Here is a 71,799-nt window from a genome sequence, read left to right as displayed (position 1 = left end):
ACATGCTTCAGCAAGTTAAGATCCAGAATGGAGAAGAAAACTCCAATGCTGCTGTCAATATGATTCATACCACATCGTCCACTGCCTTTGCTACTCCTGCTAGTTCTCAAGTTTCTGGTAAGGAATCTTTTCATTGGATCCTTGACACGGGTGCAACAGATCACATATCATGTGTGTCATCACACTTTATTAATTTGCATGAGATCAAACCCATTTCTATCACATTACCCAATGGTTCTAAAGTAATTGCGCTTCAGTCAGGTTCTATTGAACTGTGTCCAAACTTGTTTTTAAATGGTGTACTATATGTACCAGAGTTTTGCGTTAATTTGATATCAGTGGTAAAGCTGGTTCAGTTTCTTGACTGTGAGCTCATCTTCTATGATTGTACATGATGTATTAAACAGATCAGGTCACAACGAGTGATTGGTACAGCTAGATTGTGCAATGGACTCTTCCTTTTGGAGTCATTTAACAGGAAGGATAAAGATGTGAATGTTGTCCGTGACCATGCTTCTGCAAATAATACTGTTAGAGATGATACTATGCTATGGCACCTAAGATTAGGACATACTTCAGACTCAGTAATGAAAGTGATGTGTACTAAATTTCCTTTCATTCCACAGAATAAACAATGTACTCCCTGTGATGTATGCCACTTGGCAAAACAAAAGAGACTTCCATATGATTTGAGTAGTACTGTTTCCTCTAAAGCATTTGATCTTATTCATGTAGACATTTGGGGGCCATTTTCCACTGCTTCATTTACTGGACATAAATACTTCTTGACTGTAGTAGATGATTTCTCAAGGTTTACTTGGGTGCTTTTGATGAAAAATAAAGGAGAAGCTCGAGGTCATTTGAAAAGTTTTGTGTCACTAGTTGAAAATCAATTTGACACACATGTCAAAATAATTAGGAGTGATAATGGTGCTGAATTTTTAATGCCTAAATTTTATTCTCACAAAGGCATCATTCATCAAACCACTTGTGTAGAATGCCCACAGCAAAATGGTGTAGTGAAGAGAAAACATCAACATCTCCTTAACACAGCCAGAGCATTAATGTTCCAGTCCAATCTACCTCTTCAATTTTGGTCTTTTTCGGTATTGCATGCAGTCCATTTAATAAATAGGCTGAGCAGTCCTACCTTGAAGAACAGTTCCCCTTATGAGCTATTATATAGCACTCCACCTATTCTGATCCATCTAAAGGTGTTTGGTTGTCTTTGCTTTGCTAGCACCCTTGTATCCAACAGGCAAAAATTCAGCCCCCGTGCTAGAAAATGCATTTTACTTGGTCATAGAGAAGGAACAAAGGGATATGTACTGTATGATTTGACTTCTAGAGAGGTATTTCTATCTAGAAATGTAGTTTTTCATGAAAGCACTTTTCCATTTTTCACACATGTGAGCGTATCTGATTCTGATTTTGCCTCATCCATTCCTATAGCTACTCATCCTTTATCTGATGACCCATTCCTTATTGTAGACTCACATGTCAGCCCACCTACTTCACCACCCACTTCACCAAACCTATCCTTTCACATTAATGAACCTACTGCAACCTCTCCTATTACACCTAATGAACATACCCGTGACCTCACAACTTATCCATCCAATGCACCATCCTTGCCAAATCTTACAACTCATTCATCTGCAGATCAACCTTTACCACAGAACACACATGAACCAATTTTACCAGCTAATATACCCAGAAAATCTAACCGAACTAGACAACCTCCAATATACCTGAAGGATTTCCATTGCTCTCTCACTTCACAATCAACATATCCTTTGTCTTCAGTTTTGAGTTATAATAATTGTTCCTCTCAACATCAGACTTTATGCTTCAATCTTCAATCCATAGTTGAACCTCAATTGTTCTCAGAAGCAGTCAAGGAACAATGCTGGCGTGATGCAATGAATGCTGAAATATCAGCTTTGGAACAAAATAATACATGGTCTCTTACTGATTTGCCTCTTGATAAGCACCCCATTGGATGCAAGTGGGTGTATAAAGTCAAATATCATGCTGATGGGAGTGTTGAACGTTACAAAGCCCGCCTAGTTGCAAAGGGATATACTCAGCTTGAAGGAGTAGACTTTCTGGACACATTCTCACCTGTTGCAAAGATCACAACCATTCGTACACTTCTTGGAGTTGCTACATCAAATGGATGGATCTTGGAGCAGTTGGATGTTAACAATGCCTTCCTCCATGGTGACTTGAGTGAGGAAGTTTACATGACTTTGCCACCTGGAATTAGTTGTTCAAAGCCTAACCAGGTTTGCAAACTACAAAAATCTCTATATGGATTAAAGCAAGCTAGTAGGCAATGGTACTCCAAGCTCACTTCTGCATTGCTGTCTATTGGCTACAAACAGTCTGAAGCAGATCATTCCCTTCTGATCAAGAAAAGGGAGAATTCATTTACAGCCCTTTTGATTTATGTTGATGATGTGGTATTAGTTGGTAATGACATGCAAGAGATCATCTCAGTAAAACAATTTCTTGATAGTCGGTTTCACATCAAGGATTTAGGGGAACTGCACTATTTCCTTGCTTAGAAATTAGCCGATCTAAGGAAGGGTTAGTAATGAATCAAAGAAAGTATGCTTTGGAATTAGTAGCTGATGGTGGTCTTTTGGGAGCTAAACCTGTTTCAACTCCCATGGACTCAGGTGTTAAGTTGGAACGAGACAAAGGAGAACCTTGCTTGGATGCTGGAAGCTATAGACGTCTAGTGGGAAGATTATTGTACTTAACAACAACTAGACCAGACATTTGTTATGCAATTCAACAATTAAGTCAATATGTCAGTTCTCCTACAGAGCTTCACATGCAAGCTGCCCTCAGAGTGCTGAAGTATCTCAAAGGAAATCCTGGTCGTGGCCTTTTCTTTTCAGCTGATAGTGAACTCAAACTCAGTGCTTTTGCAGACTCGGATTGGGCAACATGTCCGGACACTAGGCGTTCCATCACTGGGTATTGCATCTTTCTTGGTTCTTCATTGATTGGGTGGAGATCCAAGAAGCAAAGCACAGTCTCTAGATCATCCTCAGAGGCAGAATATAGAGCCTTGGCAAGCTTGACATGTGAATTGCAATGGATGAAATACATGCTTACTGATTTAGATGTTGAAATGGCAAAACCGATTGCAGTATTTTGTGATAATCGCTCAGCAATCTACTTGGCACACAATCCTAGTTTCCATGAAAGATCAAAACATATAGAGATAGATTGTCACATTGTTAGGGAGAAAATTAATAATGGTTTGATTCATTTGTTGCCTATATCTTCAGCAGAACAATTGGCTGATTCTTTCACCAAAGCATTACCTCCTCGCATCTTCAAAGGACTTGTTGACAAGTTGGGTCTTATGGATATCCATATGCCAACATGAGGGGGGATATTGAGATATATTATTATGTTGATACAGCATACACGTGTATTATACCCTTTATGTCAGTTTGTTAGTCTGTTGTAACTAACTTAGTTAGGTTTTAATGTTAGTTAGTTTGACCCTGAATGTGTATATAGGTACCATATCAGAGTTTGTGAATAGTTGAATAAGCATTTTCTTTTCCCATCAAGATAATCACTCTTCTCATGAGTTCTTTGGATTCTGTTAATATGAACCAAGAGTTTTAGAGAAAAGAATCAATAACATTTCAAATCTTTTTCACTAGACTCGGCCATTGCCTTTGTAATCATTTTGTCAAATTTTATGGAAGAGGTAAAGTGATACGATCTGGCCCAAGATCATGTATGTATAGGAAGGATTAAAATAATGTGGGCCCAACCTTTGCTGACTCAACAAATCAGTTTCAACAGAATGGCGTGAGAAGGGAGGTTGAGATGGTTAAATAGCAAGGAAGGAGAAGAGTGAGGGTATCTGGAATCTTTGGAAATTGCTTGGGCCTTTTTTGGGATTGGGAGAGAGTGGAACCTCTCATATGTGTTCCACACTATCTTACTTTTTCCTGCATTGTGTTTTTCTTAGTGTCACTGTAATTTCATATTTACTGCAAGAGTTGTTGTTAATGTGTCTCTGTTTGTAATCGTTTGTGCTTCAATATATGAAGGTATAATATTCAGATCCAAATTACTGCATTAATTCCTTTAGTTCTGTTAATTAGTGGTTGGTCTGTATCATAAAGCCCCACTGGAAAGGTTGTACTGAGGAAATATGGCATGCACTCACAAGTTTACTCCATGATCCCACCTTCGACTTGAAACTAAGAACAACAGCACCTGCACTTTCAAACCTTTTTGATGAGGAAATGCATGGTCTTGACACTGCAACTTGCATGCCAGCAAATGTTGTTGTCGCCATCTTCAATTAGTGTAGTATGGTAGCAGGAGACTGTAAGTCTACGTAAGAAAACTAGAATCAATGACTAAAAAAATTACTACAGAAAAAAATGTGTTGATTTTTTCACCTGCCCAAGTTTGATGCTTTAGCAAGGAATAGAGAGAAAAAAAAAAAAAAAAAAGGGAGAAACATACCCGTAAACAACAAATTGATATATGCTTAGACAATTGAGTTTGTCCAAGTGGTTATTCAATTCACTAGATTCATAGCAAAGTTCAAATTTTTCAGCAAGTGGTTTTTAACTTGATTTCCAAAATTAAGAAAGCCTAAATTTATGGTTTAGATGGTAGATTTTCCTAAATTCCAAAACACCAAGAAGAAATTATACAAAACTTCTACCGACTCATTTGTGCACGTTACTTCTCGAAATTATACAAATCGAAGCTTAAAACTTCCTTTTAAAATCTTAACCATAAAATTAATTAAACTAATCCAACCAAGTATGGCATGTGACAAAAAAATTAGCAACCAAGATCTCAGAAGCTTCAATGAGACATTTGAATTTTTATTTTTATTTAAAAACAAAAAACAAAAAAAAAAACTTACCTAGTAGCCTAGGATCAAAACTCCAAAACAAGAAAAGACCAATTTGCCAAAAAAAGATATGGAATGTTTCAATCAACTTGTTGAGTTCTTTCAAAATTTACACTTCAAAAACCTCCCTAATGAACATTAAAACTCTTTACAGCAACTCGCCCAGAAATACCAGCAAAGAGTGTGATGAATCAAACACAATTTCCAGTGTGCTCATCCACTTATTACTCCAATCATTTCTGAAATCGCCAGTTTCACTTTATGGTTCGTTGCACAATGCAGCAAGTCAAATTGAAAGTCCAATCAACAAAAAAATAAATAAAAATAAAATCCCAACAACATTATCATGCAAGCCTGATTAAAAAAAAAAACTAAACCCCACAAATTAAGTACACATGAAAACCCCACAATTCAACAGCCACAAGTTATGAATCAGTAATCAGTATTATTACCTTGTTAAGCACTAAAAGAAGAAAATGGGTTTTCCCAAAGCGACCGTGTTGGCAAAAGCAAGATAACGATGTTACTCCTCAGACAAAAACAATAGTACGAGGCCTCGGAATTGTCGAAATGCAACACAACACAACACATCAAAGTGTAAATCCAATTGCACGTGCACATCGCGTGACCACTCTTTACATTCATTTTCGTTGAACCCATCATCACTCTCCCCCAAATGGGTTTTTCCAAACCCTTGAAGCTCTTGAACAGAGTTAGTTTTCCCAAACCCCAATTCCGCAACTTGCATTGTTTGCACACACAGCATCATCATCATTATCATCATGATGATAACATTGTTACTGCAATATGCAATTCGTTTAGAAAGAGATGGAATTGGGACACCATAACCAACAAGTTTGGTTCTCTCGAATTCAACGATTCATTGGTGGAACACGTTCTCTTGGAGTTTAAGGATCCAATTGAAGCCAAAAGCGCACTGGGTTTCTTCCATTGGTCCAAGAACAGGAACAGCAACAGCTTCCAACAACATGGGATTCGGTCTTATTGCATAGCAATCCACGTTTCGGTGAGAGCCATGTTGTTAACCGATGCCAAAGCATTGCTCCAATCGCTTTTGAACAAAAACAAGGAAAAGGAAGATCGTGTGGTTGTGGATTCGCTACTTGACACGTACGAGGTTGTTTCTGGTTCTTCTTCTCACCCATTGGTGTTTGATCTGTTGATACAGGCTTATGCCAAGATGAGGATGACACGTGTCGCTTTCGACACGTGTCTTTACGTGGAGGAACGCGGATTCTCCGTTAGTTTGGTTAGTTACAACTCTTTGCTTCATGTTATGCAGAAATCATTGAAATCTGATGATGGCTGTGATTGTGACATGGTTTGGAATGTTTACGAGCACATGATTTGGAAAAGGGTTTACCCGAATGTGGTGACTTTGAGGATCATGGTTGATGCCCTATGCAAGGATGGTGAGTTGCTGAGAATTGTGGACTTGTTGGAACAAATTTTGGGGAAGAGGAGTTCTTCTTCTCCATCTGTGATTGTGAATTCAAGTTTGATATTCAGGGTCTTGGAGAGTGGGAAAATGGAAAAAGTTGAAGAAAGTGAAGTGGTTGTGTTGTTGAAGAGAATGTTGCAAAAGAATTTGATTCCTGACTTGGTTGCTTATTCTCTGATTGTCCACGTTAAGGTGAAGTTAGGGAATTTGGATTCTGCTTGGGAGCTTTATCAAGAGATGATTGCAAGAGGTTTCAAGGCAAATTCTTTTGTTTACACATCGTTTATAGGAGCATTCTTTGCGGAGGGGAGAGTGGAAGAAGCTGAAGGTTTAATGGGAGAAATGGAAGAAAGGAGGTTGAAGCCATATGGTGAGACTTTTGATCATCTTATAGTTGGATATGCTAATTTGGGAAGATTGGAGGAATGCTTGGGAGTTTGTGAGAAAATGTTGAGTATTGGGTTTGTTCCTAGTTGTTTGTCATTCAATAAGATGGTAGAAAGGTTATGTGAGAGGGGGGATGTGGATCAGGCAAATTCCATGTTGACATTGTTGTTGGATAAAGGGTTCTTACCCAATGATGTTACATACTCTTATCTGATACAGGGTTATGCCAAAAAGGATGAGGTTCAGGAAGTTCTTAAGCTGTATTATGAAATGGAGTACAGGTCTATGTGTCCTGGATTATCTGTTTTCACATCAGTGATTCAGAGTTTATGCCATTGTGGAAAGCTTGAAGATGCAGAAAAGTATCTGAGTATTATGAAAGGTCGTTTGCTAACCCCAAGTGCGACCATATATAGGACATTGATTGCCGGCCATATGCGGAAGGGTAACAGCGCTAGGGCTCTTCAGCTTGAGAATGAAATGGCTTCTTTGGAGTTGTAACCTGGTTATTGTGCCAACAAGAGGTGAAGGTAAGCCTTTTGAGAAGCCAGTGCTTGTTGCTTCAGAGTGAAATGCTATTTCCTGCTATGTAAAATATGAAATCAGTGATGCTGATATGTTATTTCCTGAAATTTTTGAAGCCTAAAACCCAGATACTCTGAAAGAACAAAATGCTGCTTCGAAGACAATATACGCTGGAATCTTGTCATACAATGTGGAATGGGCTGATATGTATAAATTACATCTCGTGCAGGTGCTTCTCAGTTATTTTTTGTATAATTGTGCTCATTTGAAATTTGTTTTTGGGGAAATTGTTTCAATAATTGTGGAGAAATTGTTGATGTCTGTCTCCATACAGATAAAGAAGGGAGGTTACTTTAGAGGCTTTGGACATGTTGAGTTTTCAACAGCAGAAGCAGCACAAAAAGTAAGCTTTGTGACCTTGTTGTAGTCTGTGCAAATCATTTTAGACTTCCAACCAGCATTTCAAAGACAGTCATACCTTTGGAAGTAATACTGCCATATACTTTTTAGGTACACTTAGATTTTATAGAAATATTTTTCTCATTCCCAGTATTTCCCTTGAAATATATTGACTCCATTTGATTTTTGAAATAAATTTTTATCCTGCATTTGGCTGTAGTTTGAAGCTTTATTATTGTTGATATTGCTAGAACCTGCAATTTTCATGGGGAGGGTATCACTTCATGGTTGTCTTCAAGAAGTATGTACTCTTCATAAATGTACATATATATCAATGTTAATGTGTCAATTTCATGCTATTGTGGATAAGAGATGCGATGGAATATAGGAAGTTCCTCTAATTAGATTTGTACAAATGTATTGTACCTCCAAACGTGAAGATCCAAGCTGTACGATTGCCATGATCTTATTCTAAGACTTTCTTTTCTTGCACATGAATTTCAAACATTTTTGTTGTTTGTATTATTATATAATGCATTTTAATAATGTGGTACCATATCTGACTTGTGGAATTATCAGGTGTTGTCAAATAACTTCACGTTAACTTCATAAATCATGCAATGGTACATTGTTTTACCCTGTTCATTAGGTGGAACTTTTAAAAACTATTTGGCTTTATAAATTAAAGTTTAGGCTGAGTGAATGTCAATATCAAATACAAATATTGTATAAAGCCTACCAAAGTCCCTATAATTTTTTTTAGGATTTCCTTTCCAAAAAACTAATCGGTTAGGTTTTAATAATTAAAACTAACAAAAACTCAAATGTTAGTTGATATTTCAGCCTATACTTTCCTCACTCACTATATTACCCAAAGCATAAGAAATTTCTTAGTGAAAGGGCTTGGAGGCTTTTAGTCTCAAAGATTTTGATTTTGGTGAGGGAAATTTGGATTTCTCAAAGGAATAAGGAAGAAGTATTGAGGGATAGTGATTTGAAGACAAGAATTTCTTGAATTTTTGTGTCGCATATGCAGTGATTTTTTCACACGAAAATGAAGCACTATCTCTGTTTCTTGAAGAGAATTTATTTTTTTATTTTTTTATTTTTTATTTTTTTATTTTTATTTTTTTATGTAAAGCTGTAAGTCAGTCTCTCTGTGTGTATCACATAGTAGTTAAAATCTCGATTTATTACTATAATTTTATATTTTTAAGATTTTTTTTACCAAAATGATTTTACCAATATTCCAAACGTTTTTATATTTTTATGATTTTTTATAATTATTTATGTTATCATTTTATATTTTACGATTTTTTATCCCCTTTTCAATTTTACATAAAATCTCAATTTTAATTACCTAGGGGGTGTTTGGTACAGGAAAAAAAATTTGACTGAGAAAAAAATATTATGGGAAAATTGGTAGGAACTGATTTTTTCCGGGTAAGTTACAAAAAGGCGTTTGGTTAACCAAAATTTTTTCGAGATAATTTGATTAAGTTTTCTGAATTGTTGTTTGGTTGATTGTAAAATAATACTAGAAAAATGAGGTTATTTTACAAGAATAACCCCATTTACAAAAATGGGGTTATTAATCACAGAAAAGAAACGGATCCGGGTACCAAACGTGAGGCACCTTGAATTGAAATCTGGGATGTTCTTCATAGCAACCGCTTCAATATCTCTTTCATCAAACTTCGATCGAGTGGTACTTCAGATGGCGTCCGCCGTGAAGACATTGTTGTTGCCGTTGTTCACATAGACACCAAAGTTGGTATCTTTGTTGCATGCTTACTGTCATCGGCGGACCCACACTGTTGCAAGCGTTGTTGTTAAAATCTCGATTTATCACTATGATTTTATGTTTTTACAATTTTTTTCACCAAAACGATTTTACTAATATTCCAAACGCTTTTACATTTTTACGATTTTTTATGATTTTTTACGATTTTTTTACATTACGATTTTACATTTTACGTTTTTTTAATCTCCTTCCGATTTTACTTAAGATCTCGATTTTAACAACCTTGGTTGCAAGTGTGGGCACTTGCAGACATAAATTTTTGGGAGGAAATTTTTTTTGCCAAGAATCGAGGGGTGATTTGAACAGCTCATAATGTAAAAGATGCCAAGGTTAAAATTAGTGTTAAGAACTTATGGAAAAGTAAGGAGTGCACGTTTGGTTCTTGGCTAATGTGATGTTGGACATGTCTAGCCATGCACCTTTTAGGTATGAAGTTGGCTTTACAATAAAAAATATTGAAAGTTGAAACTTATCGGAGTTTCTATAAAATGTTGTACAACTCATAATGTAAAAAAAATTTACCCTCACTCGTGATATATAATTATATTTTATATCAAAATAATAATAAAAAAGGGCAAGATTATTTTGCATCGCTATAAAAATAAAAATCTTAGAAAATAATCATTGCATGAAATTATGATAGTTTAGTTGACTCTTGATTATTATTTTTTATGTTAAGTTAAAGCTTTTTCTTTTGATTTCTTGTTTATATTCTTTTTGTTTTTTAATGCATTTAAAATTTTTAGAAAAAAAATTTAGGGGTAGCCCTGCCACTAAATATGTAGATATAAATAAAATTTGCTGGCTTCACCACTGCTTCCTGTGGAGTCAATAAGGGTGAGATGCTTTCAACAGTGTGTTTTTTTTTGTTAGCCTTCCAGCTTTCATGTTGAAGCTTTGTGAGGCGATTTTGGTCATTTCTTTCACGGTTCTATTTGCGCATCCTCAGGAAAAATTCATTCCACATATTTGAAGGATATCACCGTTCTTGAGCCGTACGTAATTATACAAACAAAAGAAATAAAACAGTCAATATTTTAATCCGGGAAACTTCCCCTATTTTGGATACAAACGTGGCATAAAAGTTTTCCTAACTTTGCTTTCCTAGAGACCAAATAAAATCCACGTAACAAACGCCCCTGACGGTGTGTTTGGTACCAGACTTTTTTTTAGTTTCCTTGGAAAGCATCATAGAGAGAATAACAATACCATGTTTGGTATAAAAAACATCTAACTTTTTCAGATAATTTTTTTTCCAGAAAATAGTTTGTGTGTAATTTTATGTACTGTTGGTATCATTGGAATGCTATAGATTAGATAGAATTTTTTGTTGCCAGTCAAAGTTAAAAGTGACCCACCAAGGAATAGACCACTTTATCCTTTCATTTGTATGATTATTATTCTTTGGTTTGTACAATTTCTGAACAAATAGTGTCAAGTATAATCCCACTAATATTCCATAACTAATCAAACACAAACTCAGTAAAATTAACTTCATTTTTCCGGAAAAATATGAGTCTACCAAACAGCTTTTTAGTAACATTTCAGTAAAATTTATTCCCTGCTACATTTCAGTAATAATTATTTCTCAGACAAACAAAATTTTCTCCTCTACCAAACACTCTCTAACTGTATCCCATGGGACTTGCTTTTTATACGAAGGGGAAAAAAAAGAAGTTTGGTAAAGTGCAGCTCTAGTCAAAATGGTTCTGTGAGGGTGATTCTATTTTACTTTTGTGAGCCCATCACAAGTGGGCTTAAAAGCCAAAAATAAACTACCCACACAAAATAGAATGATGTAACGGAATGTTAAGTATGAATAGTCCATTTTATCTTTATTAAAAAAAAAAAAAAGGAAAAAACAAGTATTATGTTGTAGAACAATCTTTTTGTCAAGCTATAAAGACAATAAGTGGGGTCTACCATATTTAAAATAAAAAAAGAAAATGAGCGCAAATGACAAATGCAAAACCCTAAAAAAAATTAATTAGACCTTTCTGAAATTTTTTATTTTATTAATTTTTCATGAGAGGTGATTAATTTCATGCATGAATATTTTTATACTTGGAACAAGGATTACTATGAGATAACAAAAAGTTGGTGTTACAAAACAAATACCTAACCTATGAAGCTACTGCAAGTTCTTCAAAGCTTGGATCTTCTTCAATTTGAAATTTTCTTCAAGCTCTCTGACATCATCAAAACTTTGTCCAACACTTGTGATAGAAGATATTGAAATAAAACATTGATTCAAATTAACAATCATGGTCAAAACCTACTCAATTAAATTTATACACAAAACTAGCTCGTCCTTAAGGTCATCCCAACATAGTCAATTACACTGAGGTTGACAATAATTAAAAAAATACCAAAGAGTGACTATTCCCAGGGATGATTACATATGACGGAGGCATATATTATGCCTATATAAACGATGCAAAAATTGAAGATAGTACACAACAAAAGAAGTGAATAGCAAACAAAAACACAGAGAAAAAAAGGGTAGTAAAAATGAGCTCCAATTCTAAAGAGAATGAGCTTCCCACGGAGGTAGCAAAGGTTGATGATGCTTACGTCTCTGCTTTGTTACTATGTTTTAGTAGGATCTTTCCTGCAATCCTAAATGCTGCTGTTGATCTCAACTTGTTTGATATCATAGCTAAGAAACAGAGTTCATGTGGTTCAAGCTTGTCTGCTTCTGAGATTGCTTCTCTGCTTCCAAATTATGAACACCCAGAATTGGCTAACAGGCTTGAACGCATGTTAACTGTGCTAGCTAGTTATTCTCTTCTGAATTGCTCCATTCGCACCAACGAAGATGGTAAGAGAGAAAGAGTTTATGCTCTCTCACCCGTTGGTGAATACTTTGCTTCTGATAATGATGGAAGCTCTTTGGGTCCATTCTCAACTCTAGTGCATAGAGCATATCATGACATTTGGTAATTAAGCATTTATTACTTATCTGTTCTGCCCCATAGATGTTCTCATATTCATTCCCTTTTTCTTTTTCTTATCAACATTGTCATTAAAATTGTGACCCTTAATTTACTAATAATTAGTTAAGATGCCTCACATGACATGGTCGTATTCAATGTAACAAATCATAGATTTTTAATATCATTCTGTGTTGTTTCTTCCCAGGAAGGATGTGAAGGATGCAATTGTGGACCCTAACAACAATAACCATTTCCAAAAAGTTTATGGAATGCCCTCTTATCAATATATGGAGACAGATAAAGAGCTGAATCACATTTTCAACAAGGCAATGGCCCATGCTGGTCCATTAGAAATTAAAAGGAGCCTTGGACTATATAAAGGATTTGAGGGAATATCAACACTTGTTGATGTAGGAGGTGGAGTAGGACAAGCCTTAAAACAGATTATCTCCAAGCATCCTTCAATAAAAGGAATTAATTTTGATTTGCCTCAAGTGGTTCAAGATGCACCACCTCTTCCAGGTAACATATATTAGTCTCTCTCTCTCTACAATCTATAATATTTTAAAAGATGGTATAATTCAGTTTCCAAGGAAAAAAGTGTTAAGAGATATTAATATGAATTAAAGTATTAATGTGAACATCACTTAAAAGTACTTTTAAGTTTTTGTATTGAATTGGTTGTATTACATAGTATAAGAGCTTTTGATCAAGTAATCATGAGATCCAACATCACTATCTCATTTTCTAATAAAATTAATAAGCAAGTTAAAATTAGCATAAGATAAAATTAGCACACGATAAATGGATTTTGTGACCCTTACTTAATAGTTTGAACTTTTAGGTGAGATGATTTCTTATAAGCAAAAGTGGAATAAGTTTGTTTTGCCAAAATTATTAATTAGAAAATACTCATTTATTATGAAGGGATAGAACATGTTGGAGGAGATATGTTTGAAAGTGTTCCAAAAGGAGATGCCATTTTGCTCAAGGTTAGTGAACTACATGAGAGTTCAAGTTTACATATTTAAACAAGGGGTAAGTTATATTTACAAATCTTTTATTTACAAACTCCTACAAACTATACTATGTATTTGAATAGTATGTAACTCGTAGTACATAGTATAGTTTGTAAGAGTTTGTAAACAAAAAGTTTGTAAATATAATCTTGCTCTTTAAACAATTCAATATTATAACATAAAATTGTTCTAATCACATTTTCTTTTGTTTTTTTGCCTTTGATCGTTTTAGCATGTATGTCATAATTGGTCAGACGAAGAATGTGTAAAGTTTTTGAGAAATTGTCACAAAGCTTTGCCAGAGCATGGAAAGGTGATTGTTTTGGACTTTATAATTCCAGAAGTCCCGGATTCAAGCGGAATATCTAAGCATACTTGTGTTATCGACAATCTCATGTTTATAGTAACTGGTGGAAAGGAAAGAACTGAGAAAGAATTTGAGAGTTTATGTAGGAATTCTGGATTTGCAAGATTTCATGTTGCTTGCACTGATGTCTCAGGAGCGATGGAATTTTATAAATAAATGTTACTGAACAGTAACTTGGAATCTTGATATGTTGTTAGCAGTCTTGAAAAAATAAGTTTCAAAGGGGGAAAATAATGGAGAAATGCTTAAAGAGAAACATTGTGTAATAACCTTTTTTTCTTTCTTTCTTTTTCTTGTACTTGTTTTCCTTTCTTTTATCAAATACAATGTTATAAATAAGTTATTGAGTTATATTATTTGCACAAATATTAGATTAATTTACTTGGGCGTGTGATTATATTTACATGAGAGTGAGTCGGTGAGACCCTTAATCCTATGAAAATCCTGCCATCTTTATGTAAGGATTTTCAACAACCAATTGCTCTTTATAGTTAGCTAATAATTAAATTTGCATATACGTTTCTCACCGTTGTGGTGAGTTATACTGAATTGATTCAGAGGCTCGAACCTATTTTGAAAGTTGTAATTAAGAAGAGTTCAAAAACACACAAAAGAAATGTATTTTTATTATTATGCAATCAAAATCACCCCTCTATCTAAAATAAAATAAAATAAAATAAGTCACCCCTCTTGGGATTGGCTTGACTAAACTAGAAGAAAATCTGTCTACAAGTTATAATTTATTTTTATTATGGACTAAACGAAACTGATGCTGAGGAGAAGCCAGGGGAGGCTAAGGTGGGGCAGCCACACCCCCTCCCAAATATTTTTTTTTTTTTTTGATGTAGTTGAAGAGTAGATATGGTACTGTTGTTATTATTAACTGTGCTTCTTTTTCTGAAAGTTCTGGTTTGATATTCAAGTTGAAACCTACTTCCACTTCAGCTAACACGTGTGTGTGTTATGTGCACCCTTTTTTGTTTTTAATTTTTTTATTTTCATTTGCTATGTTTTGATTAATGAAAGCTTTGGCCTTTTTGTTTTGCTCTTTTTTTCATTTACATGATTGTGTTTCTCTTTATGTAGTGGTTTCATATAGAGAAAATGAATTTGTTCTAACTTAAAAGATTCATTTTTTGGGACAACTTGATTGCAGTCTTTTATTTTTATTTAAAAAAAAAATATAGTTAAAAGCATTGTTTTAATTAATGTTAACATTGAATCAAGACACTCTTTGTCTTTCTTTTTTTAATTATTGCTTTAAACTACTTTTTATGTCTGTTGGACTGGCCAATAGTACTTTTTTCGGTCTTTGAAATGTTGTTAAATGTTAATATTTTGATTAAAAAATTACTTAAATGAGTTCCATGAAGGTATGAGGTCAATAGACAGAGAAAACACTGATATTATGCAAGACAAAAAATTAGGCTCTCTTTGATTGTTGTTTTTTAAAAACAATTTTTTAATTTTTAGAACAAAAAAACTAAAAAACTCGTTTGGTAAGATCTGCTTTTGTAAAAAATGTTTTGAAAACTATAACTGTTTTTTTGCTTTTAGAATCAAATTTAGAGAACATGTCTGAGTTGTTTTTTTTTTTTTCTGTTTTGGTTTTTAACTTTCAAAAATTTAAAAATATAGAAAACAATTGTTTTCATAACTATTTTACAAAACAGTTTTAAGAACAAAAAAAATCAGAACACAATCAAACAGACTTTTAATTTTCACCATCCCCTTCCTCTCCTGGCTTCGCCACTGATCTCATGCTACAATAAATAAAGTGTCTCTTATTGCTGAGATAAATTTGTCTCTTGTTATTGAGATAAATTTAATGTTGGTCCCACTGAAAATAAAGATGAAACTCTATCTTAATTTTGTATTACTAACATAACAGAACATATCTCCTTTCACAGTCAATAACCCTTTTTATTATTGGGTCCATTTTTTTTTTGCTATCACTACAGATAATTTTTTTTTGCAACAGATACAAAAAAAAAAAAAATAGGACCCACTCATTGAAAAAAAAAAAGACAGAATCTGTCAACATATCCTAATTTTTCCATGTGTTGCTGCAATATTTTTTTTTTTTTTTTAGCAACAACAGTGCTATATTTCCCTTTATTATTAGCGTTAATTTTGTGCTATCAGATGAGTAACTCTCCCTGTGTGATTACCTTAACAGCTTACTCAATCAATAGCTTACATTATTAATTATCAAATTCAACTAATCACTTCCTGAAATATTATTAATTAATTACAAACTTCTTAAATATAACTAATTAATAAAGTAAAAATTTATAAGGGAAGAATATTGTAACAACCAATTAAGGTTACTACAAATATTACTACCAATCAATTTCATCGTTAGATCAGTTATCGTGATCCAATGGTTATATTTATTTTCATCTTTGAATAGTTATGATTCCTCATATTTAATATTTTATATTTATTTTCACCTTTGTATAGTTAATATTGTAACAACCAATTAAGGTTACTACAAATATTACTACCAATCAATTTCATCGTTAGATCAGTTATCGTGATCCAATGGTTATATTTATTTTCATCTTTGAATAGTTATGATTCCTCATATTTAATATTTTATATTTATTTTCACCTTTGTATAGTTATGATTTCTCATATTTAATGTTTTCACATTAAATATAAGGAATCATAACTATATAAAGATGAAAATAAATATAATCATTGAATTAACATAATCGATCTAACAGTTAAATTGATTATTAGTAATATTAATATTAATCTTAATTGGATATTATAATATCCTATCTCAAAATTATATATAGTTAATCATATTTGTTCAATTGTTCTGGGCGCGCCACTGAGCCCAATATGAAGGCCAAACACCTGCACCTTCCATTATCACATCAAATCCCTTCTTCTATGCAAACGCGCCTAACGCCTTACACATAAAGACGATGGTGCACCGCCTCACAGCAGAGTGGGGGCCACACAGAAAAATTGTTTCGGAGTATATGGTGGGAGAAATTTTTTGATATTTCTGAAAGAGTGACAGTGATAATATTATTTATCCATATTTTGTATATAGTTTCTCAAAAAAAAAATTAGAAATTTAATTTTCTCAAAATTTTATTTTGTGTATAATTTTTTTCCAAAATGCTACCAAAGAATATCTCTATTTGGTATATTCTTGGAAGAAAAAAGTATTTGTCATTTTAAATGACATAAAATTATGTCATTTTAAAAGAGAGATAGACATAAAATAAAAATTTTTATTTAAAATTTAAATAAATAAACCACTCACTTTCTTCTCCATGATTTTCATTTCTTATGTCTATCTTCCCTAAAATGACATAACTTATGTCATTTAAAATGACAAACATCACACCCTTCTTGAAATTTCGAGTGTTAAAAAAATTGTACACTTTTTTATTTGAGACAAAATTCGGTAATATTTTGAAGTAGCAAATAGTATTTTGATAACATTCTAAAAAAAAATGACTTTCTCACCGTAATCTTAAAAATCATAATTTTCGGGAAAAAAAAATTAACTTCTACCAAAAACTGATTTAGCCTCAACATCTTTCACACGCCAACAGAGTGTCTCCCCTTATAAATATCTCACTGCTCCATTGGAGTCACCTTTGACTCACTATTTTCCATTGTTGTTATTTTAATGAATTTCACCTTATACGGCGAATCGTGCTCTTCTCCTTCTCTTTTCTTTACTGTTGTATGATATTTACATGGTGACATCATTATTAGTAGGCTTGGCAAAAATGAGTCAACTCAGATTGACTCGTAATCCGCTAAAATGAGCCGAGTTGGATTAGAAAAAATGAATTAGTAACTTGAGTCAGTCCGACTCGTTTGATCAGCTCGAAAAAAATTGAGCCAACCCACGGGTCAAACAGGTTGGCTCGGGTTATGGTTTTTTTTTTTTTAATATAAAAGTATAAAAATTAATGAAGGTAAAGTCGAAAGCTAAAACCTAAAACTCAATTCCAAAGATTCAAACGGAAATACCTGTAGCGGCCAATAAGTTCAAAACCATGCATTAAGGACTTTTTTTATAGTACGTGTGATAGTGTGAATGGGTACCAACTGTTAATAAGTCCAAATCCAAATGCAAAAGGAATTTTTTATGGTTTATCTGTATAATGTCTTTGTATTAAATGAATTAATAATTTAGAAAAAAAATTAGAAGTTACAGCATCAATGGAATTTTATTTTATTTTTCCATTTTTTTGAGTCAACCCTAACCTGACTCGTTTTTTTCGGGTTGAATGCAGGTTGGGTCGAGTTGAGCCGGGTCGATCCGTTTTGCCAACCCTAATTATTAGTTCATATTATTATCTCACTATATCAGTGTTATATTCACATATTACATCCCTTGAGAAACAAATCTAAACCCAAACTCTCAAATAGATCACCAACTAAATTATGTAATGTTTTATATCACATAATTTGATGATACCAAACCTATTGATATTTAAAAAAAATTGTATTTAGGAATAATATTTAAAGAGTGAGTTTAAAATAATTAATTTTATTCGAATGGTAAAGTAGAATTACTTTTGAAATATGAATATACTTTTAAAGATGGGTAATACTTTTTTTTAATGTTGCATAAGAAAAATATTATTTCCTATCTAAACAATAATAAGAAAGAGAAAGAAAAATATACTTATGAAACTTATTTAAAAAATATAGTTGTAAGAGATAATATTTTTTTATGTGACTCGTTCAATCAATTCTAATTAAATTTTGGATTTATTGTTTCTTTATGACTCAAATTTTTACTTTTCCCAACCGTGAAATTGTTTTGAGAATACAAAATCTAAGACAAATAATTAACTTGTTGCGATGCGGACACGTCCTTTTGACTCAAAGCCGAAGAAGGACTAAGAAGTTGATTAAATTAACTTTTGTCTTTGTTTGAACTTGGATGTGGACAAATAAAGTTAAATTAACTTTAGTCTTTTTTTGAACTTTGGATGTGGACAAATAAATTAACATCACTGTCCCACCCTTGTCCTTATTTTCTCACTCTTCACGTGTAAGCACGTCATTCCATCACATACAAACATATACCCACTAACACACGGTCCACAACACACACAAACACAGTTTGAGTCAAAAACATGGTGGCGTGGCGGCCACAAAACTTAGTTTATGAAAATATTACTCTTATTTTATATCTGAGTGGGACATATTCTTAAAGAAAATAAAATAAAAGAGAAATCACGTAGGGCACATTATTAAAAAAAAAAAGAGGGGATAAAATTTTTAAAATGAGAAAACATAAAATAACTATCTTATATAAAATAAAAGAATATTTTACTTTTTTTATACAATAATAATATCCCATCATGCAAATTACCTAAATTATTTGTCACTAGACCGTTTCTAATGGTTTGTTAGACAGTAGGTTTTTGTTTCTTCTCAACAGCAGAAAAAATAATCTATTTCCACCACTAATTCATGTATTATTTACTAACTCATCCACTTATTTAAATTACCATTTTTCTTGTGTTAATTTTTTTTTTTGGTAAACTTCTTTTGTTAATTAAGAATATTCATTTTTCCTAACCAAAAGAATATTCATTTTTCATACTTTCTTTTAGTTTTAATCATTATCCTTTATTTTTGGAAAAATAAGACACTAAATTTTTTTATTTCATATTTTAATCTCAAACTATTTAAACTAATTTAAAAAAAAATGTCTAGTATTTTTAAAATTAGATTATTGTAAATTAATAAAGTTTTATCTGTTTACAATAAAATAAGAGGAATATTATATTTACTATCATTTTAGTATTAATATTCTTACTACATGATTGGTTATCGTTGCATCAATTTGAAATTAATGGCAATTAATATTTCTCATTTTTTAATCGTGGATTTAAATTAATCCAATGATAACCAATCAGGTAGTAAGAGTAGTAAGCCTAAAATGATAGTAAGTATAACTATCTCCGTAAATAATACCAAATCTATTATTCAAAATTTAATTATATATTTTATCTCTTTTGTTATTTATACATGTAATTTGGAGTTAGAACATAACTCATAAAATCAGTCTGAAATTGATAAATTCAAACTCAATTTTTTTGGAAATTAATGTAGAACTATTATATTTTTAAATTTTTTATTCTTTTGGAGAATAAAGGAAATTAAAAACAAAGCAAGAAACACGACAAAAGCCTAGCCATGCAGCATCCTAGGCACAATAATGCCTAGACTATCATTCAGTAGCAAGCTTCTGCAACTTTCTAGGGGGGGACTAAACCGAGCTCTAATCCGAACATTGTCCACAATGTGAGAGGCCATCCAATCGACAGTCCTATTACCCTGTCTATAAACATGGGGCAGATCCACCTTCCACGGTATAACAAAGATTTCCTTGATTCTTTGTATTAAATCAGAATATGGGTAGGAGAAAACACAACCCTCTGAGAACAAATTCAGAGCATTAAGGGAATCTCCTTCCAAGATTACTTGATGATATCCTTCACTACACGCCCATTCCAAGCCAGTCAAAAAGCCCTAGAGTTCAGCCATTAGGACTGATCCACTATCTAGTGTTGTGACTTTGGCAAGTGCACATGTAGTAAAGGTAATAAAAGTGTACTGAGATTGTTCCCACGAGGATTGATTTTCAAGCACTAGTTCGCTAACAACGATTTAGTTGAACAACTAAGATTGAGATGAAGAGAATTGAAATTAAAAACAATCAATAACATGTAAATTCAGAATTAAAAGCAAGAAAGTAAAAAGATGAAAGTTTTGAAAATCAAGAAAGAACTTAGTTAAGGTTTCGATTTTTTCCAATTTTCTCTTTATGTTATTAATTAAATAGTCAAGAACCTGCTTTTAATATAATGTCAATCAATTCTTTCTAAGTTAATTAAGACTCAATTCCTTGTTACCATAATTCTATGTGATCTTGAAAGAATCTTAATTTCTCAGTTGATGCATCTGTGAAGAAAAACTCGATATCGCAGCCTGTGGAGACCTCATTAAGGATGCATATGGGGTTTGGAATATGGGCTTCATGTATAAGATAGGGATCTGTTCCACTCTAAGTGCGAAACTCTGGGCTATTCTTACAGACTTCGTGTTGCTTGGGAAAGAAATGTTCAATGCTTATTGGTGGAGAGCGAATGTCTCTTAGCTATTAAAGCCATTACCAACCCTAATTATGATGGTTCGCATCATCAGTTAGTCATCAGCATCAAGATTTGTTGTTCCAAGATTTGGCAAGTTTATTTTCGTCACGTTGGCAGAGATGGTAATTCTTATGCTAATTTTCTAGTCAATCTTGTTATTGCTTCTAGGGAAGAGTTTGTTTTGCTTTCTAGTGCTCCTGCTGAGTTGAGTCCGCTGCTAGACTCTGATGCTCTTCTATGTAATCTTTCTATTTTTGGGGCTTTAGCCCCTTTGTTATACTAAAAAAAACAAAGAAGCAACAAAATCTGTTAGAAACTAGAAAAGTAGACAGAGAGACCAACTTTGACTTATAATTAAATTTTAGTAAAAAATTATATTTACAAATTTTTTATTTACAAATTCTTACAAACTATACTATATGTTAGGAGTAGTACATTTCAGCACACAGAGTGCTACACCTAGTATATAGTGTAGTTTGTAAAATAAAAATTATAAATATAACCCTTACCCGATCCCTACGTGGAAGAGTAGGATTATTCACTACTTGCGGCTACTCACTACTTGCGTGAGGTTATTTTATGAGTAAATATCATTTTTGGTTCCTAACAAAAGATTCGGTCCTCGCTTTAGTCCTTTATAAAAAAAAATTAGTCGTCTGGTCCTTATGAAATTCAAAGTGAACAAATTTTAGGGACTAATGTGGATCTTTTGAGGGACTAATGTTGGTCTTTTTTGAATTTGTGACGGACCACAATTTCAACTAAATAGGTCCACTTTGAATTTGTTAGGAATCTCGAGACTAATTTTTTTTGTAAAGGACTAAAGTGGGGACCGTATTTTTTATTAAGAACTTAAAAAGATATTTCCTCTTATTTTATTTTGTGGCAATCTTTATCATGAGTAAGACAGATTTTATTATATCCATTAGTATTTTTCTTAAGAAGTTTATTGACTTGTACTCTTACATTGAAAGTTTCACTTATACCAGTTTGGAAAAAATATTACGTTAGTATAATTTTCTATCAGTTAAATTTTCTATAGTTGCTTTGAAAATTTGACAATTATGAATACCGCCTTTGGTTATCCAGTTTGAAAATGTAAACATGAAGAGTTTGATTTAAATATTGGGAAATATATCTATTATGTAACATGATGTAAGCTTCTTTTCCTATCTAAACAAATAGATATGGGGTCCATAATTTTTTATTTTCTCTTTCCTCAACTCATTTTATCTCTCTTCTTTTATGTTTGTGTAGGATCAAATAGTGTTTTTTATGTAACATAATATAAGTATAACCCTTAAATATTACATTGACAATGAACAGATTCACAGTAGAAAGATAAAAGAAGAGTTTGATTTAAATAAAGAAACATAATACTTGTTTTCAATTTTAATAAAGAGATGATATAAGTTTATTTTTTTTTTATTTCTTTTTGGTATCCAGTTTATTACTACCTATACTTTGTATCATTATATTTGTTTAAAATTTTATTAAAATATTTAATAATATTTAATATATACGATTAATTCTTAAAATGAACAAAAGAATATATACAACATATAAAACAAAAAGATAATTATTGAATAAAAATAAAAATAATTAATTAATGCATAATAAAATAGGTTTTATAAGAGTTATGTTGTAGAAAAAATGATTGTGTAATATTATTTGCGTGTCTTAGTTTTTTTTTTTTTGCTTCAAATAGTGCGAGCCCCATAAAATATTGTGTGTCTAAAAAACTTTTTTGTATCATATTAAATAATGAACACAAACCCCAATAAAATACTATCAACTGAAATTATAGTTGTATTGGTTTATTACATATTATTTTGGTCTATAACAACTCAAAAGCAAGATGCGGTCAATCTTTTGAACCAAGTGCACAGGAGAACGCATAATAAAATACTATCAATTGAAAGGAAAATATTATATTGATGAATTTTCTTTTAATAAACTTACAAATTATGGTGTAGCGAAAAATGGACTAGGGTCCTTGCCACAAGGCAAGGCGCTGCATCGGGTCCGGAGTGTAGTGAAAAGTGGGCTAGGGTCCTTGCCCCAAGGCAAGGCGCCATGTCTTCACCCGGATTAGGTGAGAAGTATGCCAGGGTCCCAACACGCAAATGGGCGAGCGTGGCGGGCAAGCACAGCCCAGGGGTTAAGGATGAGATTGGGAAGCTGGAACATAGGAACCTTAACGGGTAAACTGAGGGAGTTGGCAGATGTTTTTGCTAGAAGGAAAGTGAATATTGTTTGTTTGCAAGAAACTAAGTGGGCTGGAGAAAAGGCCAAGGAAGTGGATGGAACTGGTTTCAAGTTATGGTATACAGGTACGAACAAGAGTCGAAATGGTGTTGGAATTATGATCGATAAAAGTTTCAGAGATAAAGTTGTGGACGTCAAAAGGAAAGGCGACATGATTATTCTGGTTAAGCTTGTTGTGGGTGACTTAATCCTGAATATCCTCAGTATGTATGCACCCCAAATTGGATTGCAACCAACTGATAAAAGTCAATTTTGGGAAGACTTGGAGGAGGTTTTGAGGGGAATACCTCGAGAGGAGAAGATTTTCGTAGGAGGAGATCTAAATGGTCATGTTGGTAAAAGCAACGGAGGTTTTGATAGAATCCATGGAGGTTTTGGCTATGGGACGAGAAACGAGACTGGAGAAGATATCTTGAATGTTGCACTAGCCTACGATTTGATGTTAGTGAACACCTTTTTTCAAAAAAGGGAGTCACACCTAATCACTTATCATAGTGGCCATAATCGTAGTCAGATTGATTTCTTTCTGGCTAGAAGAGAAGATAGAACTTCTTGTGTCGAATGTAAGGTCTATCCTGGAGAGTGTGTCGCTACGCAACATAAGCTGGTAGTCTTGGATGTTCGGTTCAACAAAGTACGTTCAATGAAGAAGAGGGCTCAGAATCCAAGGATAAGGTGGTGGAAGCTTAAGGAGGCAAAAGAGAGAGTTCAATGACAGAATGTTGCATGAAGGACCTTGGGAGTTTGATGGAGGAGTAAATGCAATATGGAATGAGATGGCTAAGTGTATTCAAAATTTGGGAAGGAGGGTGTTGGGAGAAAGCAAAGGAAATGGATTTCATACAAAGGAAACATGGTGGTGGAATGGAGAGGTGCAAGAGGCAATTAAACATAAAAACGAGTGCTTTAGATCTTTGCATAAAAGTCCCAGTGAAGAGAACCTGCAAAAGTTTAGATTGGCGAGAAAAAATGCAAAGAAAGCAGTGCGAGAAGCTAGAGGCAAGGTTTTCGACGAGTTGTATAAAAATCTTGGGAGCAAGGATGGTGAAAGAGGGATTTATAAACTTGCAAAGATAAGGGATAAGAAAAGTAAAGACCTCACCCAAGTTAGATGCATCAAGGATGAAAATCAAAAACTTCTGGTGAGAGATGAAGATGTAAATGAAAGATGGTTGAAATACTTCAACAAGCTGTTTAATGGGGACGGAGTTACAAGCGAGGTGGACCTAGAGGACGCGTATGATGATATGAATAGAAGATTTGTACGCAGAATTAATACACATGAAGTTAAGGAAGCTTTAAAGAGGATGAAGACTAATAAAGCCTGGGGGCCTGATGGTGTCCCTATTGAAGTGTGGAGAGGCCTGGGGGATGTGGCAATAAAATGGTTGACCAATCTTTATAATAAGATTCTCCAGACGAATAAGATGCCTGATGCATGGAGGAAAAGTATGATTGTGCCTATCTACAAAAACAAGGGAGATATACAGAATTGTTCAAACTATAGAGACATTAAGCTAATGAGCCATACTATGAAGTTGTGGGAGAGGGTTATTGAGCATCGCTTGAGGAGAGATACCAAGGTTTCTGTTAATCAATTTGGATTTATGCCAGGAAGATGTACCATGGAAGCCATTTTCTTGATGCGACAACTAATGGAAAGATACCGAGAAAAGAAGAAGGACTTGCATATGGTGTTCATAGACCTTGAGAAAGCATACGATAGGGTCCCAAGGAAAGTTTTATGGTGGGTTCTGGAGAAGAAAAAAGTTCCATTAAAGTATGTAAAGGCAATTAAGGATATGTATGATGGGGCTACTACATGTGTAAAAGCTTGTAACGGATCATCAAGTTATTTTCCTATCACGGTAGGTGTACACCAAGGGTAGGCTCTAAGTCCTTACCTCTTTTCCTTAGTTATGGATGAACTAACAAAAGATATTCAAGAGGAAGTGCCATGGTGTATGCTTTTTGCAGACGATATTGTGCTTATTGATGAGAGCAAGGAGGGTGTTAATAGAAAACTTGAACTGTGGAGAAGCACATTGGAATCCAAAGGATTCACATTAAGTCAAAGCAAGACTGAGTATCTGAAGTGTGAGTTTTCTTTGGTACGAGATGGGGACCAAGAGCCCGTGCATCTAAATGGTCAAGAGGTACCCAAAAAAGATGCTTTTAAATACTTGGGCTCCATTTTACAAAAAAGGTGGAGAGATTGATGAGGATGTAAATCACAGAATCAAAGCAGGATGGATGAAATGGCGCAGTGCATCTGCATTTTTGTGTGACCGCAAAATCCCCCTGAAGTTAAAAGGAAAATTCTATAAAACGGCAGTAAGACCGGCAATGCTATATAGAGCGGAATGTTGGCCAGCACATAGGCAACATGAGCATAAGATGGGAGTAGCAAAGATGAGGATGTTAAGGTGGATGTGTGGTTACACAAGGATGGATAAGATAAGAAATGAAGATATTCGACGAAAGGTCGGAGTAGTACCGGTAGCCGAGAAGATGAGAGAACATAGATTGAGGTGGTTTGGGCACGTGATGAGAAGACTCATGGATGCTCTTGTAAGAACAGAAGTTTGTTACCAAGAGCTAAACACAAAAAAAGGCAGAGGTAGGCCGAAGCTTACTTGGGGGAAGGTAGTAAAACATGATTTAATGGAGTGGGATATAGATTGGCGGACAGTAAGTCTTAGAACGGAATGGAGAAAAGCTATAAGTATGGTGGAGGGTTAGACCCGCTGTTATTCCTATGTTTCGGATGGTTCCTTTTTAGGCCTTTTCCCCTTCATTTCCCCCACTTCTTCTTGTCCCTTTCTTTTTTACTTTTATTTATTTATATATACATATATTTTTATTTTATTTTATTTTTGTTTTATTTTATTCTATCTTATTTTATTTTTTATTTTATTTTTATTTTATTTTTATTTTTTATTTTTTCAACCGTTTTGTATCTCTTATGTGGGTTCATCTACCACCGACCCCAATTAATTTGGGATAAATGTGTTGTTGATGTTGATGTTGATGTTGAAACTTACAAATTATACTAAGTCTGATTAATTACACTTTTGATTGATGGTCAGATATAATATAATTTGTAAATTTATAAGAAAAAAATTTGTCAATATAACTCTTTTCCAAGTGAAAATTATTGTTGTATTATTTTATTACATATTATTTTCTCATTTATTTTTTGATAAAGTAGAGGGCCCTACGGCCCTATTACATATTATTTTGGTCAAGAACAACTGAGGCGGTAAACCTTTTGAATCAAGTGCACAAGATAATGTTTTTATTATGTGAAAATTATTTGTCTTTTTAAATGATATAATTTGTGTCATTTTACTCTTATAAAAATACGGGATCCATATTTTTTTTGTCCACTCTCTTTTTTATAATTTATCTCTTTCTCTTACTTGAAATGATATAACTTTACATCTTTTAAAATAACACATTTTTCTCTTTTAACATACCTAAATGCAATTTTACTGTTATTCGATAGCAAGAAATTTTGCCGTTAGTAAAAAACCCGTTACGCTTGACTTAATTGCTTCATTTTTTTTTCAGATAGTGACTAGTATCACTAATCTTGGCCATGCTGTACAAAATCAAGAAATTTCATGATGTTATTAATGGGAGATTACGGGAATAAAGGGTAAAAAGATGTACAAAGTTTCTCGACTTGCAAGGACTTATTCTTATATTATCGTAAAGAAACTATTTCTAGACTCGGATATATATATATATATATATATATATATATATATATATATATATATATATATATATATATATATATATATATATATGGTTTTATAATTCTCATTTAACATGAGAATTTGAATTTTTCTACACACCCTTCAATTTTCGTGTCAACGTGGGTCCTACACATAATTTTTTCTTACATACGGGTCCCACATGCTTTTTATCTCTTCAACATGAGAATTCAATTCTCATGTTGAATGAGAAATATTAAACCCATATATATATATATATATATATATATATATATATAGGGTTTGATTTTCTCATGTTGAATAAGAATTCAATTCTCATGTGGTAGAGATAAAAAACATGTGGGACCCATGTGTTAGAAAAAATTAAATGTGAGACCTATGTTAGCACGGAAATTGAAGGGTGTGTAGGAAAATTTGAATTCTTATGTTAAATTAGAATTATAAAACCCATATATATATATATATATATATGGGATAGGATCAACTTACACCAGTGTAAGAATAATAAATCTTACACCAAATTTTAACCGTTGATTTCCGTGCATCCAATATATATATATATATATATATATGGGAAAAGAATTCTCATGTTACATGAGAATTCTTTCTCCTACCAGAGAGACATCGAAATGTGTGCAACAACTTTTTTTATTTTTGTTTTTTAAAGAGAGGTGGGACCCATCACTTATTGTGTCTATAGTAGAAGAATTCTTTCTCCTACAACATGAGAAAAGAGGGACCCATATATATATATATATATATATATATATATATATATATATATATATATATATATATATGAGGCATGATCATCTTACACCGGTGTAAGAATAATAAGTCTTACATCAAATCTTAACCATTGATTTTCTGCATCTAACGGTTAAGATTTATTAGGTCTCACTCATTAATTAATTTTTAATTTCCAATAAATCTCAACTGTTGGATGCACGTAAATCAATGGTTAAGATTTGGTGTAAGATTTATTATTCTTACATCGGTGTAAGTTGATCCTATCTCTATATATATATATATATAGAGAGAGAGAAAAATATTTCTCAAGCTGTTTGAGATAAGTTTATCTCCGGCTACTCCAAAACTACGTCATTTTGTTTATTTATTTCCTTATATTAATTGATTCACCTTTGAATGGTTATGATTTCCTTTTTCTCTCTCACCTTTTATCACTATTAATTCTACGGTTATGATTTAATAGTCGGAGATAACGTTGTCTCAAGCAGCTTGAGAAACAATAAGTCCACGTATATATATATATATATATAGGAAAACATTTTCTCTTTTTAAAGGAGAAAATTTTTCTCATGTTAATGACCCATAGCATAAGTGGGTCCCACAAAATAGTGGAAAGAGAAAAAAATTCAAGGTGAGACCCACTTATGCTTTGAGTAACTAACATGAGAAAATTTTTCTCTTTTAAAAGGAGAAAATATTTTGTGTGTGTGTTTTATCCATTAAAGTCAAAACCTACTCAATTAAATTCGCAGACAGATTAGGTCATCCTTAATGTCATCCCGCATAATCAATTACGTAGGCATATATTATGCCTATATAAACCGATGCAAAAATTGAAGAAAGTACACAACAAAAGAAGTGAATAGCAAACAAAAAGAAAAAGGGTAGTAAAAATGAGTTCCAATTCCAAAGAGAATGAGCTTCCCAGAGAGGTAGCAAAGGTTGATGATGCTTACCTTTCTGCTTTGTTACTATGTTTTAGTAGGATCTTTCCTGCAATCCTAAATGCTGCTATTGATCTCAACTTGTTTGACATCATAGCTAAGAAACAGAGTTCATGTGGTTCAAGCTTGTCTGCTTCTGAGATTGCTTCTCTGCTTCCAAATTATGAACACCCAGAATTGGCTAACAGGCTTGAACGCATGTTAACTGTGCTAGCTAGTTATTCTCTTCTGAATTGTTCCATTCGCACCAATGAAGATGGTAAGAGAGAAAGAGTTTATGCTCTCTCACCCATTGGTCAATACTTTGCTTCTGATAACGATGGAGGCTCTTTGGGTCCACTCTCAACTTTAGTGCATCGAGGATATTATGACATTTGGTAAATAAGCATTTATTACCTTTTTTTTTTTTTTTTTTTTTAAGAATAAGCATTTATTACTTAATCACTATTACATGTGAAAAATCTCAATCTTTTACTTATTGGTTCATGATCGTTTCCTTTTTCTTTTTTTATCAACGTCGTCGTTAATAGAGATGTGCATGGATCGAACTGAACCGAATTTTTTGAAAAATCGAACCGAATTGGTTTAAATGGTTCGGTTCGGAAGTGGTTCGGTTCAGAATCGGTTCGAGTCGACCCTCTTTTGAAAAGAAAAAAAATTAAAAATTTAAAAAATAAAGTTATAAAAATCAATTTGGTTCAGTTTGAAAACGGTTCAGTTCGGTTCTTAAACTAGTTCAAAAATCGGTTCGGTTCATGAACTGGTTCTTTAAAAACCGGTTCGGTTCATAAACTGATTTTTTAAAAACTGATTATTTTAAGGGTGGTTTGGTTCAGTTCATGGTTCGGTTCAGTTTTTTGATTATTTTGCACATCCTGGTCATTAAAATTGTGACCCTTAATTTATTAATAATTAGTTAAGATTTCTGAGATGGCATGGTTGTATTCAATGTAACAAATTAGAGATTTTTAATATGATATTTTTGTGTTGTTTCTTACCAGGAAGGATGTGAAGGATGCAATTGTGGATCCTAATAACAATAACCATTTCGAAAAAGTTTATGGAATGCCCGCTTATCAATATATGAAGAGAGATAAAGAGCTGAATCACATTTTCAACAAAGCAATGGCCCATGCCGGCCCATTAGACATGAAAAGGATCCTTGAGCTATATAAAGGATTTGAGGGAATCTCAACACTTGTTGATGTAGGAGGTGGATCAGGGCAGGGCTTAAAACTGATTATCTCCAAGTATCCTTCAATAAAAGGAATTAATTATGATTTGCCTCAAGTGGTTCAAGATGCACCATCATTTCCAGGTACCACACTCTCTCTCTATATATATATATATAACCTACAATATTTTAAAAGATGGAAAATTTCACTTTCTGGGGGAAAAAGTGTTAACAAATATTAATATGAATTAAACTATAAATGTGAACATCATTTAAAAGCTTTAAGTTATTGGGTTAGATTGATTATATCACATAGTATAAGAGCTTTTGATCAAATGATCATGAGTTCCAACCTCACTACCTCATTTTTTTAATAAAAGTAAAAAGTAAGTTAAATTAGCACAAGATAAATGGGAAATGACCCTTACATATCAACTTAAACTTTTTGATGAGATGATTGTTTATCAAAAAATGGAATAAGTTCATTAATTTTGCCTAAATTATTAATTAAAAAATACTCTTTTTTTTGAAGGAATAGAGCATGTAAGAGGAGATATGTTTGAAAGTGTTCCAAAAGGGGATGCCATTTTACTAAAGGTTAGTGAACTACATGAGAGTTCAAGTTTACATATTTAAACAATTCAATATTATAACATAAAAATATTCTAATCAGATTTTTTTTCTTTTGTCTTTGGTCATTTTAGCTTGTATGTCATAATTGGTCAGATGAAGAATGTGTGAAGTTTTTAAAAAATTGTCACCAAGCTTTGCCACAGCATGGAAAGGTGATTGTTCTGGATTATATAATTCCAGAAATACCGGATTCAAGCAGAATATCTAAGCATACTTGTGCTCTTGACAATCTCATGTTTATGGTACATGGTGGAAAGGAAAGAACTGAGAAAGAATTTGAGAGTTTATGCAGGAATTCTGGATTTTCCAGATTTCATGTTTCTTGCACTGATGTCTCAGCTATGTCAGGAGTGATGGAATTTTATAAATAAATGTTACTGAGCAGTAACTTATAATCTCGATATGTTTTAGCAATCTTGAAAATAAGTTTCGGAGATGAAAATAATGGAGAAATGCATGAGAGAAACATTGTGAAACAATTTTTTTTTTGTACTTGTTTTCCTCATCAGTTATTTGATATATGTTATAAATGAGTTATATTATTCGCATAACTATTAGATTAATTTACTTATGCATGTGGTTATATTTACGTGAGACCCTTGATCCTATGGATTAGAATAATCTTGCAATCTTATATAAGGATTTTCAAGAACCAATTGTCTCTTTATAGTTGGCTAATAATTAAATTCGCTTATATGTTTCTCACCATTGTGGTGAGTTATACTGAATTGATTCAGAGGATCGAACCTATTTTGATAGCTCTAAAGAAGAGTTGAAAAACACATAGAAGAAATGTGTACAAGTTGGAATATATTTTCATTATTATCCTTAATTTGCTCTGTTATCAAAGGCACCCTTCTATTAAAAAATAATAATAATCATCCGTCTTGTTATTTCCTTGACCAAACTGGTACAAAATATGTCTATTAGAATATATTTTCATTATTAGCGTTAATTTTGTGCTATCAAATGAGTGACTCTCCCTATGCAATTACCTCGACAACCTACTGATAGGAGATGGGTTCCAATTTGGTAATGGCATAGTGACTGCAGAAGCCTCACCATGGTATGGTTTGAGAACAGACACATGGAAAGAAGGATGTATCTTACACCCCTCAGGCAAACCCACTTGATAAGCAATCGGACTCAATACACGTACCACTGGAAAAGGCTCAAAAAAAGTTTATTTGCTGTAGACTTTCGTATTCTGCTCTCTTTTCTACTGTCAGTGTCTCAACCACAACTAATCACAAACAATCACCTATGGCAAAATGTGAAATTTTGATTAACACACAACGTACACATGATTTATTAAGTCCAATGGCTAGAATTCTAACATAATATCTTTTAACCAACTAACGTTATTCTTGAAAAACCAAAGACTGAGGTTTTCATCCCAATGAGAAGTCTAATGGATCTTCTACCACCAAACCATCATTTGGCTCATATCTATAACATTAAACATGAAAAACAACCATCAAAATCATAAAAATTTGATTTTCGTGGGTTACTATTCATGCAAAATCATCCCTAAAAATTTGACGGATCTGGAATGTACTTTTGGAGTTGAAAGACATGAATAACATCATGTAACTTGGATAAATGGGGGGCAAAACAAGCTGATAATCCATTGGTCCCACCCTACGTATTATTTCATAAAGGCCTATAAATCGGGAACTTAGTTTCTTCACTGCTAGAGCACGCCCTATACTTGTCACAGGTTACAAGACATGCCCCCCCTCACTAAACTGAAGAGGACGATGCATGTGATCATAATAGCTCTACTGGTGACTTTGTGCTTTCTTTAACTTCTCTCTGATTAACTTAATCTATTTTGTAGTGTCTTGCACTAGATCTGGCCCCAATAACTGTCTCTCTCCTATCTTTGTCCAACATGTGGGTGTCCCACATCTTCGGTCATACAATGCTTCATAGGGTGCCATGTCCAAACTGGCATGAAAACATTTATTATACGAGAACTCAACAAAAGGTAAATTTTTGTCCCATATAGAACCCTGCTCTAATGTGCAGGCCCTCGGCATATCCTCCAATATTTGTATGGTCCTCTTGACCATCTGTCTATGGATGAAAAGTTATGCTGAGTCTCAACTGAGTACCAAAGGCCTCCTATAATGCACCCCAGAAGCGAGAAGTAAACCTCAGATTCTGATCACTAATGATACTAACAGGAATCCCGTGAAGTTTAACAATATCACTCAAGTACAACTGACCTAACTTCTCCATAGAAAAAGTCAACTTTACTAACAAAAAATGGGCTGTTTTTGTCAATCTGTCAACAATGACCTATATGGAATCATATCTAGCTTGGGTTCTAGGAAAATCACTACAAAATCCATGGAGATACTCTCCCATTTTCACTCAGGAATCTCAATGGATGGAGCAAATCTGATGGCTTCTGATGCTCTATCTTGACTTTCTAACAAGTCAAACACCTCGAGACATATTCAACAATGCCTCTTTTCATATTCGGCCACCAAAAATTTCTTTTCACATCCTGGTACATTTTTGTAGCTCCAGGATGAATGGTGAACTAGCCTTTATGTGCCTCTGTCATTACCTCCTCCCTTAATTGGCCCTTGGGTACAATTATTCTCTTCTGAAATAACATCACAAACTGACTGTCAAAAGAGATGTCACTCTGATCTTTCATGGAACTTATATCCTTATCTTGCATATGTGCTTCGCTGATTCTTTCTACGAACTCATTCTGTATCTTTATTGTCCTTAGTATAAGAACTCTATCACCAACAATGATGGACAGCTGTAAATCTCTAAACTTCTCTATAACATCATAATATGTGATCATCATACTAGACAAACTAGCAAATTTCCTACTCAATGCATCGGCTACTACATTGGCCTTGCCAGGATGATACTTAAGCTCAAAGTCATAATCTTTAAGGAACTCTACCCATCTTCTATGTCTCATGTTCAGCTCTTCCTGATCGAATAAATAGTTGAGGCTTTTGTGGTCCTGAATACTGCAAAATTTATTCCATAAAGGAAGAGCCTCCGCATCTTTAAAGCAAAGACAATTGTATCAAGCTCTAAATCATGACTCAGATAGTTTTCCTCATGCAGCTTCAATTGTCTTGAAACATATTCTACCACTTTTCTGTACTGTATAAGAATACACCCAAGGCCTCTCTTGGATGCATCAAAGTATAGCTCAAACTCACCTTCAGGATCTGGAAGACTCAACACTGGAGCTGTTGTCAAATTTTCCTTCAAACACTTAAAGCATTCTTCGCATTATTGGGTCCATACAAACATACTGCCATTTCTTGTAAGACTGGTCAATGGTAGCACCATTTGGGAAAACCCCTCAATTAATCTTTTTTAATATACGGCTAAACCCAGAAAACTTCTGATCTCTGTTGCAGTCTTAGGTTTCTCCTAGTCAATGACTGACTCAATCTTGCTAGGATCGACTCCCACTCCCTCAACAGATATTACATGACCCAAGAACTGAACCTCTGATAACCAAAACTCACATTTTGAAGGTTTGGCATAAAGTTGTTTCTCTTTCAAAATTTATAATACATCTCTGAGATGCTCTGCTTACTCATTATGACTCTTGAAATATATCAAGATGTCATCTATGAACACCACTACAAACTGATCTAAGTAAGGCTTAAAAATAAGGTTCATGTAGCTCATGAATACTACAGGAGCATTAGTTAGACCAAAGGGAATGTCTTGGTACGCATAATGTATGTACCTGGACCTGAAAGCAATGTTCTGAACATAAGCACCCCTTAACTGATCAAGAAAATCTTCTATAAAAGGGAGATGATACTTGTTCTTGACTGTTACCTTATTTAAGTGTCTGATCAGTACAGAGTCATAGACTTCCATATTTCTTCTTTACAAGAATCACTGGTGCTGCCCAAGAAGACACACTTGACCTAATAAACTTCTTTATTGAAAGGTCTTCTATCTGTTTCTTCAATTTTGATAATTCCAGAGGCTACATCTGATATAGAGCCATAAAGATAGGCTCCACACTAAGCAATAAACCAATGGAGAGCTTTATCTCCCTCTCTGGTGCGAAGTGTGAAATCTCCTCAGGAAATACCTTCACAAACTCCCTCACAACTAGAATAGACATGATGTCATCTTTAGACTCTCCCACTAAGCTTTCCAATAAGATATAGCCCAGTCCTCCTCCCTCTAAAGCCTTACAAGCCTGATGCACTGATAAATACGAAGAATGAGCCTCGGTTGTCTCCCTGGAAGACATGACAATTTTCTTGCCACAACATTCTATCTAAACACATTCTGGCCAAACATGCATGCACCTGGGTGGAATTTCCCACAAGTCTTGCACTGTGAAAATCCAGTAATAGTGCCACTCTAAGTAAGAACTGAACAACTTGATTTCTTAGTCTCAACTTCCTTGGCACTAGAAGGCTTCTTGAACCTTCCACATACATCTTCTATAGCTATACACTGATTAACAATAACACCAAAGCCCCTTGATCCGCTGCTAGCAATCTTCTTTGCAATCTTCTCTGAGAAACCTCTCTGAAACTTAACATCAAGGTATTTTGGAGTATGCATTATGCCTCTATAGTTTACATATCTAGCCAGCTCATTGAACATAACCACGTGCTCATCAACAGTCATAGAGCCCTAAACAAAATGTTCAAATTTTCCCTGCTTCTTTTCCCTTGTATCTTGGGAAAATACTTCCCAAGGAAGAGACTATCAAATGAGTTGATAAATATGGATATATATACAATAGCATCTGATGATAAATATAAATATAAATATATATACAATAGCATCTGATTATCTTTGCATTGTATAACTTTGAAAATCTTCTCCATAGCTTGTAACCACTTTGCTCCAACCCCTGGATCATATGACCCACTAAAGGATGGAGGTTTATACTTCCTAAAAGCATTCAACCTTCTTTCTAACAAATCTTGTTCACTAGCTGCATCTACATTAGGTTGGGGATTGGTAACTTGATGGCTGACTCCACCAGTAGGATGGCTAGCCTCACTAGTATGGTGACTAGCTTCACCATCAGTTACCAATTCCACCACTTGCAATACCTTCAGGTGTAGGCATATGCGGGGGGGGAGTAGGTTGTCTATTCTCGTCCCTCCCTTCTCTCACTGCCCTCAACTCATTCATCAGGGTGTTTATCACCGCCTGATTTGCAGTCATGGCATCTTGATTAGTATTCATCAGGACTTTGTTTGCCTGCTTATTTGCATTTATCATATCCTGGTTAGCCTTCATCAGGATCTCATTTTCCTGTCTACTCATAGGCATCTCGTGTTGCATGCCGGATAAAGCGACATCTATATGATCTAGCCGAGCATTTGCATTTGATGCCTCAGGGTTATTCTGGGGGCTCACCATGACACTACACATGTGTCACAAAGGAGTGAGTTAATCAGCCCCACACTTAGTGATCTCACATGCAATAATCATAATGAATACCTAAAACAACTATACAGCATATCTGATATCATATATCTTATACATAAATTCCCTAAGAAATTGGTCTAATACCATAAGATGTAAAACCCCATTCACGACCGGTTTTTTATCATTTCAAACAGCATTAACCGTAGTTACAATCACTACAATTGAATTAAAATACAACTAAACTTTTTCTTTTTTGTAAACCTTTGCATTTTCTGATTAAAACTCTTTCAATATTTAAACAATTCAAAAATATAATTATAACGCACTACTTGTATGAAATACTTAAACTACATTTAAATGTGCTATACATTACTTCTATATCAATACTAAGTGGCTCTCATAAATCAACATGGCCTTAAACATGCATCTCTCAATTTTGATCTACTTGCTAGGACCCTCGCTTAAGAAAGCTAAGGTCTATGAGCAATTAAAATTCAAGACTACAACAGGGGTTGTTTCACACTTACTCGATAGGTTCGCAAGGAATCGTATTTCCATTCTGAGTTGCTCATTGAAGCAAGGAGCCCAGTGAGGAAAACATGAACCCAAGCACTAGCTACTGCCAAGCTCTCAATTTGCTCGCTAGGCTGCTTGCTTGATCGAGCAAGCCAACGAGTAAAACAAATTCAAGATAGTAAAGGAACACATATTTCTTTCTTCCCAAGCAATTGCTCGTTAGGCTTCTCGCTTAAGCGAGCAAGCCAACAAGCATGCCCTATCTCATGATGGTTCTATTTATACCAAGTCTTAAACTTTGATTCTTTTTGGTACCTAATAAACATGGAATGACAACCCAATGCCTAACAAACACGGGTTCTCTTACATCCTTTCTCACATAAGAATTTATACATCATTTTTTGTGCCTCAAGTTAAGCTAAACACATTACTTGCATCCCAACCAATCCTCCATGGTATTACTTGCAATCCAAGTTACCCTCTTTCTACTCAATTTCATGCATAATCAACACATATTCTTCTTCTCATTTTTACATACACATTTACTATCTCATATGACAACAAGGTATCATAGGCATACCTTCTCTTGCATGGAAAATAATATACCATTTCATTATCATAAAGGTACATTATCAATGTCTCTTCATATTATATAATTTAGAACTTAGAACTTTACAAAACATATAATCAATGTCCTTTACACAAATATGCACCATGAATGATATAAAAAAAATTATGATTATACCTAAGTTCCTTTCTAATCTCAAATACATTCTTCTCATGTTCTTCTCAAAATATGATTACAAGCATATAAATAGCAAAAGTAATCAACAGCAGCAGCATGTGATAAAATCTATGTTGGCCTCTTGCCATGAGAGCTCCCTATTCATCAATGGAGGTACTTGAAAGGTGGTTCTCCAAAATATGGGATGAAAAAAAATATCAGTATACTAAGATCATTAGAGGATCACTCTACCCTATAATTCAATTTCAGTGCATCAACGGTATTAAAACAAGCATGCATACATAATAATATCTGATACTGGAACATCCAAGAGAGGTCTGGGTTGTAATTCTTAGGTGTCTGTACCCCAAGGATTCCCGAAGGCTTTCCAAGGAAGTTCCTTCTATTCCATTCTTTCTGTCTATTCTGTCTGGTATAGACAACCATTGCATTTTCAAAGAATATGCATAAATACCTTACTAAGAGCTTTCCCACAAGAAGAAATCCCCAAGGATGATATACTTCTAAGGGTTGTCCCAAAGGATAAAAACATGCAAAATCACTAAAAAAATGTCATAGGTTACTATTCATGCAAAATCAACATTCACGACTCTTGATAAAAACATGAATAGAGTTGAGTTTACTCACCATAGATCATCCTAGAATGAAGTGGTGATGATTTCCCAAGCTCAAAGGAGTCTAACAACACTCAAAACTCCAAAATTTGGAATCACTAAAAACTTTAGATGATGATCTCTCTCACTACAAAGCTTCCCAAAAAAAAAAACCAATCAGTAAGTTATGCTCACAAGGTGATTCTATGCATTTTTCATTCCAACCTCAAAGTGTTTCATGGTCTATAGAAGAAGCTAGGTTTTCAAGCTTCCCAGACTCTAAACAATGGTTTTTCTCTAGTGTTTGGAGGAGAAGACCGAAAATGAAGATTGACTAATGACTTAACCTATTTCTTAATTAACTTTTGATTTATGCTTTATTGATTATGGTCAACTCACTTTCTATTAATTCCTTAAGTATAATTTCTTCTTATTTAAATTCTAATCTAGCCATTACTCAATAACTAGCATGTGATTTCTCATACAAACTTCATAAAATATTCTTTATACTGTAATTACACTTTTTAGTATAAAGTGAATTATTCTCATATTCTTCTTTCTAATTCTAATTTCTTTCTTAAATAAATTAGATTTTTGTATCTAATTACTTTCTGTTAAATAATGGCAAACTCCTATTTCTTATTATGCAGGTTAGGGTTATTACAGAGGGCATTGCCTCATCAAGTGTCCTGACTTCCCACACTTAAAACACATGTTTTTTCTTGCTATGCACTTTCCAACATGATTTTCTTGCACTTAGGACATACCTGAATTTGAGAATTTATATGCCTTTCAGTTCCTCTTCCATCATTGATAGCAAAGTTGATTCCTGACTCATGTGCTTGTGGAAACCTCTCTTAGTCGATGTCATCATTCTTCCTTCGATTTTCCTATCTGGCCTTCTCCTTTGCCTCCTCAGCTTCCACCATGCTCGTCTCAATGTCTCTGCACCTGTTTATCAATGATGAAAAGTTTCTTATTTGATGTCCTATTATTATGCTTTTAAGTTTAGGTTTTAATCCAGATTCAAACTTAGTTGTCAACCTTTTTTCATTAGGTTGGTTTTGAACATAATTGGAATATCTGGATCGTTCTTCGAATTTTGCCACATATTCACCAATAGTTATATTTTCTTATTTTAGTTCAATAAATTATATTTCTGTTCTGTTTCTTACATTTTGAGAAAAATATTTTTCCAAAAAGGCATCTATAAATGCCTTCCAAGTAATCTCTATTCTTTGGCTTTGGAAATATCTTTTGGTACTTGTTCACTGATATGCCTCCAGCAAATATATGATTTTAAGCCAAAAAGAGAAAGAATCTTGGTCAATGTTGGATAATAAGGGCTAGAATTTTATTAAATTGATAAATCTCAATCAGATATCTTTTCACTGATTTTCTTATATTTTTGTAGGAAAAAGTACAAGAAATGGGCCCAATTGAGTAGCAAAGAAAAAGACAAGATTTGAATCAGACTATATCTGGAAAGATTGGACCCAAGATATACAATGAAAGATTGAATCAAAGATATGATTAGAGATTCTAGTGAAGATTCCATTGAAGATATGATCAAGATTTCTAAGAAAGGCATAAACTCTATAAATAGAGACCCAGACCTCAGAGACAAACAATCTTTGGCTGGAGAGAATTCTTGGAGGCTCACGCTAGAGATCAGGATTCCGACGGAGTTGAAGACCGAAGATCATCGATCCTTCATCTTCTTCTTCTTCTTTATTGTTTTCATGAATTTTTTTTATTATTTTAATTTGTTTAAGCCAGCTATGTCTGGCTAGTTTGTTTTTGTAGTTGGGATCACGGACCCAATATAAATCCTTTATAATTTATGTATTGCTATTTTATAAGTTAATTAGTTAGTTTGTTTTATTCTACCTAGTTTAATTTTTCATATCTTGTTTAGAACTGATCACTCTAAATTATAGGGATTTGAGGGTTAGAATTCACAATGGACATATTGGGTTTTAGTCTAGACAAGGGTAGAATAACAATTTGTGTATGATCTAGATATATGCTTACATAAATTGCAGACTCATAATTCATTTGCTTAATGCTTAATTCAAGAGGGATTACTAAGACATTAGGATTCTAATTGGATTAAATGGTTGAAATCACTAAGACATTAGGGTTCAACTATTTTATAGGGAAATAATGAATTGTCTGAGCAAAAAAATTAATTAATTATAAAATACAATATAGGAATATAAGGGAGGATCGGAGGTGAAGTGCATCCTGGCTACATCCTTTTTATAAATTTTTCATCAATAATTTCTCGCGTTCTTGATCTTTTTTTGCATGCGTTAGAAATTAATTGTTTTTAAATATTATTTTATTTTAAATTCTGTTTTTAAATTCCAAAATCAACTATCCTTACAATTCAAACCAAATTTTATTTAGTTAAACTAGTACTTGGTGCATTAATCATCGTGGGAACGATACTTTACTTATCACTTTATTACTTGGAACGAATAATATACTTGCTGATTTCGCAACAAGTTTTTGGCGTCGTTGCCGAGGATTAATTACGTCAATATTAGTCATAACTTTCGATCTTTGAGATTGGAGTTTTTATTTTATTTTTGTTACTAATTGATTTCTCTCTTTTATACGAGGTAAAGCTCACAAAGAACTTTTACAGTTTGATCCAGAAATCAAGAAGACTACAAAGAAGAACCAGAAGCTAACCAAGCTAAGGAAGATAGAGGAATCCTCGAGTTCATGGCCAAAAGTCGAACCCGAGATGGCAGCTAATAATCTACCACCACCGGAAGAGGAATTGATGGAGTCAATCTTGGCTCCACATTTCACGAGGCCAAATTCTAGCATCGTCAAACCACCAATCAACGCTAACAATTTTGATATCCAGCCGGCATTGATATCCTTGGTGGAGAAAAACCCATTTGGCGGAGAAGATTATGAAGATCCCCATGATTTCATGAACAAATTTCTGAGAATCTGTGACCCCACCAAACATAACGGGGTGTCAGATGATGCAATAAGACTGCGACTGTTCCCTTTTGCTGTAACAGGGAAAGCTCTCAGATGGTTGGATAGACAAGCCCCCAACAGCATCAGAACATGGGATGAACTGGCAACTAAATTCTTTGCTGAGCACTTCTCCAGGGAGAAATACAACAAGTTGGTGAATAAAATCACCAACTTCACTCAACAACCAGGAGAAACTCTATGTGCAGCTTGGACCAGATTCCAAGAACTAATCAGAAAGTGCCCCGCATATGATCTGCCAGACAGAAGGAAGGTCAGAATCTTCTACAATGGAATAACACCAGATTCCAGAATGGTTGTCAATGGTGCATCCGGTGGGACCATAGCAAAGAAGACAACAACTCAAACTTTAGAGTTGATCGACTTCATGGCAAGAGCTGATAATGCATCAATGATAGTTCAACCAGTCCAACTCAAATGAGAGAAGTCCTGGAACATTCCCCAGTGACACTATAATCAACCCAAAGGAGCACTGCAATGCCATCATTACTAAAAGTGAGGATCTGGAAAAAGTGGACGCTCCTACAGACAAGGATGAACACACTCAAGAAGGCAAGGAAAAAGCAAAGGAGCAACCTTTTGTAGTTCAAAAGAAGCAATAGGATTTCTCACGTTTTGAGAAACCTCCATATCCCATGGGTAGCAAACAACATGAGCAAAGGAAGCAAATGTCTAAATGTTTAGATATTTTTAAGAAATTGCCAATTAACATTCCTTTTGCAGAAACTCTGGAGAAAATGCCTTCGTATGCAAAGTTCCTGATGGAGACATTATCTAATAAGCGGAAGCTCACAGAGGATGAACCTGTGACACTAACAGAGGAGTGCAGTGCAATCATACAGAAAAACATGCCTCCAAAAGTGAAGGATCCAGGGAGCTTCAGTATTCCATGCACCATCGGTAAGACGACTATAGAGAAAGTCTTATGCGATCTTGGTGCCAGCATAAATGTGATGCCCCTCAGCCTTATGAAAAAACTGGGAATTAATGAAGTAAAGCCAACAAGGATGAAGGTTCAACTGGCTGACCGCTCAATAAAGCAAGAACATGGTATTGTGGAAGATGTGCTCGTCAAGGTAAAAAATTTCTAATTCCTGTTGATTTTGTTATTCTTGACATTGATGAAGATGCCAGTGTGCCTATGATCTTTAGGAGGCCATTCTTAGCAACCTCAGGAGCGCTAATAGATGTACCTAAGGGAGAGTTAATAATACGCGTGGATGGAGAGCAAGCAACATTCAAGGTACTTACAAATGAAGCTCTATTGCCTGTATCTCGACTTAAAAACCTAGTTAACTACATTGCGGAGAAAAAGGTTGAGGAAAGGAACAAGAAGGACGTCTATCAGCGGTGCTTGGTCGAACCGAGAGCTGCTCGGGAATATTTCTTTCAGAGAGCAAGAGTGTAGAGTAGTAATCAGGATTACCAACAGAAGCAATCTACTCTGACTAAGAGCAACCCTCTTCAACTATACGCAAGCGTACGTGTCAAGCAATATAGGGGATTGTAGCCCCAGATTTATCGTCCTCATGGAGCAGTTGTGAAGTAAGAAGCGCTAAAAGAAACTTAATTTGCAAAATGGAGCAATACAAGAAATTACTATTCTCAGCTAAGTTTCACAAAGAGCAATCTCTGGGCAGCTAGTTAAACAATGTTAACCATTCTGAACCAGATGAGAGCAGTGAATGACTTAGCACGGTCATCGAATAAAAGGCATCAATTGAAGTAGCTTTAAGAGCAGCCAACGAAATGAAAGTAAGAGCATCAGCTGGTAAAACACAGTTCAGTTATCGTGAGGAAAAGGTTGTGATAGAAGTTGAGTTGAGATTAATTTCAGAAAGAAAAAGATCAAGTAGGTGTTACGGGTTCCATGTTTTCATCCCTTTGGTTAACCCTGCTTGGTAGCATATTTTACAAGTGGATTTTGCTCCTTCCCATGTTTTGCTATAGGTAAGCAGACGGTAAGGCCTTACTCTCCACGTTACTCCATAGTACTTGGAGTTATATGCAAGGAAACCATGCTGCCTTCTCAAAAGAGCATGGATTCACATGGCAGTGCTCCCCATTCCAGGTGTTTCTCCCTCCTTTCTTCAGGCTAAACTACCCCAGGATTTTGAGAATGCTCCACACGCCTTTGTCAGTGTTTCATCAACCGAGTGGTCCCGGGATGAGGTTGCCAGCCCAAAGGGTTTCACAAAATCAATAAATTAAACCAAAGAGCAACTCAAAATTCATTTATAAAATATGTGTTCCTTACAAAGCTATCCTAAGACAAAAGGGATTACTTCTATGGAACCCTCACCTACTTAGAGGAAGTTAGCTCCTAGTGAGCAATTTTACAAAAAAAATAAAAGAAAACAAAGAGACAACGAGTCCTAGGATGGGTGCTGATGATACACTTTATGAGGATTGCTTGTTCCTTTTATAGGGTTCTTCATTTGATCTCCATTGTTCCTTTCATCAAGGGTCGTGCTTTGTCTAAATCCTCTCCAATGGTAGCTTTGCTTCTTGCCAGCTTGGCCTTAAATGGAAGTGGTCCCCCTTACTTTTGGCTCCCTTTGTGAGTAGGAGTATCAGATTCAGGGAGACACCTCCACTCCTTCTGCTGTAGCTGACGTGGCGGCTCCCCATTGCTCAGCTTCTTTGCTTTCGTACTGTAGCAGAGGCAGCACCTCCACCTTCTCTGCTGTAGCTGACGTGGCGGCTCCCCATTGCTTCCTTTGACTGCTGTTGTACTATAGCAGACTTCTTTTTTCTTTCTGCGCAACACTCATTCTTCTCTCTTCATTTTGTGGTTCCTTTTGATGGGCCTTAGGTGTCCTGAACAAAGCAAACTAACCCAATAGTCATATGTGAAAAAGATAATGTTAAATTTGCTCCAGTCTACCTTAATTCCCACTTTCGGCATTGCTCTGGTCCACTTATTCAAATAGTTGCTCTATATGAAAAGAAGAAGGTTGACGAGAGTGATTTATAACCAAAACACGGGTTTTGTGGAACAATTTACACTTAATGGGCCTCAACTCTTGAGGACTATCAACACCCCAAAACTAGATATTACTCGTCCCGAGTAATCCTTCACAACCAACAGTCTTCTTGTGACAGGCTAATGCTCCTTGAGATTATCGATGAAGAGTTAACTTAACTCCTTCCATTGCTTCATTAGAGCACTCATCTGACTTGTGAGTTTCACCAGCTTCATTGTGTGTGTGAACTCTTCCACTCTTTTAGTCAGTTTCCCACTGAGTTGCTTCCGGATTGAACTTTTTGGCTTGATTTCTTCTCTTACTTTCTAGCTCCCTTCTCTATTTCTTTCTTTTCAGGTCTTTTAACTGGAAGTCAATTACCCTTGTCTTTGCATAGGGTTGACCTTCAACAGTATGCTCTTTGAGCGGCTCTTGCTCTCACCTTGATGACTTGAGCTCTTTGAGCGAAATTTTTGGAGCAGAGGAGCTGACCTTTTTTTTTTTTTTTTTTTTTTAAACAGGAGCAGAGTAATTTACTTAAACAGCCTGAAGTTCTTTCCTTGGTAACTCAATAAGTCCACTGAATAACAGAGTGTCCGATTTTTGGAGTGCTGCTTTTTGTGCATGGTGTTGCTCCAAATCAGAGTGATGCCCTATGTTGCTTTGTTAGAAACTGTAAACTCTTTAGGGCATCTCAAGGAGCAGAATCCTGGGCAAAAAGAATCATTGAGTAGATCAGGACACTTAGGACGGTAAACTTAGCAAAAATTAAAAACTATTTTAAAAAAATAAAATAAAATAGGGTGGCGAATCCCTGGTACACCACAGAAGTCATTTATCTAAGAGCAAAGTCAGTAACATTCCACCACAAAACTTTCAGGCATTCATTCCAACAGATTTAAACAAGTTAAAAAGGATAGGGAACAAATGAACCTGGGGTCACCATAGCGACCCTTAATGCTCTCCAGTTTCTTGTCTTGCTCCGCTAAACGGAGCAATTGTTATTGCTTCTGGAGGGAAGACATTTGGAAATGGTGGATATGGAGTTTGTCCCTTGAATTTTTCTCCCCAGTTACTGGCGAAGATTTGGTCCCGAGCTCGGTAGTACAATCGGAGTTGAATTTCCTCCTCTTTGCTTTTCATCAATTCATCTTTCAAGAGCCCGATCTCCTCCTTCCAGTCTTTCCTGCTTTTTTCGTGGGCTTGCTCCCTTTCTTCCATTTTCTTGTTCATCATCTCTACTGCTTTCACCAGGTCTTTTACCGTGTTTTGCAAGGTTGAGGATCCCTCTTCTTCCTCAATCTTTTTTTTCTGCGGCAGTGGTCCAGCATTTTTTATCTGGTCAAGTTCATTCTGCAGGGCCACCTTTTCTTTGTTGATGAGCAAGCTGGCTTCTTTCAGAGATTGCAGCTCCCTTCCAACTGTGTCTTCTAAGGCTTGAACTTGAGTGGCTAGAAGGTCTGCTCCGAGACCAAACATAGTTTGACATTGAGTCATGTCAGTTGTCTCGACTAGGAACTGCCTTCGTCCACCCCTTGCAGGAGCTCTCTTAAAGGGGAGTTTTTCCCTTCTTGGTGTTTTCTAAGGTTCTTCCTTCACATTCCCCGAAACTTCAGCTTCCTCTTCTTCCTCCTTTCCTTCTTTTTCTTCTCTCTCTTCTTTTTCTTCTTCCTCCTCACTTTCCAATCCTTTATTTTCTCTGATTCTTTTTATCGTGGACTGATCAATGTTCGACCCTTCTGGAATGATTTCATCCGAAATCGGGATGTTGGCCTTTAGACCAGCCCTCTTGCACATTTTAGTGACCAGACAAGGGAAAAAGAAAGGGGAGTTTTTTGGTGCATTTGCCACCAGTTATTTGTAAACAATCCTCCCAACATCAAACTTCTTCTTAGTCAAGATTGAGAAGACCAGCACTGCTCTTTCCCAGTTCACTCTAGAGTCGTTGCTCACGGGAATCAGACGGGAGTTAATAAAATGCATCCATACCTTTGCTTCGAATTTGAGTTGCTTCCTAGGGATGGATTCCTTAGTTCCCCAGGTTGCTCCCTCTGAGCCTATTTCTTGGAGCACTTCTCCAGTTATGGCCTCATCTGCTCGGCCAGCACAGTATCTATCGAACTCATCGTGTTCAGCAGGAACTGAAGCAGTGTTGTATGCTTCGTTGATTTCTTCAGGGGAGAAGTCTACTTTTACGCCTCTGATGAGGAGTTTTGGAAGATCTTCTTTCTTCATTCCCTCCAAGAATGCAGTCACGAACTCAGTGCGAGCTCTTGAGGGAGGCTCAATGAATAGTTCCCAATCCAGTTCTGCTATATCCTCGGTCAGCCATCGGTCGAGATCTCCGTGTTTGGAGCTACTAAGGACTATGCCCCGTTCTGGTATGACTGTACGGTCGACTGTGGTTTGCTCAGGTTTGAGCTTTTTCCCTGTTCGGGTCCTCTTCTTGGAGATAGAAGCAACATGTATAATGGCCTTTGGACGTGTCATGGTGTAATGTTCTGAGTAGGAGGGATGGAGTGGGGAGTAAAGGTTGGATTTTTGTGGGTTGAAGGAGAAAAGATTATGAGAATGAAATAGTAGTTCTGTGTTTATAAAGGAACGAAGGAGAGGATGGGAAGGTTAAAACGCTCTGTATGGTGGTGATCGTGGCTTTGCTGAGTGGCGGATATGGGGTGGAAGAGCGTCTGCTGCACATAAATGCCTGGGGGAAAGCAACTGTCCTCTACTCTGACGGTTTCTTCTTTTTGAAACTGCTACTCTCGCTTGATTGGAGGGATGTGACAGCACGACGTGGAGCTATTATCCTTCCGTTGCTTCCGCCACTCGGTTTCTCTCTCTTTTTCGCATGCGGCCCATTGCAGGCCCTTGGGTTAAAAGGGGCAAGTGGATCAGCCCAATTAGAACTTAGTTTCACATTGAGGGATCAAATTCTAAGTGTTGGTTGCTCCTTGCTTTTGGGATCAGGTTGCTCAAGAGCAACCCCAAAACTAGCTTCCTACAATGGTTAGCACATTAATTTTCTCAAACAAAGACAATAATAAAAAGAACGACGTGGAAATAAATCTGGGTTGTCTTCCAGTAGCGCTTCGTTTATAGTCTTAGCTCGACTTGTTGCTCCTTGAGTCAGACTTCAGCTGGGTCATCGAGATGAGAAGTTAGTTTCTCATGCTCCTTGATCCCTCTATTATACTTCTTGAGTCTGTGTCCATTTACCCTGAGCGTTGCTCCAGATGTTTCATGAGCAATGGCAAATGTTCCATTGGGAAGTGCTTCAGTGATTGCATAAGGTCCCTCCCATCTTGATTTCAACTTTCCAGGAAACAGTTTCAATCTGGATCGATACAGCAACACTTTGTCTCCAACTTCTAACTCTCTCTTGATAAGCTTTTTATCGTGCCACTTTTTCATCTGCTCCTTGTAGAGGTTGGCGTTTTCATATGCCTTGCTCCGGAATTCTTCCAGTTCAACCAACTGGAGCAACCTCTTTTCCCCAGCCATTCTGGAATCCATGTTTAGAAATGTGATGGCCCAGAATGCTTTGTGTTGAAGTTCCAGAGGCAAGTGACACGCTTTTCCAAACACCAACTTATAGGGGGAGCAGCCAATGGGCGTTCAATAAGCTGTTCGATACGCCCATAGGGAATCATCCAATTTGTTGGACCAATCTTTTATATCTGGGTTTACGACCCTTTCCGAGATTTTTTTTATCTCCCTGTTGGACACCTCTACCTGCCCGTTGGTCTGTGGGTGGTAAGGGGTGGCAATTTTATGCTGCACTCCATATTTCTTCAGGAGCAATTGGAATTGTTTGTTCACGAAGTGTGTACCCCTGTCGCTGATAATTGCTCTAGGGGTTCCAAATCGAGTGAAAATATTCTTTTTGATGAACTTCAGCACTTTCATGGCATATATATATATATATATATATATATATATATATATATATATATATATATATATATATATTATTGGCTCAAAATGAATATAAACAATTGTATTTTATTATAAACCTATATATAATTACTATAAAAGTTTAAGAACATTTTTCACTATTTATTAAGTCTTAGCTCTTGTATCTAACTTGTTAATATTTATTAGTTACATTCATTCTTGATCATTTGATTTTTGAGCTCATTTGCCTATTTCCCCACTTAATTCTTAATTTAATTTGCCAAATATGTACTTTGAGAGTGCTTAAGTATTTTCAAACACATTACTTCATTGTATTCTTGTTGATTAAGGACAATAAAATTCATTGAGTTTGAGAGATAGTCAAACACCTATAAAATTGTGGGGAAATTTGTAAGGTTACCAGCTATTTAAAAACTCGGTGGATTGAAAAGGTTTGTCAAGTATCCGTGGAGCTTGAGTACGAATGGACAAATCTAGATATAGTTCACGAGTGGTGGTAACCTAACCGAGACAAATCCTTATTTGCAATCTTTCTAAATCTTTAACTATTTTTTAGCCTTTTTTGTGGTGCTCTTTTTTTAGCCTTTAATTGCCTTAATAGATTGTGTTTGCTTGTTTACTATCTTATTCTTTCTTTCTTTTTTGGTAAATACTATCTTATTCTTTTAATCATACACTTATACCTTCACTTAGTATTACTTGTCTTAAATCGAATATAAGAAATAATTTTTTAAAAACATCAAAAGAAGCATTTTTCAAAAAGATTTTATAAAACACAATTCAGATTTTCTTAAATTTTGAAACCACTTGTCTAACACCATTTTAATACTCAAAAAGTAAAAAGAAAAAATCATATTATTTATATAAAATAATAAAAGTCTTTAGCTTTTATAATTTTCATAAATTTGTATTGCCCAACTTGTTGTGAAATACAAATTCTTAGAATAAATATGAAATCCCATATACCTTTTCAAAACACTTTAAATTGGGTAATTAAAGTTACAAATTTATGAAAGAAAGTATTCAACTTGTTGGTCAAACACTTTTGTTTTTTTTTTTAAAAAAAAACCACACAGTGTGGAAGTATGCGAGACTAAGGACCCCTTTATTTTAGATTTTCTTAGAAAATTTTGAAAGAACGGATATTAAAAAAATTATTTATATTTAATAATAATTATTTAAAATGAGTTTGAAAAAGTTATTTCTGTATAAAAAAATGTTATTTCTATTTAAATAATAAAATAAAATTACGTTTTTGAAGTATAAATATGGGTATATTTTTAGAAACATTGTAAGTTCTATATATGTAAAATCGATTATATTTACTAAAAAAATTACCATCTCTCTTAAAATTGCTATCATTTTTTCTTGTTTGTAACCGTCGATTTAATTTTGATCCAATGATAACAAAGTTAAAAATAAGAGATGGTAAGAAAAAATAATAGTAAGTATAATATATCCTAATTTTAGTTAGAAAAATGATATAATTACAACCTATTTTCGTCGTTAATATGATGGTTATAATTTTTTGGAAATTAATAATTAATTAATACATATGTCCCGATAAATTATAACCGTTAGATTGACGGAAATCAACGATTAAAATATAATTATAAAAAGTTGTAAACGAAAATAGATTATAAGTATAATATTCGTCTTTTAATTAACTTCAAATTAATTTTAAGAACTCAAAATTTAAAACTCATAACACTAGTTACCATACAAACTAAATTTTGTGGCCGCCACATGCTTTTGAGTCAAACTGTGTTTGTTTCTGTGTTGTAGACCGTGTGCTTGTGGAAGTGTGCATGTAATGGAATGACGTGCTTACACATAAGAGAGAAAATAAGGTATTAAACTATTAATATTAAGTAGCACGTTAAAGAAAAAAGAAAGGAAAAATTATTCCTTCGGTATCATCAAATCATGTGATATACAACATTGCTTAATTTGGTTGGAAAAATTTGATTATATATATATATATATATATATATATATATATATAGGGTTAGGATCATTTTACACCAGTGTAAGTTACACTCTTAATCTTGTCCGTTAATCCCACTTATATCTAAGGGCTCAAATTTTTTAGTAATGTGAGCTATTGGATACAAGTGGATCAATGGTCAAGATTGAGTGTAAGACTTCTAACTCTTACACCGGTGTAAGAATATCCTGCCCCATATATATATATATATATATGTGTGTGTGTGAGTGTAAAGAACCTTGGGATACACCACCCCAAAAGCTAGCTCAAAGGATGGGAGTGCCCAATACTTTATAAACTCCACATTAATTGCACATACAACCAATGTGAGACTATCACTGCACCAAAAACAGCCTTTTACCACGACAATTTAGTAATGCTTAAATTACGTTGCAATTTAGTAATGACTAATGTATTGACCAATATATATTAACCACGTGAGCGAAGTTAAGAAAAACATGAGCTCTTTCAAAAATAAAAAAATTTAGAATCGTTTCTTTCCTCTTCACCACAAAACCCTATTTTTCTTTCTCTCTCTTGCTCTTTCTTTTTCTGAGATGCGATTATTGGTGTGAGTTTTCCTTCAGGTTTCGCTCTCTCTTCTTCAAATGTTGTTCGATTCTTCTTCCGTTCCTCCACAAGCTACGGCTCGTAATCCCATTTCTATTTGAATTTTGAATTTCACCCCTGAATCTGAGTTTCTTCTTCCATATATTTTTCCTTCAAATTTGTACGAATTTTAAGTGAGTGTTTGCTTTGTTTTCGTTAATTTTTAGTTTCTGAGCTAGTTTCTTTAACAATAGCTGAAAATTAATTTATTCTTTTTCTTTTTTGTATTTCAGGAACATTGTTTTCACTGTTTCCTTGAGTTTCTAAGTTTCTGCGCACAAACGAATCATTTTTGGATTTTAGCTTGACGTCATGTTCATTTGTTAAGGTATGGTCTTGTAGTTTTCGTTGCTTTTCCTTCTTGTTTGAGTGCAACTAGTATGGTTTGGTGGAGATTTTGGATCTATTGATTTGTGTGTATTAGAAAATTCTGGATGATATTGGTTTGTGTGCCACGTGTTTGATCAATTGTTTCAATGGTAAAGAATGACATGACTTTAAAATTATTAGGATTAAACAAGGAAGAAGGAAATCAGAGAAAATGAATATCTGCATAATGCTCTATTAGTTTGATATGGTGTGTTTCTGCAAATTATAAACCCAACATTTGGAAACACCACTTTCTGCAATCCCTTGCCAGTAAATATGATGTGAGATACATATGCTCCTACCAATTTATATATATTTTTGTTTTCGTTTACTTAGTCTTTTTATTTCAGAGTATATATATTATTGTAGTCATACAGCAAAGATATACATAATTTTTTAATTAATTTATTGAAATTTAGGCCACATATATAATGTTGTCATTTATTTTCTTCTCATAATTAATGAGTTCTGTAAGTTAGACCAACTTGCAGTTGCTTAGATAGTTCAGAAGTTTGTGTGACAATTTCTGATTTGGGTTTGAATCCTCGTGGGTGTGTCATTTGAAAGCCACGTAGAGAACCCCTTCAGCTCAAGTAATGCCTCAAAGTAGTGGTATCTATTACAGCTGTACAATTGTTGTTGTGAAGTCCATATTAAAATTTCCTCTATAATCAATAACTAGTTACTTAATTAAGATATGATAACTTTCCTCTCTCTAATAATTTTAGTTGTAATTTCCTCTATTATCCTTTTCCAGGTTCTCTTAGAGATTGTTGGGGTTAAAAACTTACCTGAGGGACAAGAAGGAGGTGTCTGTGTTTTATTTTCCAAATCACAGCCTGATGCATTCTTTGATGCTAAAAGGAGACTAAATATTTTGTGGAGAGAAACAGGTTGCATCTTTCCAGTGTGAACCAACAGGACAGCTTGTTTTTGAACTCATGTCCCATTCTTCTTCCAAGTTATCAGTAAGAAGATCAACAAAGACACTGGGTTCTGTTTCATTCTCTATGCTAGACTATCTTGACCCAGTTTCAAAACTGTATGTTGAGAAATGGTTGGAGTTGGTGCCAAGTTCTGGTACCATGACCAATCTTATTGCGGGTAGCCATCTCATTTTCTGTTCCTGTTCCTGCCCCATACACGCTTGAAATGACTCAGTCTCGACCACTTTCCAAAAATACATGTTTCTTCAACCTTCCTGTTAGGCCTCAAAATGCCAGGAGCTGGACACATGTCACAGATGAAACTGACACCAGAGTCATCAGCCTTCAAATGAGGTACAGTCTATGCACTTTATGCCAGATATTAATTAGAAGTTCCTTACAAGAATACGTACAGTATTTTCTTATATATTGGGGACTGGTCTCTGGGTGATTTGTGCGTGTAAGTTACTGCTTCAAACGTGATTTGTTTTGCTGCTTGTTGTTTCTTGGAAATATCAACTTGTTTTAATCGCATTTGTATAATCTTCCAACTACCAAGTGCTTGCTCTGGCATCTAATTCCTAGATTACCAATTGTGTTGATCCATCACAAAAGCTTGTAAATATGTAAGTTGAAAGCCAATTTCAATGGTCACTGTAGCTGTAGCTATCTGTATGTAAATTTTAGTTGAGATTCACCATTCAGTGTATCCTTATATGTAATAAACAGTTGACAGATGTTGGATTCTAGATACAAGTCATATATAGTTTCTTGATTCCTTTTTCAATACAATTTTGGCCTAAGTAAGATCATCAGTCTATATGAGATTGATAAGAACCTTGAGGTTCAACACCCCAAAGTCTAATTCAAAGAGTAGGAGTATCCAAGACCTTATAAAGGCCACATGAGTCACCCATACTACCATTGATATGTATTATATCTAAATGCCTGTTACTTAAATAGATTATAGATGATCCAATTCTTATCTAATAATTTTAATTAAATTGCCAAACTCACTCCTGAAGATCGCACTAATATTATAAGCGATCAAGGATGATACCAATGATATCAGTAATTAGAATATCGTATTAACCCCTTGACTGTTAGACTGATTTGTCGCGAGTGTTTATCTTTTTCCCTTGGTTGGATATTAGTTTATTAGCATGAGTTACCATTGTGTGAAAACTCGGTGGGATGAGCCTGGTATAAACTTAAGGGATGTGTCATATATAAGCTAAACTGAAATATGATAAGAATCAAGTTCTTCTGTCTACTATGTGTGCTTGTGTTCAATTTCAAAGGTTTTTTCTACAGTAGAATTTTAGTCTGTTTAACGTAGCATGTTGCTGCTTGTGTTTTGTCTTCAAGTAGGTGGGGAAATAAAATTATCTTCTTTTCTGTGCAGACTGTGACAATTGGGGATCTGAAACTTGAACCTGTTTTATGGCATGAAGATTCAGGTAGGAGGAGACATGCCGAAAACGGGAGGTATGCTGAAAATGGGAGGTAATGCTCTGGTTTATAACTATTGGGCTAAAAGACTTTGGTTTAATTTTTGATTTACTGTTGGATTGCAAGCAACATCATGTCATCTCGTTGGCTAAAACTCAGACCGGGTCTCTGGTTTTAACTAATTATATTTATATTCATTTTCTATTGCTTACTAATTTATTGTTTGATGGTTTACTTTTGAATAGGTGGGACTGAAGGTTTATGCTTCTCCTCTTAACAGAATTAATGCTTTTAAGGTTTGTTCATATTTTATCTAAAAAATAAAACGTAGTAATTTCTTGACATTGAAAAGTTTTGTGACATTTTAGCATATCTTATTTAATTTTTTTTTTATACAGGTATGATTTGGTGATAAGCCTTTTTACAAGAATAAGATGCACACAACAATTCTTGGAAGACATATTTAAAAATGTGTTGTCATATTTTGTTTAGTTGAACAATGAAGTTAATATTTTGTATAGATGTCTTGTGACAATCACAAACTTATAGTTTTAGCTTTATTTGGCAATTTTTTCTCTTAAATGATGTAAGTGAAAAACTTGATCAGCTCCTTTTGTTGGTAAACGAAATTCCTTTAGCTTATATAAAATGGAAAAAAATATGAATTTTGAGAAATTTGTAAAAAACATGATTTACTCATATGAATAGAAAAAAAATATAGTGTGTTAAATTGTGTTCTCCACTTTATTTGATTATCTCCCTTAATTTTATTTTTGGTTCTTGTATCAAATGCAATTTTTATTATTTGCTTTTTATATGATCCGGAAAATTTGTAATATTTTTTATTTCTTTTAAAAAAACCTTATAATTAGCCACGGTTTTGTATGTGGCAAAGTAAAACTTTTCATCATTGGGATCCAAATCGTTTAGCCACGAATATAACGTGACTAATATAACATAAACCGTGGCTAACTCAATGTTACCACACTCATACAAACCGTGCTTAGATGCAAAAAAGACCGTGGTTAAAATAATGCAACGCCCGTTTTAGCCACAGTTTTTGAAACAGTGGACAACTCATTTAGCCACGGTTTGTATCTTATTTTGCCACGGTTTTTGTCGTGGCTAAAGAGCAATTTTGTTGTAGTGTATATATCTCAACACGCCCCTCACACAAGAGCCCATTGAGCTTGAAGAGTGGACAATGCAACAGACCCAGCCTACCTGTGCTAAGAAACGCCAAAAGAGAAAGTGGGGGACGGCGAGACTCTGATACCATGTTAAGAACCTTGGGATACACCACCCCAAAAGCTAGCTCAAAGGGTGAGAGTGTCCAATACCTTATAAACTCCACATTAGTTGCACATACAACCAATGTGGGACTATATATCTCAACATCTTATATCCCAAGGTTCTTTACATGGTATCAGAGCCTCGTGTCCCGGGTTCATACCTTGCCGCCCCCCACTTTCTTTCCGGTAGAATTTCTTTCTTCGCACAGGTAGGTGGGCCTGTGCATTATCCACTCTTCAAGCCCAACGGGCTCTCGTGTGAGGGGGCGTGTTGAGATATATAGTCCCACATTGGTTGTATGTGCAACTAATGTGGCCTTTATAAGGCCTTGGGCACTCTCACCCTTTGAGTTAGCTTTTGGGGTGGTGTATTCCAAGGTTCTTTACAATATATATATTTATATTTATATTTACCTCATTAATTAGTTAGATAAACAATTAATAAGTTTGAATAATTAAGTAAGTGATTACTTGTGTGCAAATAATATAACTCAACTTATTTATAACACTACATCTGATAAAAAGAAAGGAAAAAAACAAGTACAAAGACAAAAAAAAAGGTTACACAATGTTTCTCTTTATGCATTTCTCCATTATTTCCCCCCTCTGAAACTTATTTTCAAGACTGCTAACAACATATCGAGATTCTAAGTTACTTCAATAATATTTATTTATAAAATTCCATCACTCCTGACATAGCTGAGACATCAGTGCAAGCAACATGAAATCTGGAAAATCCAGAATTCCTACATATACTCTCAAATTCTTTCTCAGTTCTTTCCTTTCCACCAGTTGCTATAAACATGAGATTGTCAATAGCACAAGTATGCTTAGATATTCTGCTTGAATCCGGGACTTCTGGAATTATATAGTCCAAAACAATCACCTTTCCATGCTCTAGCAAAGCTTTGTGACAATTTCTTAAAAACTTCACACATTCTTCATCTGACCAATTATGACATACAAGCTAAAATGACCAAAGATAAAAAGACAAAAGAAAAATGTGATTAGAACATTTTCATTTTATGATATTAAATTGTTTAAGGGATTAACATTTCTCGTGCAATATGAAATAAAGTTATCATCTGTAATCCCAAAATGACATTGTTTTGAGATTTGGAAAAATCATTATAGGTATTTTAATAAATTCATGATATAAGAGGAATTTTTTTTTAAAATACCCTATATCTTTTTTTTGTGGAGAATACCCTGTATGTTTTTTCCTAAATCCAAAAACGACCTCATTTTAGGATTATAGAAGATATCTTTATCTCCTCTTGCATAGGAGAAACATGTTTTCTATTGTTTAAAGGATAATGGTCCGTTTACAAACTTTTTTTTTATAAATTTTTGCAAATTACATTATATACATTCCAAAAGTACATAATGTAACCTAGTGTACTTCCGAAAGTACATAGTGTAATTTGTAAATAAAAAGTTTGTAAATATAATTCTCTCCTTTCTTGTTTAAATATGTAACTGTCGTGTAGTTAACTAACCTTTAGCAAGATGGCATCACCTTTGGGAACACTTTCGAACATATCTCCTCCAACATGCTCTATGCCTTCATGCAAAACGAGTATTTTCTAATTAATAATTTTGGCAAAATGAACTTATTCCATCTTTTAAAATATTTTAGGTTGTAAAATAGTAGAGAAAGAGAGACTGATATATGTCACCTGGAAGAGGTGGTGCATCTTGAACCACTTGAGGCAAATCATAATTAATTCCTTTTATTGAAGGATACTTGGATATAATTTGTTTTAAGGCCTGCCCTTCTCCACCTCCTACATCAACAAGTGTTGATATTCCCTCAAATCCTTTATATAGTTCAAGGATCCTTTTCATTTCTAACGGACCAGAATGGGCCATTGCTTTATTAAAAATGTGATTCAGCTCTTTATCCGTCTTCATATATTGATAAGAGGGCATTCCATAAACTTTTTCGAAATGGTTATTGTTATTAGGATCCACAATTGCATCCTTCACGTCCTTCCTGGTAAGAAACAACACAAAATCATATTAAAAATCTATGATTTGTTACATTGAATACGATCATGTCACGTGAGAAATCTTAACTAATTATTATTAATAAATTAAGGGTCACAATTTTAATGACAATGTTGATAAAAAAAGAGAATGAGAATGATATATCATGAACCAATAAGTAAAAGATTGAGATTTTTCACATGTAATTAATAGTGATTAAGTACTAATAAATGCTTATTTACCAAATGTCATGATATGCTCGATGCACTAAAGTTGAGAGTGGACCCAAAGAGCCTCCATCGTTATCAGAAGCAAAGTATTCACCAATGGGTGAAAGAGCATAAACTCTTTCTCTGTTACCATCTTCATTGGTGCGAATGGAGCAATTCAGAAGAGAATAACTAGCTAGCACAGTTAACATGCGTTCAAGCCTGTTAGCCAATTCTGGGTGTTCATAATTTGGAAGCAGAGAAGCAATCTCAGAAGCAGACAAGCTTGAACCACATGAACTCTGTTTCTTAGCTATGATGTCAAACAAGTTGAGATCAATAGCAGCATTTAGGATTGCAGGAAAGATCCTACTAAAACATAGTAACAAAGCAGAAAGGTAAGCATCATCAACCTTTGCTATCTCTCTGGGAAGCTCATTCTCTTTGGAATTGGAACTCATTTTTTTACTCTCTTTGTTTTAGTTTGCTATTCACTTCTTTTGTTGTGTACTTTCTTCAATTTTTGCATCGTTTATATAGGTATAATATATGCCGCCCTCGTTTATATTATAAAGATATTATTCCCATACTCAAATATATATACATTATTATAAGGGCAGATCATTTTTATACCGAGATTTTAGATGTATATATATTCGAGTATGGAAATAATTTCTTGCAACCGAATAATAATATTGCATATATGTATGTTAAAAACATTATCCTGTGCACTTGGTTCAAAAATTTGGCCGCCCCTTGTTGAGTTGTTTTTGACCAAAATAATATGTAATAAAATAATACAACAATAATTTTAATTGATAGTATTTTGTTATGCATTACTTAATTATTTTTTATTTTATTCTAGAATTATCTTTTTATTTTATAGGTTGTATTCTTTTGTTCATTTAAAAATAAATCGTATATATTAAATATTATTACATATTTTAATATAATGATAATAAGTATGGGTAGTAATAAACTTATATAATCTCTTTATTAAAATACAACACAAGTATTATGTTTCTTTATTTAAATCAAACTCTTCTTCTTCTGTTTTCTACAGTGAATGAATAAAAATGCAAATAAGTAAAATTTTAATAGTTTTATTTTTCTTTTAGAAGAATTTAATGCGTATATTTCTTTTATGTAATTCATAAAAAATAAATAATTTTTCATTGAAATCCTGAACTTCACTTCTCTACGATCTTCGATGGAATGAAAAAGACATATATGGTAGCACAGGCTTATCGCCAAATGTCTCTTCTATTACGAAGACTGCCGTGTCGTGAAGCTTATCCGAGAGATGTTTTTTATTTGCATTCGCGTCTTTTGGAAAGAGCCGCTAAATTAAGTTCCCAGGTAGGTGAAGGAAGTATGATTGCTTTATGCATTACACGACGGTTAAATATAACTGCCGTAGATCATAGTATTTCGCGGCGGTTTATATTTGTTCGGCGAGGTTTGTTAGAACAAATACTGTTTCGAGCAGTAGTTTTGTGAGGGTCATCTCTCTCAATTGAACAGTTAGATCATCTTCAAAATTGGTTGGCCTGTTCCTCTCATATGACGTTAGTTGTAACCGCCTCTAAACACATATGCGGCGGTTATTTCGGCAATTAGACGTAACCGTCATGGAATAGCTCTCGACACTTCTAACTGTGGCATTTTGATAACTGCCGTGTGGATCATTTTGTGACCATTTTTAACCGTTGCAAAATGTAATTTTAACTGCAGCAAAATATTTATTTTCTTGTAGTAAAATATGCTCGGCCACACAAAAAGTGAGATTTTTGTTTCAATTTACTACGTACTAAACAAAACACTTGATTAAAACTCATATTATGTTTATCTTTTTCATATTTACTTTACGTAGTTTTTTTCCAATACCATTAAATTACAATATCAACTAATAATGTAAGCATAATATTCTATTATTTAGCATAAATGCATGTAACTTATTTTTTCATTAATATATATTTTCTGTAACATATCTTTGTTTTTTATTGTTATTTAATTGGGTGACGTGCATGTATCTTAGATTTTAAAATAAATTATTGTACTCCTATCACCCAACCTACTTATGAGGTCTGACACATTAATTGTTTTTCTTTAGTGCATGTGCGTAGTCATAGACGACTGCACACGGCAGCCTGTTTGTGCAGTTTGTGATAGTTGCAACTTGCAATTGTTTTCCATTTTACGTGAGGTGATTATTTAATGTAATATTAAAGTTATAATTTGATCTTCATTGCTTCTTATTTGCTAATATGTATTTAACCGCAAAATTTATTAACACAAATACATGATTCTGTTTATTATCTGCTCTTCAAATCCAATAAATTTTTATGTGAATTTGTTTATTAGAAAAATTTAATATAAAACCAGTAAATGACATTCACTTAACCTTTCAAACTTTTAAATAAGATGATTTCTTAATAATTATATTAACTCTTTCAATTTCAAAATCGATCATGTGTCAACTCTATTGATGAGCTTGACAAATTTTATTTTGGAAGTAAAAATATATTAATTTAGTAATAAATACCTTTATTGAGTTCCATCTTTCTAATATTTAAAACAAAATAGTGGCAACGTCAAAGTTGGGAAAAAGGAGTACCATCAGTTCAAATTATCAAATAACTTTTTTGTACTCTTATTTAATTAATTTGCAAAGCAACCAAATAGAAAATAAATATAGAAAAATTAAGTGATATGAGATTATACAAACGTAATATTTTTGACAAACTGGAATAGTAGAATCTTTCGATGTAAGATAATAAGTCAATAAACTTCTTTGGATAAAAATTAAAACATATATTCTACATTAGTAAAAGCAATGGATAAAAAAAAAAGCAATGGATAAAATAAAATTTGTCTTATGATAAAGATTGCTACAAAATCAAATAACCTCACGCAAAGTGAATAACAACAAAGGAATAATCTTACTCTCTCAATCGTATTACTAAAATTTAATTAAAAGTCAAAGTTGGTATCTCTGTATACTTTTGTGCATTCTAACAAAGATTTTGTCGTTTCTCTGCTTTTTTCTCTTATTTACGAAAAAATTTTTGGTGCTCCATGTTCATGTAATCCTTTTATTTAAGGGATAGATAAATTTTTTTTATTTCTTTTCCCTCTTTAGTAATTATTTGATTTTGATTGATTTGGATTATTGAGTTAATGATGGTCGGCAACCACCGAAATTATTATCCTTATTTACGTGTTCTCCTCAACACCAGCTAACAAAGGATACGTGCAACTTGATCAAAGTCAAACAAAGAAGCTCGTTGAACTTCTTAGTTCATACTCTTGCATCAAACAGTTTCCTTATGTTTCCATCTAAGTGGTTGGTCAAGGTGGCATACCCTACCTCAATGTTTCCATTTTAAGTGGTTAGTCAAGGTGGCATATCCTAATGTGGTGTTTGATTGGGAGCTTTTCAGCGGATATCTATGTTTCTCAAGTATGACTTTTAGAAACACCATGTTTGTTTCAACGTATTTTCACCAAAAACCCATCTATCCAATTTGTCTGGATTTATGAGAAACATAGATATCCGCATTGTTTAGAAACCCAATTTGAAGGTGGGATTTTTCAGAAAACCGGTTATCTGGCTTTTAATACACTGTTGATTTCATAAAGTTACCTAATTTTCCCAGTAAAGTTTTTCCCCACCAAACAATTTTTTTTACATTTTTCTACCTATCTCACTTTATCTATCTTTCTAATCATTTCTCTATCTATTACATTTTCCTACTATTCCAAAAAAATTTCATCAACCAAACGTCGACTGAATGTTTCCATTTTAAGTGGTTGGTCAAGGTGGCATACTCTACACAGACTTTTTTGACTTTTTGTCGGTAGGGTGTACTTTTTTTGTTTGGTTACAATAAGGGTGCATTTTTAGAAAAGTCAGAGTGACGTGGAATTGTTTGCATAGTCTCCTAGAAAAGTCACACCATATCTCTTGTCAAGAAAAAAAAAAGAGTAAACACCTTTTTTAGTTTCTGTCAATATCTACGAAGTCCTTTTTAGTCCCTGACAATAAAAAAGGACCAAATTGGTCCCTAAAATTACAAAAAAAGGGCCATGTTAGTCCTTATGTCAACTCCCAAATATGTAGAGTTGCCCTTTTCTTGTACTTCCAGGGACCAATTTGGTCCTTTTTTATTGTCAGGGACTGAAAAGGACTTCGTAGATATTGTCAGGGACTAAAAAGGGTGTTTACTCAAAAAAAAATTTCAAATGTCGAATAACTTATCATGAAGAGAAAAATATTTTAAGTACTTCGCTAATATTGGGTATATTATTATATTAAAAATTTTAAAAATAACTCACGCGATACTATTTATTTTATATTTTCTTATCATCAATGTCATATGAATTGTAGCACCTTAAAAAAAATAAAAAAATAACAATAATATCTTTTGCCATCTTTGAAAATATCTTTAAAATGACATATTTGACTAAATGATAACTTTAAAAGATATTTATAACTATACAAAATATCTTAGATATTTAAAAAAAATAATGATGATTCTTAGATATTTAAGAATATGGGTGTCAAAATAGGTTATGACACGCTTGTCTCACTACTAGAAAAATCTTATATAGCGAAGGAATTACTATGAAAATTCCGTCGCTAATTTTATCCTCGCTACTACTTTCCCTCGCAAATTCCCTAAGTTGGTCACACCATTTAGAATACAGAGAGAGAAGGAAGGAAAAAAAGAGAAATGAGAGAAAAAGAAAAAGGAAAGAAGGATAAATGAAGGGAAATGTAATATTGAGAGTGAACCTTATTCTCCTAGTTTCACTCTTTTTCATCTATTTTTATATTTAAAGTTCGTATTTCGGAAGTCATTTCTTTAAAAGCTGTGAAAATGTCATTACTCTAGCAAACCATTTTCTTATGGATTTCTTCTACTCTTTTGATTTTATCTTCTACCTTTGGCTTTGTCTTCTAAACTTTGGTTGTGAATTTGATGGATATACTCATATTGAATGATGTAGAAGAAAGACTATGGACTAATTAATTGGTGTTCCTTTGGTACCAAATGAATACTAATGGGACATGTAATATTTAACTGATGTTGTGGACTGACCCACAAAGGTTTGAGTTTAGATGGTAATATTGTAAGGGACGCCTTACTTCACTTGAGCTCCGTCAATTGGAACCTTTCACATGCAGAAACCCAGAGTTTTGGGCTTTAGTAGTTTCATTTAAAGGTTACATGTTCTTTTCTGTGTTTATCAATCAAGTTATTATTTTCTGTGTTTATTAATATTGTTATTATTTTCTTATTATAAACATGTTTTGAGAGAATGATATTTTTCACTAAAGCGGCTGGACTGGTTATAGTTTGAAAACTAAAATATTATTGAGATTTATCTCATGTGTATTTATGTTTATTTAACCTTTCTAGAAAATAAAGATGCCTAGTATCTGTATCCTTGGAGAGGGATGAAGCACTATAATTAATGACTTTGAGGACCATTCAGAGTTCAGAGTTATATGCCTAGTACCTCGATGGAGTAGAGACGTTTCTTTTCAGTTTAGATGATAATGTAATTTAGTCTATTCCAGATGTACTAGTGAACTTGAATTTTTATTTAATGTTATAATTAAATTTTAAGGGTGTTTTGAGATATTCCTTCTTTTATAACCACTGCTTCATAATCTTATATCCCTTTATTGTTTTATACTTCTTATTCTTTTATTTAAGATAAGATTTAAGAAGCAATGCGACATTCTCTATGCTAGCTAGTTATAGAGGGTGTTACATTATATGGTAATAGAGCACAATGATTCAGGTAAACAAAAGATTTAAACTATGCATATGTTGCTTGGTATTCTGTCATAGATCATGCATATTTTGAATTATTTAGAAATGGACCTGATCAACTCACTACCATGAAACAATATATGTAGATCTATTGCAGATACAAGGCATCTTCGACTTCTGAACCAAAAGTTACCCGTTTGGTAGAAGCTCTTACAGAACAGACTGTAACAAATCAGCAAATTATTCAAGAGCTGAAAGAGGATCGTGCAACCAGAAATCACACCCATAACTCTGAAAGTGAAAGTGGGCCTACATTTGCAAATGCTCAGGAAGATCTAATCCTGATTACAAAGGACTAATCGAATTTCACAAGTATAAACCTTCCCCTTTTCGTGGAGATTACAACCCTGAGCTACTAGAAAAATCCTATATAGCGAGGGAATTGCTATGCAAATTCCGTCGCTAATTTCATCCTCGCTACTACTTTCCCTCGCAAATTTCTTCGCAAAAGTTTGCGAGAGAAAGTAGTAGCGAGGATGAAATTAGCGACGAAATTTGCATAGCAATTCCCTCGCTATATAGGATTTTTCTAGTAGTAGGCAGCTGTGGAATGGTTGCAAGAACTTGAGAAAATATTCTTGGTAATAGATTGTCTCATCGTGTAAATTTTGCCACATATATGCTGATTGGAGAAGTAGATCATTGGTGAATGTTGCGAAATTGGCAAGTATATCGTTCGTTCCAAGTAATAAAGTGATAAGTAGAGTATCATTCCCACGAGGATTAATGCACCAAGTACTAGTTTAACTATTCTCCTTAAGTTGGAAAATAAAATTTGGTTTTAATTGTAAGGATAGTTGATTTTGGAATTTAAAAACAGAATTTAAAATAAAATAATATTTAAAAACAGAATTTAAAAACAATAATTTCTAATGCATGCAAAAAAAGATCAAGAACGCGAGAAAGTATTGATAAAAAATTTATAAAAAGGATGTAGCCAGGATGCACTTCACCTCCGATTCTCCCTTATGTTCCTATATTGTATTTTATAATTAATTAATTCGTTTGCTCAGACAATTCATTATTTTCCTATAAAATAGTTGAACCCTAATGTCTTAGTGATTTCAACCCTTTAATCCAATTAGAATCCTAATGTCTTAGTAATCCCTATTGAATTAAGCATTAAGCAAATGAATTATGAGTCTGCAATTTATGTAAGCTTATGTCTAGATCATACACAAATTTTTATTCTACTCTTGTCCAGACTAAAACCTCAATATGTCTATTGTGAATTCTAACCCTCAAAGTCCTATAATTTAGAGTGATCAGTTCTAAACAGGATATGAAAAATTAAACCAGGTAGAATAAAACAAACTAACTAATTAACTTATAAAATATCAATACAGAAATTATAAAGGATTCACATTGGGTCCGTGATCCCAACTACAAAAACAAACTAGCCAGAAATAGCTGGCTTAAACAAATTAAAATAATAAAAAGAATTCATGAAAACAATAAAGAAGAAGAAGAAGATGAAAGATCGATGATCTCAAGTCTTCAACTCCGTCAGAATCCTGATCTCCAGCGTGAGCCTCCAAGAATTCTCTCCAGCCAAAGATTATTTGTCTCTGAGGTCTGGGTCTCTATTTATAGAGTTTATGCCTTGCTTAGAAATCCTGATCATATCTTCAATGGAATCTTCACTAGAATATCTAATCATATCTTTGATTCAATCTTTCATTGTATATCTTGGGTCCAATCTTTCCTGATATAGTCTGATTCAAATCTTGTCTTTTTCTTTGCTACTCAATTGGGCACCTTTCTTGTACTTTTTCCTACAAAAATATAAGAAAATCAGTGAAAAGATATCTGATTGAGATTTATCAATTTAATAAAAATTCTAGCTCTTATTATCCAACATTGACAAAGATTCTTTCTCTTTTTGGCTTAAAATCATATATATGCTGGAGGCATATCAAACAATTCCCAGATTTGAACGTTGTTGTCCTCAGCAATGTAATAGATTAAAGTCAAAAGCAAAGATTAACTCTATGAAGAAAAACATGGAACATGAACATCTTAAGAAATCAGACTGCTATGCATGTATAACTCCCTGTTAAGAACTTCAAACAATGCTTTTCAATTGTATCAAGAATTCAGATCCTAACTTGAATATTCCTCTCCGGATAAATATACTCTCATCACTCTAGTGTTTGAGGGATTCACACTTATTCCATCAGTGTAGTAGTAATTCCATAAGCTTGAACATATTCTCAATTCCTAAAATTGAGGAACCCATTTGACATGCATAGCTGATCAAAAGGTCTTTGATAGGTTATAACTTGGCCTGGTTTGGGGGTAAGAATCTTTTGGTCAGAGGCTGATTAATTTGAGAGACTGAAATCTTGAGATTTTTGACATTACTTCCTTCTCAGTCTTTTAATTCTGCCACATTTCATCCATTTGAGATTCTTTTCCCTTTTTCACTACCTTTTTTTTTCTTTCCTTGTTTGCAGATGTTTTCTTTCTTTTCTCTTTTGAGCTGCAATTTGCTTTTTTTTCCAGAATTTTTGCAGCATTTTTGCAGACCATTCTTCTGTTTCCTCTTTCAACTTACTTAACTTTTCTTTTGAGAAGTACCTTGACTTTTTCCTTTGATCAACATTTCAATCTCTTTCAAGGTGTGTCAATGGAGAAATGGTTAAGTAATTTTCATCAGGTTTTTTAATAAATTGGTCTAAGGCTCAAAAGGGCTAGCAATGGAAAAAAATTTAGGTAGGCTATTTGGCTCTAAGTTAACAAGAATAAACATGCCTTTATCATGTCAGTAATGCATGCAAGCCAGAGAAACAGTTCAAGTTTTGGAAAACTACTACAGTGAGGCCTTTCTGAAAAAATATTTCTGTTTAGGCTCAAATCCCCACAGTTATAATTCAAACCAGAATCTAATTTCAAAATTTCACATCAAGCATTCTCTAAGAATTTTCACCAAAACAGTTATACAAACGAGCAATCATCATTCTCAGATTCTAAAAACAATGTAATGCTCCACAGATATCATGCTTCTTAAAATCCATCTATTTAATCACTAAGTAAGCTTTGTAAAATCTAGGAACGCTTGTTCAGGAATTCACTATTTTTGTATTTTTTAATTTTTTTTCTAAAAATATGAAAAAATGAATCAAATAAATTAAATTAAAACAACAAAAATTAAAAAAAAAAATTGAAGGTTAAAATATCTCCCCTTTTTCAGAAATTTTTTGTTAGACGTCCTTTTTGTTATGTAGTTCTACAGTTAGCAGGTCTCGCATACAGCAGCATTGTTGTGCAATTTGCAATCAATTAAATCAATCACACAAATACGCAAGGGCACGTGTCACAAATAATAAAGGGATGTGTGAGTCCAAGTATCGTTCCCACGGAGATGATTTATAAAGCAATGGTTATTTAAGTAAAGAAACTAGAAAATGATTAATTTTTATGGTTGAGTTTGTAAAATAAAAGATAATTAAACTAAGAAAACAGTAAGCTAATTCTAAGGTATTAAGATGATGGATGAGATATAGGTCAGGTTCAATTTCCCTGATACAGCAATACCGAAACGATGCTTTAACGATGCTATATCAATGTTTAACTAGTAACCGAACACTAAAGTATGCTGGGGCTTTTGGCCAACCTAACATATATACCCAATAACTAATTCCCACATCTCTATGGCCAAACTAATCACTGAATTGTTCAAGTTCAAGTTCAAGTTCAAGGCTATGTGGTGTGAATGATCTCTCTACCCACAACTTAATTAAGTTAATTTTAACCTAATTAATCCACACAATTCAACAAGGGTCTGGATTAGGAAACCTCTCGGCCCCAACCTCCTCAATATCACATATGTATCTCTCGACATGCACACATGAATAAGAATAAGCAAACTCGTTGAATAACTAATTAAACATTAATAAAAACAAAGTTTAGGCATACATCTCAATGTTACAGCATAGGTACTTTATCACCTAACCTATAGAGAAAATTAGCTCATAATGGAATTAAATAAAACAGAGAAAAGGAAGAAAGAACTCATTGAAGAATAGAAAAGAAGATGAAAACGAATGTTGTAGGAAAACGTCATCACTGCTTTGCTCCAGCACTGCTCCAGCAGCTCTTCCTCCTCCAAGAACCTTACTTTCTCTCTCTAAAACGTGGGAGGGGTACTACATTCTTCCCCTCCCTTCTTTCTTGACTTTTTGACCTCTCTCTCGCTTCAAATCGTTCTTTAGTCCGTGGGGGAACTCTTCTTTAAATAGGAAAAATGGTTGGAGAATTAGGCCTTAGGGTTAGGAGTGAAAATCCATGAATCTTGTTGCTGCAGCCTTATCGTATCCCTAGATTCTTGGGCTATTGGCACTTGTTTGGATAAGATCTTGATATTCTTGGATTCTTTGTGCCAATGTTGTTGTTGACCGAATAGGAGCTGAGTTTGTTGTCCTTGATCCTTTGGGATTTTTGGATTTGTTGGCACTTAATTGGATTAGATCTTTATCTTCTTGGATTTCTTGTGCCAATGTTGTTGACCGAATCAAGGTTGTTGTCCTTGTTCTTTGGGATTTGGATAAGATTCAATCTTTGAATTTGTCTTTGACTCTTGTGATTTCTGAATTAAATCTTCAGAAACTTCCCTTGCTTGCTTGTGCATAGCTGGGGAATAACTAACTTTTAAAATTCAAAAGTTCGGTTGTCCCTTTGTCCACTCTGTCATGCAGTAGCGCTTGCTATATCATTACTTCGTCAGCTTCTCTGCTACAACATTCCTACGTCAATTTTTCCTGCGAAGACAAACATTCAACAAGTCGTCTTTTCTTACACAAAATCAAGGGATATTGTCTCATTTTCCATACTTAGTCATCTCAAAGCACTTAATCATGAATATGCAATAATTAACTCAATTAACATGCAAAGAGGTCAACTTATATGGAATTTATGCAGCAAATTCATCATTAAAATAACAAATTAACTCTCATTTGGGAGAGTTATCAAGCATGCGGCCAATTCCCAGATTTAGAACGTTGTTGTCCTCAGCAACAAACTAAACTAGTCGAGTGAAGCTACTTCTGCACAAGTGGAACACTCACACACTTGTTAAACATCAAATAGAATAATCATAAAAGTGAAATATATTAAAAGGGAGACATAATCAAACCATAATATAAGAAATTACTAAAGTCAAGGTAAATGGTGAGAATACTGGCGCTGAGAGCGTGGAGTTCGCACTGTGAGCACGGATTTCACTGGAACTTTTGGACCTGTGGCGCTGAGAGCGTGGATTTCACGCTGTTGGCGCAATTCCTTCGTGGGTTTCTGGCGCTGTAAGCGCGGATCTCACTGTATCTTTTGGTCTTGTGGCGCTACTAGCGCCAAGTTGGTGCTGATAACGCCAATTCCCAGATTTAATATTTTTCCATATGGTCCCTAATTCACCATTTACTTGACTTATTAAAAATAAACTAACTAAGCAAATAAAATAAAATAAAAACAGAAAAACTACTATTGGGTTGCCTTCCAATTGGCGTTGTTTTAACGTCACGAGCCTGACGTACTCCCGGTGATTACTGTGGTTGGAAGCATGTTGCCACTGATGACCCATTCTTCTGGATCCAGTATTGTATCTTTCCAGAATCATATGCACGTGGGTAAGGAGGAGGTTTCTCAGAAATTTTAAGCTTAGGTTTCAATTGCTCTTCCTTGCTCTTGGGCTTTTCCATCTTAACCTTTGTCTTGCTTTCCTCATGCCGCTTGATAGTCCTCAAGAGTTGAGGCCCATTAAGTGTAAATTGTTCCACAAAACCCGTGTTTTGGTTATAAATCACTCCCTTCAACCTTTTTCTTTTCATATAGAGCAACTGTTTGAATAAGTGGACCAGAGCAATGCCGAAAGTGGGAATTAAGGTAGACCTGGAGCAAATTTAACATTATCTTTTTCACATATGACTATTGGGTTAGTTTGCTTTGTTCAGGACACCTAAGGCCCATCAAAAGGAACCACAAAATGAAGAGAGAAGAAGGAGTGTTGCGCAGAAAGGAAAAAGAAGTCTGCTATAGTACAACAGCAGTCAAAGGAAGCAATGGGGAGCCGCTACGTCAGCTACAACAGAGAAGGTGGAGGTGCTGCCTCTGCTACAGTACGAAAGCAAAGAAGCTGAGCAATGGGGAGCCGCCACGTCAGCTACAGCAGAAGGAGTGGAGGTGCCTCCCTGAATCCGATACTCCTACTCACAAAGGGAGCCAAAAGCAAGGGGGACCACTTCCATTTAAGGCCAAGCTGGCAAGAAGCAAAGCTACCATTGGAGAGGATTTAGACAAAGCACGACCCTTGATGAAAGGAACAATGGAGATCAAATGAAGAACCCTATAAAAGGAACAAGCAATCCTCATAAAGTGTATCATCAGCACCCATCCTAGGACTCGTTGTCTCTTTGTTTTCTTTTATTTTTTTTTGTAAAATTGCTCACTAGGAGCTAACTTCCTCTAAGTAGGTGAGGGTTCCATAGAAGTAATCCCTTTTGTCTTAGGATAGCTTTGTAAGGAACACATATTTTATAAATGAATTTTGAGTTGCTCTTTGGTTTAATTTATTGATTTTGTGAAACCCTTTGGGCTGGCAACCTCATCCCTGGACCACTCGGTTGATGAAACACTGACAAAGGCGTGTGGAGCATTCTCAAAATCCTGGGGTAGTTTAGCCTGAAGAAAGGAGGGAGAAACACCTGGAATGGGGAGCACTGCCATGTGAATCCATGCTCTTTTGAGAAGGCAGCATGGTTTCCTTGCATATAACTCCAAGTACTATGGAGTAACGTGGAGAGTAAGGCCTTACCCTCTGCTTACCTATAGCAAAACATGGGAAGGAGCAAAATCCACTTATAAAATATGCTACCAAGCAGGGTTAACCAAAGGGATGAAAACATGGAACCCGTAACACCTACTTGATCTTTTTCTTTCTGAAATTAATCTCAACTCAACTTCTATCACAACCTTTTCCTCACGATAACTGAACTGTGTTTTACCAGCTGATGCTCTTACTTTCATTTCGTTGACTGCTCTTAAAGTTACTTCAATTGATGCCTTTTATTCGATGACCGTGCTAAGTCATTCACTGCTCTCATTTGGTTCAGAATGATTAACATTGTTTAACTAGCTGCCCAGAGATTGCTCTTTGTGAAACTTAGCTGAGAATAATAATTTCTTTTATTGCTCCATTTTGCAAATTAAGTTTCCTTTAGCGCTTCTTACTTCACAACTGCTCCCTGAGGACGATAAATCTGGGGCTACAATACCCTATATTGCTTGACACGTACGCTTGCGTATAGTTGAAGAGGGTTGCTCTTAGTCAGAGTAGATTGCTTCTGTTGGCAATCCTGATTACTACTCTACACTCTTGCTTTCTGAAAGAAATATTCCCGAGCAGCTCTCGGTTCGACCAAGCAATTGGTGCCGTTGCCGGGGATCATTTGGCAAGAAAGGGCGTTTTTAAGGAAACATTTTTGTTGTTTAATCATAGTCTTTTTGTTTTAATTGACCTCCTCCATTTGTATGAGCACAGAACCTACAGAACTTGGACTGGAAATAGTACTTTTTGATCCAGAACCCGAGAGAACCTTCAGAAATAGAAGAAGAGTTCAAAGGTTGAAAAACATTACAATGGAGGAGGTTGTAAACAATGATAACAATGGAAATCATAATCATGAGCCTGAACAAGGACCGAATGGAGGAAGAGGGCCATTGTTGAATGATATGGCTGCTCCCTTCAGAAATGGTCCAGAACGAGGCTATGTTCCCCCTCCTCTGAATATCCCGAACTTTGAAATAAAACCTGCAATGTTCCAAATGATTATGAACGCTGGTCAGTTCCATGGACTACCCGTGGAAGACCCTCACAGTAATTTGGACAATTTCACTGAGATAGTTGACAATTTCAAAGTTCATGGTATTTCGGAAGAAAACATGCGGATGCGGCTTTTTCCATTTTCCTTAGCTGGAAAACCCAAAGAATGGAGGAGAACATTGCCCCCAAACTCCATCACTAGTTGGGAGCAATTGGCGGAACAGTTTGTTACCCGATTTTTTTCCCAAGCAAAACAAGCCCAAGTGAGGGCTGATATAGCTTCTTTTCAAATGTATGATGGAGAAAGTCTGTATGAAGCGTGGGAACGCTTTAAAGAGTTGATACGAATCTGCCCGAATCATGGAGTTTCTGATTGGGGCATCATTCACACGTTTTATCATGGTTTAACCCCACCATTGAAAGCAACTGTTGATGCAGCCGCATGGGGAGATCTTTTGGATTTTACTTATCCAGAAACCTACCAGTTGTTGGAAAAACTTTCAAAAAAACATATTTCATGGCCTTCCACACGACACAGTACTCCTAAGAAAGTAGGAGTTCTTGAGCTAAGCTCAGCTGATGCTCTTTCTGCACAAATGGCTTCGCTCTAGAACACTATAAAAAACTGGAAGCCCATGGAACAGAAAAAAACAACTGAACAACTTCTTTTGACTCAATCAAGTCAGAGTTGCCCCACTTGTGGAGGTCCTCATGAATATAAGGACTGTAACGATCTAGCTGCTGTGTGCTATGCAGGAGGGTATGACAACAACAACAGGAGCAATGACAACCATCGAGGGAACAATAACCGAGGCTGGAGGAATCATAATAATGCTGGAGGTAGTGGAGGAAACTACCAGAACCGACCCCCGTATCCCAGGCAGAACCAACAAAACTGGGATAAGGGTGAAGGGAAGTCCCAATCCTTTGAGACTTCTGTCAAGGAGTACATGAATCAGAACAGCGCAGCCATGCGAAACCTAGAAACCCAAATTGGTCAGCTGGCTGGAGCACTCAAACAGAGGCAACCAGGGACACTCCATAGTGACACAGAAAAGCCGTCTCAAGATAACCAGGAGCATTGTAATGCTATAAGCCTACGAGATGGAAAGATCCTACCACCCCCAGACTTAGTGGCACGACCTCGAAAGCGCGAAACAGCAAAACAGCCCACAGGAAAAGAAGTTGAAGAAGCCACTGACCCTTCACACCTTGAAGCTCAGACAGAACCAGAAGAGAAGGTCCAAAGCAATGAGTCTGCTGAAATCAAACTGGATGACGCAACACCTGTAGCAGACCTTGGGGCAACAAAAATCAGTGAACCAGTTTCAGTTCCAACTTATGTTCCCCCATGCAAGAGAATGAGTGAACCGATCGAGCCTCCTTTTCCACAGAGGTTGAAAAAACAACACGAGGATAAGCAGTTTAGCCAGTTTCTTGACTTGATGAAACAACTTCACATAAATATCCCTCTAGTAGAAGCTCTGGAGCAAATGCCTTCATATGAAAAATTTATGAAGGACATTTTGTCAAAAAGAAGAAAGATCGAAGAGTTTGAGACCGTAGCCCTCACTCAACAATCGTGCAAGTACCTGACTAAAATTCCTCCCAAACTAAAGGATCCTGGTATATTCACCATCCCGTGTACAGTTGGGAAGAACTATCTTG

General features: G+C 34.5%; 6 protein-coding genes, 1 long non-coding RNA gene and 1 other non-coding gene across 8 annotated transcripts; 5 read left to right on the top strand and 3 right to left on the bottom strand.

The window, feature by feature from the left end:
- Window positions 1-5,588: 5,588 nt before the first annotated feature.
- Window positions 5,589-8,169, top strand: LOC133299732 (pentatricopeptide repeat-containing protein At1g66345, mitochondrial). Its single transcript, XM_061499220.1, has 3 exons — window positions 5,589-7,291; window positions 7,403-7,515; window positions 7,621-8,169. The coding sequence occupies exon 1, from the start codon at window positions 5,589-5,591 to the stop codon at window positions 7,260-7,262; it is 1,674 nt and encodes a 557-aa protein (XP_061355204.1). The 3' UTR covers window positions 7,263-7,291; window positions 7,403-7,515; window positions 7,621-8,169.
- A 3,831-nt stretch (window positions 8,170-12,000) lies between these two features.
- Window positions 12,001-13,967, top strand: LOC133299731 (isoliquiritigenin 2'-O-methyltransferase-like). Its single transcript, XM_061499219.1, has 4 exons — window positions 12,001-12,428; window positions 12,631-12,947; window positions 13,353-13,417; window positions 13,677-13,967. The coding sequence occupies exons 1-4, from the start codon at window positions 12,001-12,003 to the stop codon at window positions 13,965-13,967; spliced, it is 1,101 nt and encodes a 366-aa protein (XP_061355203.1).
- A 14,635-nt stretch (window positions 13,968-28,602) lies between these two features.
- On the top strand, window positions 28,603-30,919 carry LOC133299735 (isoliquiritigenin 2'-O-methyltransferase-like). Its single transcript, XM_061499222.1, has 4 exons — window positions 28,603-29,044; window positions 29,669-29,985; window positions 30,374-30,438; window positions 30,546-30,919. Exons 1-4 carry the CDS (start codon window positions 28,617-28,619, stop codon window positions 30,843-30,845), a joined length of 1,110 nt encoding a protein of 369 aa, XP_061355206.1. The 5' UTR covers window positions 28,603-28,616; the 3' UTR covers window positions 30,846-30,919.
- A 10,573-nt stretch (window positions 30,920-41,492) lies between these two features.
- On the top strand, window positions 41,493-44,146 carry LOC133299730 (uncharacterized). Its single transcript, XM_061499218.1, has 2 exons — window positions 41,493-41,805; window positions 44,079-44,146. The coding sequence occupies exons 1-2, from the start codon at window positions 41,493-41,495 to the stop codon at window positions 44,144-44,146; spliced, it is 381 nt and encodes a 126-aa protein (XP_061355202.1).
- A 2,701-nt stretch (window positions 44,147-46,847) lies between these two features.
- On the bottom strand, window positions 46,848-47,234 carry LOC133299729 (uncharacterized). Its single transcript, XM_061499217.1, has one exon. The coding sequence runs from the start codon at window positions 47,232-47,234 to the stop codon at window positions 46,848-46,850; it is 387 nt and encodes a 128-aa protein (XP_061355201.1).
- Window positions 47,235-50,107: 2,873 nt separating this feature from the next.
- Window positions 50,108-53,612, top strand: LOC133299738 (uncharacterized). Its single transcript, XR_009749969.1, has 6 exons — window positions 50,108-50,366; window positions 50,466-50,560; window positions 51,359-51,881; window positions 52,933-53,033; window positions 53,225-53,275; window positions 53,378-53,612. It is a non-coding gene; the product is annotated as an uncharacterized LOC133299738 (long non-coding RNA).
- A 1,326-nt stretch (window positions 53,613-54,938) lies between these two features.
- On the bottom strand, window positions 54,939-56,930 carry LOC133299736 (isoliquiritigenin 2'-O-methyltransferase-like). The gene is made up of 4 exons (XM_061499223.1): window positions 56,503-56,930; window positions 55,951-56,267; window positions 55,771-55,835; window positions 54,939-55,238 (listed from the first exon to the last, which is right to left on the bottom strand). Exons 1-4 carry the CDS (start codon window positions 56,928-56,930, stop codon window positions 54,939-54,941), a joined length of 1,110 nt encoding a protein of 369 aa, XP_061355207.1.
- Window positions 56,931-70,393: 13,463 nt separating this feature from the next.
- On the bottom strand, window positions 70,394-70,498 carry LOC133299742 (small nucleolar RNA R71). The gene has a single exon (XR_009749973.1). It is a non-coding gene; the product is annotated as a small nucleolar RNA R71 (small nucleolar RNA).
- Between the last annotated feature and the right edge of the window lie 1,301 nt (window positions 70,499-71,799).

This window comes from Gastrolobium bilobum, unplaced genomic scaffold (genome assembly GCF_033153095.1).
Source record: "Gastrolobium bilobum isolate Gb01-03AN ecotype WA unplaced genomic scaffold, APGP_CSIRO_Gbil_v1 utg26868, whole genome shotgun sequence".
NCBI lineage: Eukaryota > Viridiplantae > Streptophyta > Magnoliopsida > Fabales > Fabaceae > Gastrolobium > Gastrolobium bilobum.
Note: the sequence above shows the minus strand (reverse complement) of the source record. Positions and strands in the feature narration are given on the sequence as shown.

Bases quoted from the DNA above. Each gene is read 5' to 3' on its own strand.
- LOC133299731 (XM_061499219.1), top strand. From the start codon at position 12,001: ATGAGCTCCAATTCTAAAGAGAATGAGCTTCCCACGGAGGTAGCAAAG. The intron at 12,429-12,630 runs GTAATTAAGCAT...GTTTCTTCCCAG, and splicing joins AGAGCATATCATGACATTTG to GAAGGATGTGAAGGATGCAA. The intron at 13,418-13,676 runs GTTAGTGAACTA...TGATCGTTTTAG, and splicing joins GAGATGCCATTTTGCTCAAG to CATGTATGTCATAATTGGTC.
- LOC133299736 (XM_061499223.1), bottom strand. From the start codon at position 56,930: ATGAGTTCCAATTCCAAAGAGAATGAGCTTCCCAGAGAGATAGCAAAG. The intron at 56,268-56,502 runs GTAAATAAGCAT...GTTTCTTACCAG, and splicing joins CGAGCATATCATGACATTTG to GAAGGACGTGAAGGATGCAA. The intron at 55,239-55,770 runs GTTAGTTAACTA...TGGTCATTTTAG, and splicing joins GTGATGCCATCTTGCTAAAG to CTTGTATGTCATAATTGGTC.
- LOC133299729 (XM_061499217.1), bottom strand. From the start codon at position 47,234: ATGGATTCCAGAATGGCTGGGGAAAAGAGGTTGCTCCAGTTGGTTGAA.
- LOC133299730 (XM_061499218.1), top strand. From the start codon at position 41,493: ATGCCTTCGTATGCAAAGTTCCTGATGGAGACATTATCTAATAAGCGG. The intron at 41,806-44,078 runs GTATTGTGGAAG...CTTTCTTTTCAG, and splicing joins CTCAATAAAGCAAGAACATG to GTCTTTTAACTGGAAGTCAA.
- LOC133299732 (XM_061499220.1), top strand. From the start codon at position 5,589: ATGGGTTTTTCCAAACCCTTGAAGCTCTTGAACAGAGTTAGTTTTCCC.
- LOC133299735 (XM_061499222.1), top strand. From the start codon at position 28,617: ATGAGTTCCAATTCCAAAGAGAATGAGCTTCCCAGAGAGGTAGCAAAG. The intron at 29,045-29,668 runs GTAAATAAGCAT...GTTTCTTACCAG, and splicing joins CGAGGATATTATGACATTTG to GAAGGATGTGAAGGATGCAA. The intron at 29,986-30,373 runs GTACCACACTCT...TTTTTTTTGAAG, and splicing joins AGATGCACCATCATTTCCAG to GAATAGAGCATGTAAGAGGA.